Source organism: Rana temporaria, chromosome 11 (genome assembly GCF_905171775.1).
Source record: "Rana temporaria chromosome 11, aRanTem1.1, whole genome shotgun sequence".
Lineage (NCBI taxonomy): Eukaryota > Metazoa > Chordata > Amphibia > Anura > Ranidae > Rana > Rana temporaria.
In genome coordinates this window covers 69,900,667-69,972,755 of record NC_053499.1, presented here as the reverse complement: position 1 = coordinate 69,972,755, position 72,089 = coordinate 69,900,667, and positions in this window count along the sequence as shown.

Here is a 72,089-nt window from a genome sequence, read left to right as displayed (position 1 = left end):
CGACGGCCATACTTTAACATGGGCTGTGTAAAATTAGGGCAGGTAAAACGACGACTAACTTTGCGACGGGAAACTAGACTAGCAACGAAGTAACGAACGCGAAAAACCGTCGTGGATCGCCGTAAAACCTCATTTGCATACCCGACGCTGGAATATGACGCGAACTCCACCCAGCGGCGGCCGAGGTACTGCATCCTAAGATCCGACGGTGTAAAGCCTCGTACACACGGCCGAGGAACTCGACGTGCCAAACACATCGAGTTCCTCGGCCAGTTCAGCACTGAAGCCGCCGAGGAGCTCGGCGGGACGAGAGCTCCCATAGAACAACGAGGAAATAGAGAACATGTTCTCTATTTCCTTGTCGAGCTCCTCGTCGGCTTCCTCGGCTGAAAGTGTACACACGACCAGTTTCCTCGGCAGAATTCAGCCAGAAACTCGGTCGGAAGCTGAATTCTGCCGAGGAAACTGGTCGTGTGTACGGGGCCTCAGACAATTACACCTGTCGGATCTCAGGGCTATCTATGCGTAACTGATTCTATGAATCAGTCGCATAGATACTCTGAGAGATACGACGGCGTTTCAGAGAAACGCCGTCGTATCTCTTCTGTGAATCTGGCCCTTAGTCCCTTTCCCACTCACCCTATACAGTGCAGCATTACCCCCTTTTTTGACTATTTTTGGTTTGATACACTTTCAGTGCTGCAGCCGAATCCCCCCTCCCCATTCCTTGGTAGCGCGGGCATACTCCATTTATGCATATACATATATATTCTTGTTGTTGTACTATATATTCTAATTAAAGTATGTTTTTTTTAAATAAAAATATATTCAAGCTCCTGAAGAAGCGACGGTTCAGGTTGTGAATCTTGTAGAGCAGAACTGTTTTATATCTAGGAGGACATGTGGAATCTACTCTGAGAGGAGCATACTGTACATGTATGGGCATATTTTAAGTATTATCACACAGGAAGTATATCTCATCATATCATCCAGAGGAACTACATTGAGTCTTACTTACTTTTTATTATAATATTTTGTCTGTAATATGTTGTGTTCTTTTAATGTAGACTATTAAAATATATTACTTTTATATGTGCCTTTAAAGTCCATTATTCCTATTCCTTCATTAGCTCAGATTATTTAGGATGTGGCACACTATTATTTTAGGTGTTTGATTGCCACCTAAGGGCATTGAAAACTAATAGACATGTGCAATTCGTTTAGTTTTTTTGCATTTCCAAATTTTTCAATTTTTCAATTTCCGAATTTTTGATTTCCGAAATTTAAAATTAAAAATTTCCGAAATTTCGAATTTCCGAAATTTTCGTATTTCCGAATTTTTCAATTTCCGAATTTTCAGATTTCCGAGAGTTCAAATTTCCGAATTTCGGAATTGTCGTATTTCCGAATTTTTCAATTTTCGAATTTTCGTATTTCGGAATTTCGTATTTTTCGAATTTTAGATTTTCTAATTATAGATTTTCTAATTTTGCAATTTAAATTTTTTCGAATCTCGAATTTTCAAAATTTCTAATTTTTTAATTTTCAAATTTTTTAATTTTCGAGTTTTCGAATTTTCAAATTTTCGAAATTCCAAATTTCCAAAATTCCAAATTTCCAAAATTCCAAATTTCCAAAATTCCAAATTTCCAAAATTCCAAATTTCCAAAATTCGGAAATTCGGGATTCTTAAATTGCAAAATGTGAAAATCTAAAATCTAAATCTAAAATTTTTTCGTTTTATTAATTTCTTGCTTTTTTCGAAATTCGGAATTCTGAATTTTCGAATTTCCGGAATTTCGAATTTTCGAATTTAAAAAAACAGAATAAAACGAAAAAAAAAATCCAGAATTCCCGAAAAAAGCAAAAAAACGAATGAAACAAAAACGAAAAAAATTATTTGAATTTCCGAAAAAAGCAAAAAAAATTAATGAAACGAAAAAGATTTTTTTTTTTTTGGCAGTGCACATGTCTACAAACTAATATAGTATTCATCAGGAGATAATGATTGGATGGCACAGCACTCCGGTTTAAATATCATACTGTCTGCGACATTTTCTTGTAGCCTGTACTCTGTTTCTAAGGTGCCATTTTCCTGAGGTCTATATCTCTCCCTCATACCTAACCCCCTTGATTATGAATGGAAGCCTTCGATTGTTCTTCTATTACAAAATGGTGTGTGCAACCCAGACAACTGATAAACCAAATACCTAAACCTGCATTGGTGGTGTACACCTATATTTATAATACAAAACAGATTATAGTGCACACATGCAAAAATGACATTTATCCTGCAAGGCTAGTTAAAAACATATTCAAAAATATGGGGGTTTGGTCACACTATATGGTCATATAGTGCTAAGCCCACTTACTGCGGCACCATCTTAGATGTATAGCATTTTTTGGGTGTGCCCCCTAAGTATGTCCTTGCACCTATATTTATAGGGACATACAGCAGGTAAAATAAGTATAAGTAAGTAATGTCACAATTTGTTTAGACTGGATGAAACACGCCTATGTCTCCTGTTATTGGAGCCCAGGAGTTTAGCCCGATTTTGACAGAAAAATGGTTTAAGGCACTTCCCTCATTCAACCAGCAAATAATTCATACTCATTACTGACCGCTACCCTAAATGTCTGACTGCTTCCCTAAATGTTTTGAAACCAAAACAGAGGTATGGCATTATTGGAAGAGAGAGGAGGTGTTGCTCCCACCGAGCCCTGTGGTGCAGTCATGTGTTTGCTCATGCATGTGGTATCCTGGGACACACAGCATGCGAGTGTGGGGACTACCTTTCCCCTTAGCCAGTAGCTATGGTAGTCCCGCAGAAGAAGAGGAGAAGCCAAGATCGTTGCCAGGGACCCCAGAAGAGGAGGATTGGGGCCTCTCTGAGCAATACTACTGCACAAAGCAGGTAAGTATAACATGTTTGTTATTTTAACTTTAAAAACATTGAGTTTAGTCACACTTTAAGTTTGACAGTTTTCAGATAATGGGTTTGATGATTGTCTTGTGAACCAAACCCAGAGAAGATCCACTGCCCACTGTGAAAATGGGGATTCGGTGCATTTGTAACAGGGTATATGTTATACCCTGAATATGGGTGTAACATGTAACATATTACAAAAGATGAACACTTCCTTTCAGGACAGCAAGTAAAGCCTTGTACACACGACTGGTTTTCCCGGCAGGAAAACAGCCAGGAGAGCGTTTGGCTGGGAATACCGGCCGTGTGTATGCTCCCTAGCAGTTTCCCATCAGGAAAACAGATGGGAATTCCAACGGGAAAATAGAGAACCCTGCTATCTATTTTCTCATCGGGTTTCCCGGCAGAGTGTTTCGTCTGTATGGGTGAAAAACACCGGCAGACACCGGCTCATCGTAGTCGATGACGTCACCGCGTTCTTGACATTCAAAAGCACGGCGGGAGTTTGTGTGGCCGTGTGTATACACGGCTTTTCAAGTCAAGTCTGCCAGGAATCCCGTCGGGAATACCAACGTTTTTTTCCCCAACGGGATTCCCGGTCGCGTGTACAGGGCTTAAAAGTAAATCTCTTGAATGGAGCCCCAGATAGCACAAAAAACCTGGTAGGACTTCCTAACTCTATTTAAAACTTGTGGGGCAGATCCACAGAGCGAGTACGCCTGCGTATCTACCGATACGCCAGCGTACTTTCAAATTACCCGCGTCGTATCTTTAGTTTGAATCTTCAAACCAAGATACAACAGCTTCTGGGTTAGATTTGACAGGTGTACGTCCTCGTACGCCTTCGGATCTAAGATGCAATACTTTGGCGTCCTCTGGGTGGCGTTCACGTCGTTTTCCGCGTCGGGTATGCAAATTAGCTATTTCCAACGATCCACGAACGTACGAGTGCCCGGCGCATTTTTTTACGGCGTCTCTAGTCGGCTTTTTCCGGCGTATAGTTAAAGCTGGTATTTCGTTGCGTATAGTTAGACCTGCCATGTTAAGTATTGCCGTCGTTCCCGCGTTTATTTTTTATTTTTTTTGCGTAAGTCGTCCGTGAATCGGGATGGATGTAATTCACGTCTAAGTTAAAAAAAAATTACGTTGTTGCGACGTCATTTAGCGCACGGCGGGAAATTTAGAAACGGAGCATGCACAGTTCATTCGGCGCGGGGACGCGCTTCATTTAAATGAAACACGCCCCCTAATCGCCGATTTGAATTCCGCCGCCAGAGATAGACTACGCCACCGTAACTTACGGCGCAAATTCTTCCAGGATTCGAAGATAACCCAAGTAAGTTACGGCGGCGTAGCGTATCTCTGATACGCTGCGCCGGGGCAGATCTTTGTGGATCTGCCCCTTTGGCTTGACATTCATTTTAATTGAGCTGTGCAAAGAGCATTGATTATATGCAATGCTAATTGGACCATAGTAATCAGATTTTTGTTTATAGAAGTCATATCAATGAAAGCTGTTTGGTGCTTGGCTGCAATTGTATAATGCATTTTGTGCATTGCCCTTGTTGAATAAGCCCAACTGTATTATATAGTGCACATTGTGGGAATAAATATTATTATGCCTCGACCACAATTCCCTTCCCCGTTAAAAGATTTCTATTCTACTAATGCCAATGGATTAAACATTATTATTCAAAAAGGCACATAGTTACATCACCTAATTGCCAGGTAGTGTGTTTGGCAACTTGTTTGAACTCTCTTTATGTTATTTTCACTTAACTTCATTTCTGCACAGTAGTTTCCAAGCTGTTCATTTGCATGTATGCCAACAAGTTTCAATGCACTCCAACCTTGGACAAGTTTCAAAGCAAGGCATAATTCCTCTGAAATAGGTCTTCTGAATGTTTTATTATAGCCTTTCTCTTTTTGTTAATCCTGGAGCCCCTTAGCCATGTCAAAGCAATCATTTTTAATATCACATCTTCCAGGCATTAGAATGAAAGAGCTTAAAAAGATGATTTGAGGGAAAATACATTTTGAATGAGGCATTTAATATAGAACTATTTACTCCTCATTTACATTTTAACAACATTTTTGATGTGCTCTGTTTTTGAAAAGCAGGCTAATTTAAAAATCAGTGCTCTTAGAACAATATACAGTACAAGACTATTTACACTGAACAGACTCCTTATTGCGGAAAAAGATTTAATTGAACATGAACATATTGGTATGAAGCAGAAACTAACAAATTACATTTGTTATTATTACACTGAACTGATATTATCTTTAGAAATTGTCATATGTTTTTATGTAAACAATTTTATTAAAGTGGCCTTGCACTAAGGCCGCATTCACACCTGAGCGTAGCTTTTTCGGTCCTATTTTCTGGCGTTTTGTCGCACGTTTTGTTGCGTGTATTCACACGTATTCGCACGTTTGCATACAGCGTTGTCCGATGTTTTTGAACTTCGTCGTTTTTTATTTTAGCCAATAGGAAAAATTATTATCTTATTCACTTGTTGCTATGTTTGGAGATTTTTTTGTGTTTAAATTATTTTTATTGTTTTCACATAAAATAGAGAAACTTTACATACTTTAAAAAAATTCACCAATCATTATAAAATTCACAAGTTCTTCATACATATAACAATAACATATACAGACTACATATTACCACATTACAAAAAAAAACACATTTATGTGGGTACAGGGCTAGGTCCAACCTTACGATACAGCCTCTATAGTGATGTCCTTTAAACTAGGGGCATATTGCCCTCTCCTCCCCCCCCCCCAGTGAGCCCCTCAAACCCCCCAAAAAAAAGAGGGGAAAAAAAAAGAGAGAAAAAAAATTTCCTTTCTCTCTTTCCTTTTCTTTTTCCTTAAGAGGGAAGGATCAGGGACAGAGGTTTTTTTTCATGTACTTCCCTATAGTCTGTACCTGCTCCCCCCCTGCACCTGACTCATTCCTTTATATATATATATATATATATATATATATATATATATATACACACCAGGTGTCTCTTGTCGTGTCCATAAATGTGTCATGGGGCCAAATCCTCAAAGCAGATGCGCCGACTTAACCAGAGTTTTCTAAATTTACACGGCGCGTATCTTTGCGCCCGATCCTCATAACGAGTTACGCCTTAAAATCCGGGTTTTCCGTCCTACCTAAAATAATTACACCTGCGCATCCCCGGACGCAAATTACGCTAGTCACGCTGCTGTTTTTGATAGGCAAAGATGCAAATGAGGGAGATAGGGCGATCCACAAAATTAAATGTGTGCGCCGTAGATTACGCCCTGTGCGCACCTGTTAGTTTCCCTGCGCAAATTTACACTTTATAAAAGCAGACCTAATTTTACACATGCCGTGTAAGGGTCTGCTCAAGCAACTGAATAGAGGTAGAGCTGACAACACATCTCTGCAGGACAACAATCTGACTGCCAAAATGCCCGGGCCATCAATGATTGTAACGGCACTCGCCACTTTAAAGGCACAAAGAAGGAGGAGGGCACAGAGGAGGAGGAGGGCACAGGAGAGGGTTTACCGCCCACGGCGAGATCTGTTTGCCATGCCTGCTTCAGAGGTGTATGGCAACTACAGATTTAACAGGGAAGCCATCCTGGAGCTCACAGAAATCCTGAAGGATGATCTCACCACCCCAACCCAACGATCCCATGCCCTGCCACCTCTCCAAAAAGTAATGGCAACATTACATTTTCTGGCCACTGGGTCTTTCCAGCGCGCATCTGGAGGTCTGTCTGGGATGGTCCAGTCCTCTATGAGCAGGTGTGTCCATCAAGTGGTCCCTGCAATACTGCGGCGCATGGCCAATCAGTTCTAAAAGCCCACCCAGGAGGACCAGCGTCTGCAAACCATGACGGACTTTTATGAAATTGATGGGTTCCCACGGACCATCGGGGCGATAGACTGTACACATGTGGCACTACAGCCCCCCCATGACACTGAGCACCTGTTCCGGAATCGAAAAGGCTGGCATTCTATAAATGTGCAGGTGATTGTAGATGCCCATGGCCTCATCTGGCACATTTGTGCTATATTTCCTGGTTCGTGCCATGACAGTTTTATTTTCCGGCAGACCAACATCTCCCGAGATTTGGAGATGAACGTGTATGGAGACAGCTGGCTGATTGGTGAGTGACATTGGTGTCAGGTATGTCCCCCCCATGATGCAGACATCACAAGGGGCACATGCATGGCTAACATCCTCCTGTCTTTTCCCTTACAGGTGACTCTGGATATGCCCTGGGACCCCACCTGATGACCCCCTTCAGGAACCCCCAAACCCCAGGAGAGCAACGCTACAACCAGGCGCACATTCGCACCCGGGCAGTTGTGGAACGCACATTTGGGCTTCTGAAGTCCCGCTTCAGATGCCTGGACAAGACTGGGGGTACATTGTTGTATTCCCCAGACTTTGTGTGCCAAATAATTGGGGCATGTTGTATACTCCACAACTTTGCCATGAGAAGAGGAATGCATATTGACTTATGTGCTGACCTGACCCCCCACCCAGGCAATCCCCCCATAACCCACTCTACCCGGTCTGCTGAGGGCACAGCAGCCAGGAGACGCCTTGCAGAAGGCATCTTTTCACAGTAAATGCACATAAATCATGTCACAATGAAATTTTTTTGATTCACCAAAAATGCACAGAAATCATTTCACAATGAAAATGTATGTTTGCACAGTAAATGCACATGAATAATGTCACAAAGAGAATGTATCTTTGATCAGTAAATGCACATTAATTATATCACAATGAGAATGTCTTTTTTCACAGAAAACGCAAATTAATTATCTCACAATGAGAATGCATGAATGCACACCACTGTGGTCCCTAGCACAGACACATCACATGCACATCGAATTGGATTAGATCCAAGTACCCCCCCCCCCCCTTTGGTACTTGGGAGCAGTAACGCCACACCACGGCTCCAATTATGTCATTGTGCATTCATACACCATTCAGGAACCTGGGATGACTTCTCCCTGGTCCTGGGGATCGCTACTCCACCAAAACTGAGGGTGACACCCTTATTTCATCAGGAATGCCACCCCCCCACATTCACACATCATTCACACACATAAACCAAATCATAAGTACAGTATAATAAACAAAATCATAAAAAAACAAAAAAAACAAAACAAAAGTACCCCTGCAACTTAATGACGTTGCCGAGTGCTCCTTCTGGGCTGCCCACGGGCACGGGCACGGCCACGGGCACGGCCAACTGGAGGATCTTCACGGGGGGGTGTTAGCAGGGGAAGGAGTATCTTCATGGGGGAGGTGTAAGCAGGGGAAGGAGGATCTTCATGGGGGAGGTGTGAGCAGGGAAAGGAGGATCTTCATGGGGGGGTGGGTGAGCAGGGGAAGAAGGAGCCTCCCCTGGTGTCTGCCCTCCTGCTGGCCTGCCCTCCAAGGCCACAGCTATCCTTGTCAGACAGCCAGTGATGGCAGCCGTATTAGCCTGGCCAGCCCGGGTATTGTCCTCCACAGCCCGGGTATTGTCCTGCACAGCCTGGGTGAGGGCAGTCACCTCCTGGCCCACGCCTGTTGTGGCGTTCTTCAGGTCCCACAAACATGTGATGACCCCCACTGAGTTGGTGGCCACATCACCCAGTGACTCCCTCATTACATCCAGGCTGTGCTCCATCTTGTTCAAAGTTTTTTCATCTCACCCAGACTGCGGGTCTGCCGGGCATTGTCCCTCTGCAGACTGACCGGCAGACGCTCAAACCCCCCCTGGTCTCCTGGGTCGGCCTCCTGCTTGCCCCTGAGGCTTGTGGCCTGGGAGGAGGGGAGAGAGTGACCCATGGGGTTTGCTGCATGTTGGGGGAGGAGTGGGAGGGGCCACCCCTGATGGTGGCCTGACTAGTGCCAGCCTCTGGGGTAGCCTCAGGGGAAGACCAAAGGTCCTATCTTGGCCCAACATGATTTCCCGGCCAATCATAAAATGGTCATCCTCCTCCCCCTCATCCTCCTCCCACTGAACCTCCTCATGAGGGGAGGTGTGGACACTCCCCTCCCATGGGGAATCCTGCCCTTCTTGGGACTCCACATCAGCCTGTCTTGGGGGTGGTGCAGCAGCCTGCCCTGATGGGCCAGCAACCTCCTGCCCTGATGGGGCTGCCACCTCCTGCCCTGATGGGGCTGCCACCTCCTGCCCTGATGACCCAGCAACCTCCTGGGCTGATGACCCAGCAACCTCCTGGGCTGATGGGGCTGCAATCTCCTGGCCATCTGTGGAGGACACAAAACAATCACAGGTTGGTGGATCCACACACTTGGCACATCGTCCCTTCCCCCACCCACACATGCTAATCAACAGATAGAAAAACCAAAAACTTACCTGTCCTCACAGGAGCATCAGAGTCAAAGCCAGGCAGGCCCACCACCTGCTGTGGGAGGAAACACTGGGCCACTGCCCATTCCTCCTCAGTCAGCCTGACTGGGCAGGGTCCCCCTCCTCCAGTGCCCCTCCTATGAGCATGCAGCGTTGCCAGCTTGTTCCGGGCCACGCTCTTCAAATCATTAATTTTTTTTGTATGCCAGCAATGGTCCTGGTCTCCCCCCCCCCGCCGCATTGATCCGATCGGTGATCTTTTTAAGGATCTCCTTCCTCCTGGCCGGGGTGGTGTTCTGGCTCTCAGGGCCATGGAGAAAACGCCCATATTTGATGATGCCCTGAGCAAGAATTTGCTTCTCTCCCAGGGTAAAATTCAGCTTCCTGCGCTTGGGGGCCATCACAGACACCACCCAGCAACAAGAAACTCACCCCAAAAAAAAAGCAACAATACACACACAACAAACAAACAAACAAACAAACAAACAAACTCACTGCAAAAAAATTATAAAAACACAAGCAGACAGCTACTATAAATTAAAAAACAAACAGGCAAAAAAGGGAAACAAAAAAAAAAACAAAGACAAAAAACAAAAACACTTATCAAAAACAAACACCAAATATACTCTACCCTTCATTTGCATGGGGTCACGGCTCATTACAATGAAGCACGCCCACTTCCTTCCCACTTGCAAAAACCCCGCCTTACGCCTCGAAAATTAAATGTTACGTAAGCGTAATTTTGTGCGCAAATGCGCTGTGGATACGGCACTTACGACACCAACTTAGGGCGCCGTAACTTAAATGACATAAGTTAGGTAAAACTAAATTTGCACAGCTTTTTGAGGATTTGGCCCATTATTTTTAAGGAAGTGAAATGGTAGATCATCTATCACTTCATATTATGTGAAAGGGGAAAGAAGAAAAAAAAAAAAAAAAAAAAGGAAAAGGAGTGAAAAAGTGAAAAATTAAAAAAAAAAAAAAAAAAAAGGGGGGGGGGTGAAGAAAGAAAAAAGATCCCTTTCTAGGTACCATCCTGCAAACTTTCTTCTCTCCCAATGATCTTCATATAAATCTGGGACTGCTTAAAGTCTGTCCATTTCCCCCAGATTTCTTGGAATCTTATTTCTGCCTCTTCTTGATAGCTTATTAACTCCTCCATTACTCTCATTTTGTCTACCTCTCTAAACCAGTCTTTTAACTTTGGTAGGTCCTTAATTCTCCATTTTCTCGAGATTAATGCTTTTGCTGCATTTAAGAGATATGGGGTGAGGGATGCTCTATATTCTTTCCTCTGACCTTCCATAGCATGAAATAAAAATTTCCAGGGATCCAGTCCTATCTCCTTCCCCTCTATCTGTTTTATATGGCCTAGTACCTCCACCCAATATGTTTGAATAAATCTACATTGCCACCAGATATGAGCATGATTTCCTTCTTCCCCACATTCCCTCCAGCACAGGGACGATGTATCACAATTTATTTTATGCATTTTAGTGGGCACATAGTACCACTTGGTCAATAATTTATAGTTCATTTCTTTCACCTTTGTATCCTTTGAGGTGGAGTGTACATAGTCCATAACCCTCATCTTCAATCTTTCTGGGACTTTTTGTTTTAATTTTGTCTCCCATTTTTCCACAGGATGTGTTGGCCCCTCCTCATTGGAGGATATCAACAACCTATATATTTTAGAGATCATCCCTTTTTCATTCACCCCTCCTTGATCTATCAGTCTCTCCCATGGATTTAATCTCTCAATACCTTGCAGCGGCTTTGGAAGGGATTCAGTGAAATGTTGGAGCTGCATATATCTCCAGCTATCCCATTGAGAAGTTCCATATTTCTCTCGTAGTTCTTCTAAATGGCATAGCCTATTCCACTTTAAGATATCCCCTAGCCTCAGTCTATCCGAGTGAGTCCACTTTAGGTAGAGTTTATTATTTTTCCCCGGTGGGAAATAATCATTTCCCATTAAGGGCATCAATGGGCTATTGTATTGTCCTTTCATCTCCTTAATTACTTTATCCCATATCTTTAATGTTTCTATTGTAATTGGAGCAGATGCCTTAGGAAGATCTCTATATTTTTTCGGGATCCAAATAATCTGACCTAGTTCCATTTTACTCATGTTCTCTTCTAGGGATACCCATTTCTTATGTGATGTACTATGAACCCAGTCTATAACTCTTTTTATTGCTGCTGCTTCATAATATTTTTGGGGGTCTGGAAGTAGTACCCCCCCATTTTCTCTTGGTCTGCTCATTGCTTTATATGAGATACGACTTCCTTTCCCCTTCCAGACAAATTTTTGTATTAAATTTCTCAAGGTTCTAAAATATGCCCCGGGGATACAGATTGGCAGGCTCTGGAAGATATACAAAAATTTCGGAAGTGTCATCATTTTAATTACATTTATCCTCCCTAGGATTTTTGATCTTCTTCCTGGGTGAATGTTCTATTTCGCAGATTAAAGCGACAAAACGCCCGTAGAAACGCTTGATGTCCTGCTAGACGCTTGAATCGAGCGTTTCCATTAGTTTCTATGGGAATAATCGTTCAAAAACGCCCAAATCTGCCCGATTCGCGTGACAAAAAAGGGTCCAGAACTTGTTTGAGCTTCAGGCGGTTTGGAGTGGAGATGTGAACCATATCCATAGAGAATTATGTATTTTTTCCGCTCTAGCGTTTTATAGCTTCAGGCTTCAGGCTACAAAACACTCAGGTGTAAATGCAGTCTAAGGCCCCGTACACACGGGAGGATTTATCCGCGGATACGGTCCAGCGGACCGTTTCCACGGATAAATCCTCTCGAGGATTTGCGCGGATTTTGATGCGATGGAGTGTACTCACCATCGAATCGAAATCCGCGCCGAAATCCTCTGGCGATGACGTGTCGCGCCGTCGCCGCGATGATGACGCGGCGACGTGCGCGACGCAGTCATATAAGGAATTCCACGCATGCGTCAAATCATTACGACGCATGCGGGGGATCCCTTTGGACGAATTGATCCGGTGAGTCTGTACAGACCAGCGGATCAATCCGTTGGGATGGATTCCAGCGGATAGATTTGAAGACATGTCTTCAAATATTTATCTGCTGGAAATCCATCGCATGGGAGAAAAATCTGCGGAAACAGATCCGCTGGATTGTACACACCATAGAATCTATCCGCTGAAACCCATTCGCTGGGATTTTTCAGCGGATGGATTCTATCGTGTGTATGGGGCCTAAGACTTTTTCTTACAGTTCAACAAATGACAATCACAGCAATTGCTAGTAATGACTGATAAGAATGGAAGATTTTCATTGGATTGTATGGAAAGTATCCATACCCCCTTGAAATTTTCCAAATTTTGTCATGTTACAACCAGAACATAAATGTATTTTATTGGGATTTTACTTGATAAGCCAACACAAAGTGGTACTTAATTATGAAATGAAAGGAAAATGATAAATGGTTTTCAATTATTTTTTTCAAATATCTGAAAAGTGTGGCTGCACGCTGTATTCACTGCTAATTTAAATACAGTGGAACCAATTGCCTTCAGAAATCACCTAATTAGTAAATAGAGTCCACCTGTGTGTAATTTGATCTCAGTATAAATACAGCTGATCTTTGAAGCCCTCAGAGGTTTGTTAGAGAACCTTAGTGAACAAACAGCATCACAAAGGTCAAGGAACACAGCAGACAGGTCAGGGATAAAGTTGTGGTGAAGTTTAAAGCAGGGTTAGGTACCAACGGACCGCTTCCGCGGATAAATCCTCTCGAGGATTTCCGCGGATTTGGATCCGATGGAGTGTACTCACCATAGGATCGAAATCCGCGCCGAAATCCCATCGCGATGACGTGTCGCGCCATCGCCGCGATGATGACGCGGCGACGTGTGCGACGCGGTCATATAAGGAATTCCACGCATGCGTCGAATCATTGCGACGCATGCGGGGGATCCATTCGGACGGATTGATCCGGTGAGTCTGTACAGACCAGCGGATCAATCCGTTGGGATGGATTCAAGCGGATAGATTTGAAAGCATGTCTTCAAATTTTTATCCGCTTGAAATCCATCCCATGGGATAAAAATCCGCGGAAAAGATCCGCTGGGTTGTACACACCAGCGGATCTATCCGCTGGAACTGATCCGCAGATCAATTCCAGCGGATAGATCCTCTCGTGTGTACGGGGCCTGAAATCCAAAATGGAAAGGAATTGATGATTGTTCCAACCACTACTGCTGTATCCTCTTCCGGGATGAAGGGGATGAGTCTACGCAGCAGGCGGAGAAGATGGTGAGAACCGCTGACTACTGTTCCTATTTGTGCGTCCATCGTCATGTCTGAGTCAAAGATGACTCTGAGGCCCCGTACACATGGCCGAGGAACTCGACGTGCTTGGCACGTCGAGTTCCTCGTCGAGTTCTGGGATGAAGCCGCCGAGGAGCTCGGCGGGACGCCTTCTCCCATAGAACAACGAGAAAATAGAGAACATGTTCTCTATTTTCTCGTCGAGCTCCTCGGCGGCTCCATCGAGCCAAAACTGTACAGACGACAGAGTTTCTCGGCAGAATCCGGGTTTTGACCGAGTTTCTCGGTGAATTCTGCCGAGAAACTCTGTCGTGTGTACGGGGCCTCAGGCTTTTGACTTTGTTGCTTGGGGTGATGGTTTGTCCAAGGATGGTGGGTGGTGTCCATGTGGTCCTAGAGTTATATTTTCAGTTTGCGTGAAGGATAAGAAGTTCTGTTTTGGATCCATTGAGTTTGAGGGAGCTTTCCGTCATCCAATGATATCAGTCTTTTTTGTTGGTGATTCGAAAGTAAAGTTGTGTGTCATCAGCATAAGAGTGGTAGCGCAGGTCCTGTTCGCTGATGATCTTGAGGAGTGGGCGGAGGTAGATGTTGAAGAGTACAGGTGAAAGGGGTGATCCTTGAGGGACTCCACATGTAATGGTCCGTGTTTCTGACGTGAAGCCTCCTAGTTTCACTGTCTGCGATCGATTTTCTAGGAAGGATGCGAACCAGGGTAGGGCTGAGTCCAAGACTCCAGCTACTTCTTTGAGTGGAGTGAGCAGGGTGTTGTGGTCTACCATGTAAAAAGCTGCACGGAGGTCCAGCAGCACTAGGAGACAGGATTCTCTGTCATCTGCTGCTTCGAGGGCGTCATCCCATATCTTGAGGAGTGCCGTTTCTGTCCCGTGGCCTGGGCAGAAACCTGATTGTAGCGGGTCTCGGAGTTTGTGGGCGTCCAAATGGGGTCCATGGCCATATTTGGTCAATGAATCACTCGAGAGACCCCACCCTTTGTTTAATATTAGCAGCAGAGTTTGGGAGATGTAATTTGACAATTCAGAGATGGGATCAGATGTGATGGCTCTGTAAGGATCTATGTGGATCTCACTCACATAGGGGAGGCAGTATCTGGGCCCCCCAATTGTTAAAGAGGGCTTCCAGATTCCAATAAGCATCTGGCCAGGCTGGGTTGTGAGAAAGAAGCCCTTGTTCTCATCAAAATGGGAACAAGGAGTATTGCCAGTAGTTTCCCCCTGGCAAAGTATCCTCCCTATGTTGCGGACATGTGACCTGGTATGGTCCAGGAGGAGGGGAACATACTTCTACCCTTCGTTTCCTGACCTGCCAGGCTGCATCAGACAGGTCTGGTATAGAATTTTTGGGGAATCCACACTCATTTCTTGTTCTTTTGTGTGGGGATTCTCCTTAAAATTCACAACATACTGTCATCAGGGATAAGGGTCTGGTATGTTATTTTAGGGAGAAACCCACACACATATAAATGAAAGGGATCCACATCCACTTTGTTTACAAACAGAATTAAATAGCTGGAAGTTGCCATTTGCTGGCAATTAAAAGTGCATTTTTTTTTGTAAATGTTAGTAAATGTCAGTTTTGCAGTAATAGGTTGTGTACAGTTGTCGTACAGGTGTGCCACTTCACAGGCAGTTTAAGAGCGGATCCAGGGGGGCAAAGGGTCAATTTCTCCCCCCCCCCGAGAAACTAGTGAGCAGTTTGTGCTGATACTGACCCCCCATCAGGACATGGAAGCGACGCAGAAACTGACAGGCTCTGTGAAGAGACACAGGCAGAGCCGCAGCTGTGGGGGGAATTTCACCCCTTCTCCTCTTTGAGCTGAGCATTTACCTGAAAATGCCTGCTCCTACCGTGTTTCCCTGAAAATAAGCCCGGGTCTTATATTAATTATGCCAACAAACGACACAGTAGGGCCTATTTTTGGGGTAGGTCTTACCATGTAATGTGCTGTCTTCTCTCCCCTCTCCCTCCCTGCCTGTCAGGAATCCCCAGTGTGAACTGAGTTAAAATGCTTGTACAATCCTATAATCCACTCTATTACTGTAGTATATAATGTACAATGTGTGCGTTTCTGTAATATAATTGTGCCAAATACATTTGTTATAGCGCCGCTCTGCACTTCTGTTACCAGCCGGAGCTCTCTTCCCCGCAATTATATTACAGAAACACACACATTGTACATTATACACTACTGTAATATAGTGGATTATAGGATTTTACAAGCATTTTTAACTAGGGCTTATTTTCGGGGTAGGGCTTATATTGCAGCCCTCCTGGAAAATAACGCTAGGTCTTATTTTCAGGGTAGGTCTTATTTTTGGGGAAACAGGGTATTGGCTACGTTCAGAGCCAATGGCTGAGAAACTAGAAACTAGAGCATTATGGGACATGTAGTCAGGGATACCAGCAGGCCCCATGATGATTCCCTGAGATGACTGCAACCCCCAACATCCCGAGCGGTAGGGGGAATAGGAAGAGAATAAATACCCTGAGGTTGTCAAGTGGAGGGAGCCAGAGATTATTTTATTACCCTTCAAGGTAAGAACTTTCCTCCCCTCCACCTGGCTGCTCCCACCCTGTCCTTCCCACCACCTGGCTGCTCCCACCCTTTCCTCCCCTCCACGTGGCTGCTCCCACCCTTTCCTCCACACCACCTGGCTGCTTCCACCTTGTCCTCCCCTCTACCTGGCTGCTCCCACCTTGTCCTCCCCTCCACCTGGCTGCTCCCTCCCTGTCCTCCTATCCACCTGGCTGCTCCCACATTGTCCTCCCCTCCACCTGGCTGCTCCCACCTTGTCCTGCCCTCCACCTGGCTGCTCCCACTCTGTCCTCCCCTCCACCTCGCTGCTACCACCCTGTCCTACCCTCCACCTGGCTGCATCTACCCTACAAATTGCCTGCTATAATTTTGGCAGTGCCCCTCCCGAAATTAGATACTGGATCTGCCCCCTGTCCCCCGGGCATGAGTTTTGTATCTTTAATGCTCCCCTAAATTACTATTACAGAACTGTATTCTAAATGGGACCTGTGCAAAGTGAGCAACCTCCTGTGTTCACTGAGCAGCAGAACAGCACCTCTGCACAGGGCCTGGAAACTAGCTAGTGGCAATCATTATAGTAGCAGTGTCTACTACAAGGTTTTTTATCTTCCAGGAGGATTGGCCAGGTATGACACATACATACTTACATTGGTCCAAGCTGAACAAGTGTAACTATGCAAAAATATCCTTTTTTAACCACTTCCCACCCGCCGTATGCAGAATGATGACCGCAGAGTGGCTCTATTACCTGACTGGGTTTCATACGACATCCAGCAGGATAACATGAGGGCGTGCATCACAGATCCCAGTAAAGAGCTTATAATGTAGTGCTGTTTATCGGCTTTTCCTATTCGTGCTGACAAGGCGCAAGTAGAGGAGAGCCGATCAGCAGCTCTCCTAACGGGGGGGGGGGGGGCAGTGCATTGATTATCAGTGAAGACCCATCAAGGATGCCCACTAGAGCACACTAGAACTTACCAGGGATGCCAACTGGTGCCCACCAGGGATGCCAATCAGTGCCCATCAAGGATGCCAATTAGTGCCCATTAGAGGTGCCAATTAGTGCCCATCAGTAAGGCTTATCAGTGCCTCCTCATCAGTGTTGCCTATCAGTGACATCTATCAGTGCCGCCTATCAGTTCCCATCAGCGAAGCCTCATCTGTGCTCATCAGTGAAGGAGAACACTTACTTATTTACAAACTTTAATAACAGAAACAAAGACACGTTTTTTTTTTCAAACAATTTCTTTTTTTTTTTATTGTTTAGTAAAAATTTAAAAACCCTGTGGTGATCAAATACCACCAAAAGAAAGCTTTATTTGTGGGTAAAAAAATATAAAAATTTTGTTTGGGTACAGTGTTGCATGACTGTGCAATTTTCATTGAAGTATTGAAGTAAATTGAAGTAAAAGTATGTACTAAAGATTAAAGATCTGTTAATCGGTTTAACAATTGCGACCAACAGGTCGTATATTTTTAAACGTTATTTGTATTTTTTTTAAATGGCATACCTAGGTTAAAATTAGAAATTGTATACTGAAAAAGCAAAAAGAGAATTTACAATAAAAACTTTGCAAAAGGTTGTCACAACACAACTGTATGCATTCTATGCGATAGCTCTGTAACCGCTTCAATTTTAATGGTGGCTTCACCACTGGAAAGACCTTTTCTAAATATGCACCCCTGGTGATTTAATAGCAAAATGTGTTCTAAAAGCAAATTAATGTATTCTTAACTGACATTTCCAAGGAGGGTTTGATTCATAAACATGGACAACAGTGAAGAAGAAAAAAAAATCAGACATCAAAGCAGTTTCATCTCCTTAGAAATCTGCTCTGGAATAAAATAAAAAGATTTGCCTTCTAATAAACCATACTGTTCCGTATGCTTTGAAAGTTTGGTTTCCTTTTCTATACAGTTAGAGCTACAAACATAATGAAGACCACAGGTATAGAAAAAGACAATACCTATAGGCCAATATTTCTGATTTTCCCCTAACTTTGAAGTGCGTTACAATCTGACCACATGCTGCGTTCAAAAGGTTCTCTTTGTTGGTTGATTGAAAGATGCCATAACATACGGCAGAAAAGCAAGCGGCGGGAATCTGCCCAATAAGAAAAGATAAAATAACACGTCTAGCATTTTACTCTGTGTGTTGCATCGTCTTTCATCCGTCGTCTATTTTGGAGCTCCAGTCAGATGGGTTTGGTAGGAGAAAAAAAAAGGAATATGGTATGTTAAACCTTGTAAAAGTAATATATGCCTTTTCCAGAAACAGACAGAAATAATATGGAATATTCTACAGAGATAGAGGCCTGTTTAGTAGTAAGGCAAACTTTAAAGTGCAGTGACTCACAGCACTAATCACAATTCTTCTTTCATGGATCTAATTTAGGTTAACTGAAATCTGATTGGCTGCTACTGCCCACTGAGCTTTTCAGGTCGACCTTGCTATTATTTACTGATAAAGCCAATATTTAGAAACAGCTCAGCTACCTGTACATTAAAACTTTTCATGTGTTCCTCCTAGTTTCTTATTTTTATTGGTTATGAGACATCAATCCAGTTCCTTATGTTTTCTTAGGTCATGTTTTACACTGGTGCAACACAGAAGTCGCACAACTTTCGAACCGACTTTGCCCTGCGACTTTGGTTCGACTTCCATGCGACTTTAATGTACAAGATCTGATTTTGATCCGACTTTGAGATAAGTGCGACTTGTCCTTTGACCAATCACAACAATTCCTTTGGTTCTGGTAAGGATGAAACCTCACATCAAATTTATTTAAATTTGGGTCCAACCCCTCAAATCCATACCAGGCCCGTTGGGTCTGGTATGGATCTTGAGGGGGAACCCCACACCAATTAAAATAAATAAATAAATAGAGAGCCACCCCCCCCCCCAAAATCCATACCAGAGGCTTATCTGAGATTACAGCCTGGCAATCGTTTCTCCCCCCGACTAATGCTCCCGCCATTCTGTCAGCACTGGTGTCTGACAGTTCTTTTTTAACTAGAGACCCCGCCCCTTGTGATGTCATGTCCCATCATGCCCAGGTCTGTGACCTCACAAGGGGACAGGGTCTCTGGGTTATGTCACCACATGGCCCCATAGCTATATAAGAACTTTCAGACACAGGAGCTGCCAGAATGGAGGGGGCATTAGTCAGGTAGAAGCGTTTTTTTTTAATCAGGATGGTGGCAGTGGTGGAAGAAGAAATCCTGGTTGATGTTGGATCTATTTACTGAGAGGCTGAGCCAGCTGCTGGTCCAGGCTTCTTGGTGGATCCAGACCATATGATTGGGATCATTTCAGAGCCTTAGTAAAAAAAAGGAGAAAAAAAACTCAATGGCGCAAACAGAGGGTGGGAAGAATACCCATAAAAAATGTAATTTCAGAGCCTTGACTGGCTTTTTGACACCAGCCGAAAGCGGGCTTCAGCCCGCTGTTGGCTGAAAACGGGTCATAAAAGTGCAAAAATACAGTAACTACAATCCTGTGACCAACAGGGGAAATATACCTCCCCTTTAAGTTAAAATACCTTCTGCCAGGGCTGGGCTCTTTGCAGCTCTCTTGTCAGCTGTCAGATTGTCAGCACTCCACACAAATCCACAGGGTGATGGCTTCCTCGTGCATGCTGATGTCACTAGGCCCCACCATTGACGTGTTTCGTCACACGTCACATGACTTTCTCAAAAGGGAAGACATATATGTTAGTGCTGGGCCTAGTGACGTAAGCGCACACATCAAGGAAGATATCACCCTGTGGATTTGTTGCTATCACAACAGCCAAGCGATCCTTAAGGGGGCTGCACACACTGAATGTGCTATATTTGTGATCTGAGCGCACCAGATTCAGTGCACCAAAATATTTGAGTTTTATATATTTTAAGAGTTTTATTAAAGCTTCCTATAAAGATTTAAAACTGTGCTAGTCCTTTCCACTTCCCTTTGAGCACCATTGCTCAGGATTATCATAGGATACGTTGCAAGTACCTGTCAGGATACCTTACTGTCAGGGATCACCAAAAACACCAGCAGAGGATTCAGCCATCCATCAGAGGATCCATATAACCATTAAAGGGGAAGGCACATGGTAACCTGTATTATGTTCAGCATAGAGGTGAGCACATATGAGTGTAGGTGGAGGGACACTTGAGGTGTTTTTCCATGCAGCACAGTACCCATGAACTCCCACCGATTCTGTGGACTGTTTTCTTGTTATGCCATATGTCTTTACCTGATTGATACCTGATACCGGCTTATACGCATAAGACTCTCTGTTCACGAACACTGGCATCACAGTGGTGGTTTATTGCATTTGATCATCACCCATATGTTTATTTGTGCTGTACCATCACTAGTATTACATTTCATCTTTTAGGAACACTTTGGATATTCAGCAGTATACCCTCACACACAAAGTTTACTCATTTTATAAATAGTTATTGGTTATTATAACAGTTTTCAGCACATATAGTAGCGCAGGAAATCAGGCATTTTTATATACTTCAGTATTTCTTTGTTTTCTGATAGAGTCTTTGCTTGGAGAAACCCTATGAAAGACACGAAAATCCATTGTCCAGAATTACTCTGAGTTTGTGACCAACTTTAAAAGGGTATTTGACGTTCCAGCTCGCTCCACTTTTGCTGACAAAAGCCTCATGTCCATCAAGCAGAGTACGAGAACTGTTGCCAACTACGCCATTGAATTCTGTACTCTGGAGGCAGAGGTTGGAACATGGACATGTCTGATCGTGTGTACGAGGCTTCAGCCTCACACAGACTCTCCTACTGTCCTGTCCTCTCCCCTACGTGTGACGATACAGGTGGTGTCGTATCTTCTTCAGGGGAATTTTTTTTATTATACCTTTTCATGTGACAACACTGAAGACATTAAGTACAATGTAAAGCAGTGAGTGTACAGCTTGTATAACAGTGTAAATTTGCTGTTCCCTCAAAATAACTCAACACACAACCATTAATGTCTAAACCGCTGGCAACAAAAGTGAGTTCACCCCTAAGTGAAATGTCCAAATTGGGCCCAAAGTGTCAATATTTTGTGTGGCCACCATTATTTTCCAGCACTGCTTTAACCCTCTTGGGCATTAAGTTCACCAGAGCTTCACAGGTTGCCACTGGAGTCCTCTTCCACTCCTCCATGACGACATCACAGAGCTGGTGGATGTTAGAGACCTTACATTCCTCCATCTTCCATTTGAGGATGCCCCACAGATGCTCAATCGGGTTTAGGTTTGGAGACATGCTTGGTCAGTCCACCACCTTTACCCTCTTTAGCTTCTTTAGCAAGGCAGTGGTCATCTTGGAGGTTGTTTGGGGCTGTCATCATGTTGGAATACTGCTCTGCGGCCCAGTCTCCGAAGGTAGGGGATCATTCTCTGCTTCAGTATGTCACAGGACATGTTGGCATTCATGTTTCCCCAAAACTGTAGCTCCCCAGTGGCAGCAGCACTCATACAGCCCCAGACCATGACCTTCCCACCACCATGCTTGATGGTAGGCAAGACACATTTGTCTTTGTACTCCTCACCTGGTTGCTGCCACACACACTTGACACCATAAGAACCAAATAAGTTTATCTTGGTCTCATCAGACCACAGAACATGGTTCCAGTAATCCATGTCCTTAGTCTGCTTGTATTCAGCAAACTGTTTGTGGGCTTTCTTGTGCATCATCTTTAGAAAATAATTCTTCTGGGACGACAGCCATGCAGACCAATTTGATGCAGTGTGCAGCGTATGGTCTGAGCACTGGCAGGCTGACTCCCCCCCCCACCCCTTCAACCTCTGCAGCAATGCTGACAGCACTCATATGTCTATTTCCCAAAGACAACCTCTGGATATGATGCTGAGCACGTGCACTCAACTTCTTTGGTCGACCATGACAAGACCTGTTCTATTTTTTAATACATTTTTATTTTTCTCTTTCATATACATTTACAAGGTTCAGTTATATCACATTTCTTCATTTTTCTTTTCTTATATCATAAATGCATTTTCATAATCCAAGTAAGAAATACTCGTACATTATATTTCACCTTGAAAAAAAAGATACAGAAAGAGCAAAAAACCTTCAAAAAGAAAAATATGTGCAATTTTGGTGGGTGATTGAAGGGCTGCAAGGCTCACTCCCCACTCCCCTCACTCTCTCTCCCCCACTCACAATGCCCCTACCCCATTACCCTAGTTGCAGCTCCACCTCACCCCCCTTTAATTGACTTCTAATACTCAGAATTCCCTTCTATCTATGCCCCTCTTCTACTTATTCACCACCAGTCGTTAATGCTGAGTTCAACCACTCATCCCAAATTCTGTAATATTTCTGAAGTGCTCCTCTATGCTCATACAGTAATTTCTCATATTGGAGTATTTGATTTACCCATTTAAGCCATTGTTCCTTTGAGGGAGGCATTTGTTGCATCCATCCAAGTACAATTTGCTTGTGTGCCATAAATAAAGTTTCTTGTAGACAGATCTTAGCGTATCTATTCCACCTCTGATTCTCGACTAGTCCCAAAAGGCATAGTTCCAAGGTAAGGGGAACACTTCCTCCCATCACCTCGGACAGTATATCCAGAACCTGCCTCCAATATCTATTAACGCTCAGACAAGACCACATTACATGCTCAAATCAGCCCGTGGGAGGTGACATCTTGCAAACTCTGCATTTGGTACTCGCCCCATCATACTTAAATTATACAGTGTAAGGTAGACCTGGTGTATTATATAAAACTGTATCAATCTGTTATTACTTGCAGGTGAGACTGTCAAATGTGATTTACACGCTTCCCTCCAGATCTCATCTGTCATAGATGTACATATTGTTTGCCACTTCCTCTTGATCTGGAGCCGATTCTCCCTTATCTTAGCCTGCATCAAGTATGTGTACAGCTTGGACACTAATCCCTTTGGTCCCTGTGTTCTCAATATCCCTATAAGAAGGAACTTAGATATATCCCTACTTTTACTACATAATTGGGTGCTTAACGCATGTCTTAACTGTAAAAATCGAAAAAAGAAATTGTCAACTATATTATATTGTACCTTTAAATAGTCAAATGAACATATGCACCCAGTTTGATATACCTGTTCCAGAGTTGCAATTTCTTTTTGCTTCCATAATATACTATCCTCAAATGCATACAACTCTTCGAACAGGGGGGTTATCCAACATGGATAATTCCGCCGGGATATCCCTGAAGTCCGTACATTTTTTAACCTCCCCTCAAACTAATTGTGTCAGTAAAAATATAGGGATTTTGACCCTTCATATATGTGTACGCTTCACCTCTAGTGCTACCAAGAAGTTCTCAACCTGTAATATATTTAACAGATACTTCTCTACTCCCAGGGTTTGTGCCTGTACAATCCAATTTTGCAGATGTCTCATTTGTCCTGCCAAGTAGTACAAATAAACATCTGGCAGCGCCAAACTGCCTCTTCCTTTGGGCGCTGTAATGTTGTAAGTTTTACTTTACATCTATCTTGAGCCCATATAAATGTTATAAATTGTGAATTACATTTTTTTTTAAAGAGCTTTTTAGGCACTGCCACTGGGGAGTGTGAGAAGATATACATGCATTTTGGTAGTAGAATCATTTTAATTAAGTTTATTCTTCCCACCACTGACAAAGGTAATTTACTCCAGATCCTCAATTTACATTAATATACTCCATCAGTGGGTATACATTGGCCGCCAATGCAGCCTGAGGTTGTCTTGTTATGTAGATCCCTAAATACTTAAAAGAATCCACTATTTTGAGTGGGGTGTCTGTCATCCCATCCTCTTTCAACTCCTAATGCAGTGGCATAAGAATGGATTTTTGCCAATTATTCTTGAGTCCGGAATACTGGCCAAATGTATCTATTATACTCATAGCCTTCCTCAGAGTACCATGTGTATCTCGCATGTATAATATAAAATCATTTGCATACAGTCCAATTTCGTCGGCGTAAGAGGGCATAATTCAAAGTAGGAAGGAAGTGGGCGTGATCCATTTAAATTAACCGTGACCCCATGCAAATGAAGGTCCGAACGAACGGCGCATGCGCAGTCACGTGATCGCATGTCCTGCACCCATCTGCGCATGCTCACAACTACGCCTGGCATTATTCCTGAGTTACGCCGGCCCACTGTTTACGCCCAGGGCATAAATACGCCCAGACATGCGAGTGCAAAAGTACACCTGTTTGGTTTTTGGTTAGTATACTTTTGTGAGATTATTGACATGTCTGCCCAGCATTCTGGGACCAGAAAAAAAAAATTCTCTCCAGAGGAGAAAGGCATAATCTTGCTGCCATGGAGAGGTACTATGATCGCCTCCATGGGGCCCGTAGCAAGAACACCAGCAGGGCCACAAGGGACGAGATCCTTCAGAGGATCACGGACCAGGTCAATGCCGTGGGCAATGAGGCGAGGAGGCCCAATCATATTGCAAAGAAGATCAACAATCTTTGCCGGAGGGTCAAGGAGAAGATGGCGAGTCATGCCAGGGGCACTGGTGGTGGACCACCCTCTAGGGTCCATCTGACACCTGAGGAGGAGGTTGTTGCCTGCTGCCTTACCAGGGAGCAAGTGGAGGGAATGCCGGGCTACGACTCAGTTGAGCCGCCAGGTAAGTGTGTTTTTTCTACTATCTGGTGTGTAGCATGTGAGGGGGGGAAGGGAATATGTGACAAGTGTGTGGGTCCACCAACATGTGAATATTTTGTGTCATCCACAGATGTCCAGGAGGGAGCTGGGCCATCTGGTGCCCCTGCCCATCCCACACCATCCCCTGATGATTCTGCCCCTGACCCCCTGGGAAGCCAAGAGGCATTGGTGGAGGGGAGTGGTGGCCAGACCTCAAGTGATGAGGTCATTCAGGAGGATGCTGAGCATTTGGGTGAGGAGGTGTCCCTATACCTGGAGAAGTCGTCCATCTCAGCTGGTCCTTCCCGGCCGTCAAGCCTCCAATCCTTGAGTCCCTCTGGCTCTATCACCAACACACCCACTCCCTCAAGTCCCTTTGGGTCCATCCCCAACCCACCCACTCCCTCAAGTCCCTCCCCCTATGCCAGGCCTGAAGCCTCTCGTGGGCCCAGGAAGGCAACCAGGAAGACCAGGGGGGTTCCGGAATTCCTGCCAGTGACCCTGACCACTGCCCAGGACACGCAGACCCGCCATATGGGTGAGATGGCCCAGGACATGCGGAGAATGGCCAACAGCCTGGGCGACAGGGGACACATCACTGATGGTCTGCAGGATGTGGCAGGCAATACAACAGCTATCATAACCTGCTTGGGGGATCTCCAGACAACCACGGATACCCTTGTGGCAGAGGTGCGGACCCTGAATGAGACCATCCAGGGCCACACAGCTGCCATTGTGCAGGTGCAGACAGAGACAAACAGCCTTCTGAGGCGTATTGCCATGGCATTAGAGGGCAGGCCTCCAGCCATGGTGGATGCTCCTCCACCTGATGTCCCCCCCCACCATCAACCAGGCAGTTGCGGAGCCGTGGCCATGGGCGTGGCAGCAGTCAGGGCAACTAGTTTTGTTTATTTATTATTTTCTTGCTCTGGTGAAGAGTGTTTTATTTTATTTTCTTGCTCTGGTGAAGAGTGTTTTATTTTATTTTGTTAATAATGCACACAGTGAGGCGTGCAGATTAGTGTGACTGGTGTGTGAATGTGGGGGGGGGGGTGACACTCCTGCCGGCAAAGGGGTGTCACCCTCGGCCGTGTGAATGTGGTATGAATGTTCAGCAACATAATTGGAGCCTTGGCGTGGCGTTGCTGCTCCCAAGTCCCGTGCGGTGTACTTGGGTTAATCCAAAGTGATGAGGATATGGGGTGTGTGTGCTAGGGACTACAGTGGTGTGCATGAGTGCATTCTCCTTGTGCCATGATGAATGTGTGTGTTTAACGTGTAAAGATACGTTCCACGAGACATCTCCTGACTGCTGCTCCCTCAGCAGACGGGGTATCCTCGTTTAGGGGGGGGTTGTCTGGGGGTCAGGTCATCACATAGGTCAATCTCCAGGCCCTTTCTCTCGGCAAAGTTGTGCAGAATGCAACATGCCCCGATGATCTGGCACACGAAGTTTGGGGAATACAACAGGGTCCCCCCAGACTTATCCAGGCATTGGAAACGGGACTTCAGGATGCCAAATTGCGTTCCACCACTCCACGCGTACGTATGTGTGCAGCATTGTAGTTTTCCTCTCCTGGGGTTTGGGGATTCCGGAATGGAGTCATGATATGGGGTCCAAGTGCATATGCAGAGTCACCTGGAAGGCATGTGCCCCTCGTGATGTCTGCATCATGGGGGCAGACAGTCATGCCTGACTCCCATGTCACTCACCAACCAGCCAGCTGTTCCCATACACGTTCTGTTCAAATTCTGTTGGGATGGTGCTTTGACGGTATATGTAGCTGTCATGGCTGGACCCTGGGTGTTTGGCACGGATGTGCCATATGAGGCCTTGGGCATCAACTATCACCTGTACGTTGATGGAATGCCAATGCTTCCGATTGCGGTATATATGCTCTGTGTCACGGGGGGGCTGTAGTGCCACATGTGTGCAATCAATGGCCCCCACGGTGCGTGGGAATCCTGCAATTCTGACAAAATCCGCCCTTGCCTTATTCCGCAGATGCTCCTGGGTGGGTCTGATGATGTGGTGGGACATGCGTCTGAGGATTGCAGGGACAACCTGGTGCACACATCTGCTCATGCTGGTTTGTGACATCCCAGCCACAACTCCACTTGTATGCTGAAAAGATCCACTGGCAAGGAAATGCAGTGTTGCCAGGACCTTGACCAGTGGCTGCACTGCATGTCTGGCTGGTGATGTCATCATGCAGGGTTGTGGCTATTTCCTGGATGGCATCAGTGTTGAATCTGAATATGCGATACACCTCCGAATCCCCCATGCCAAAGATGTTTATGCGCGTTCGGTATATCCTCTCCCATGCCCTCCTCCTCCTCCTTCTACGTGCCTGGGCGCACACTAGTAGTGCTATGACCATGCCTGTCCCTGGCATGTTGGCATACAGAAGTCTTGTCCTGCAAGTGTGGTTGCTCAGCTCGTCCGTAACGGTGCTGCTGAAGCTGCTCTCTAGCTGACCTGCACACGTCTGGTGCAAAGTTGCCCCTGCTTTATGAGGGGCAAGTTTAGGGCGGACGTACAGCTTACGCACACCGCGCGTAGCCTGCATCGGGCGGTCGTACGTTCGGGAAACGGCGCATCTCCCTCATTTGCATATTTGAATAGGAAATCAATGGGAGCGCAAGATGCTCCCGGCATAAATATGCACCTAGGCTACGCCGGCGTAGAAAAGTTACGCCGATCGGAAGAAGCCTATTTTCAGGCGTATCTGGTTCTGTGGGTACGGAGCATAGATACGACGGTGAATATTTACACTTACGCCGCGCATCTCGAGATACGCCGGCGTAACTTCTTTGAGAATCTGGGTCAATATTTTTACCCACTGCTTGAATCTATTTCCAAACCCAAACTTTCTTAGTGTTGCCTGCAGAAATCTCCACTCTACAGAGTCAAAGGCCTTGTTATTGAGAGTTCAGTAGTGGCCACTAGGGATGAGCTTTGAGTTCGTGTCGAACTCATGTTCGACACGAACATTGCCTGTTCGCCAAACAGCGAACAATTTGGGGTGTTCGCGGCAAATTCGAAAAGCTGCAGAACACCCTGGAAAAGTTTATGGGAGAAATTTAAAGTGCTAATTTTAAAGGCTTATATGCAAGTTATTGTCATAAAAAGTGTTTGGGGACCGGGTCATGCCCCAGGGGACATGTATCAATGCAAATTTTTTTCTTTTAAAACGTCAGTTTTTTCCGGGAGCAGTGATTTTAATAATGCTTAAAGTGAAACAATAAAAGTGAAATATTCCTTTAAATTTCGTACCTAGGGGGGTGTAAAGTATGCCTGTAAAGCAGTGCTTGTTTCCCGTGCTTAGAACTTTCCCTGCACAAAGTGTAATTTCTGAAGGATAAAAAGTCATTTAAAATCACTGCTCCCGAAAAAACTGCAGTTTTTAAAACTTTTTTTTGCATACATGTCCCTAGGGGCAGGACCCGGGTCCCTAAACACTTTTTAGGACAATAGCTTGCATATAAGCCTTTAAAGTTAGCACTTTAGATTTCAAACGTTCGAGTCCCGTAGACTTTAATGGGGTTCTAAAGTTCACACAAACTTTTGGTCTGTTCACAGGTTCTGGTGCGAACCGAACGGAGGGGGGGGGGTGTTCGGCTCATCCCTAGTGGCCACTATTCAAGGTATCCCTTTATTAATTCACAACCATTCATTGATTGATTCTGCTGTGGTAAAAAACAACAACTTCCCATTATGCTCCACTCTTAACCGGCTGGATATGACATTGAATATACAATCCCGTTTTCTCGTAGCTTCCGCTTTATCTCATTAAAGCCCGCCCGTTGTTTTTGTAACTCCAAAGAAAAGTCTGGGAATGTTAAGATTTTCAAATTGTTATAGTCTATCAGACCCTTTTGATGAGCTTTTCGCAGGATTAAATCACAATCTTTGCAATTCAATAAACGTGCTAAGAAAGGCCCTGAGGGGGCACCAGGTTGTGGCGGTTTTGCAGGTATCCTGCAAAACCGCTTAAAACCGTTCAATGAACCGCTCAATGATCGCTCAATAATAAACGCACAAGAAAATTCAGCATCAGAGAAGGTAGCTTTCAGCCATTTTTCCACAAACTCTCCTGGACTCTGACCTTCTACTCTTTCTGGTAAACTTATGATTCAAATGTTATTTCGGTGCATGCGATTCTCAAATTGATCTTTCTGCTGCAATATTGCTACCTGCTTCTCGGTCATCTGCACCTTATTTATCATAGGTAATACAATATCTTCCAGGGCTGACACTCTGTTCTGAGCGGAACCTGTACTGTTATACCGCTGTATGGTCTTGGCCACCGTGCTGCAGCTCAGTTTCAGGGTCTTGGCAATCTTCTTATAGCCCAGTCCATCCTTATGTAGAGCAACATTTCTTTTTTTTAGATCCTCGGAGAGTTCTTTGCCATGAGGTGCCATGTTGAAATGCCAGTGACCAGTATGAGAGAGTGACAGCGATAAAACCAAATTTAACACACCTGAGACCTTGTAACACTAACAAGTCACATGACACCGGTGAGGGAAAATGGCTACTTGGGCCCAATTTGAACATTTTCACCTAGTGATGTACTCACTTTTGTTGCCAGCGGTTTAGACAATGGCTGTTTGTTGAGTTATTTTGAGGGGACAGCAAATTCAGACTGTTATACAAGCTTTACACTCACTACTTTACATAGTAGCCAAGTGTCATGTTGTAGTGTTGTCACATGAAAAGATATAATAAAATATTTCCAAAAATGTCAGGGGTGTACTCAATGTGAGATACTGTATGGTATCCAAAATGCATCACTTCATATATCTGTGTTATGAAAATAATCACCAAAATAAACATAGCAACACATACCACCTCTTGATATTTACAGGATAATATAGGAAAAAATGGAAACTCAGCATTCTCAGCAACTGGATTACGTAAATCCCCAGGGCATTAAATATTTGATCTGTAACAAGAGGCCCTGTAGAATAAAAAGATGATATTTGCACATTTTTATGCCACATGACATTTGTGCAACTGTTTATTAAATGCTATTTTTCAAGAAAAAATATAATGAAATTCATTTTAGTACTGGCACACACACACAATATAATACACATTTTTTTTTGTAATATATAAAAGATGAGGTTGTGTTGAGTAAATAGATACCAAGCATGTTAAATCTTAAAATAGTTTGAGTTAGTGAAAAAACTGTGATAGGCAAAATGTGATGTGGCAAAATAACTGCGATAGGTGAGGCTTTAAAAGCCTTTACAGCTCATCAGTTAAGAGTTATAGGGGTTGAAAAGGCAATTTTTTTTTTTTAAATAACAAACATGTTATACTTACCTCCACTGTGCAGCTCGTTTTGCACAGAGTGGCCCCGAATCTCGTCTTCTGGGGTCCCTTGGCGGCTGTCTCGGCTCCACCCCGCAAGAACTAAACATCTTCACGTGAGCTCTCTCGCATGGTGGTTAGTTCTTGCAGGCGCGCTCCCGTTATACAGCTGGTGGCTATAGCCACTCACTGTATCACTCAGGCCCACCCTCTGGCGCACCGCGTCATTGGATGTGATTGACAGCAGCACAAGCCAATGGCTGTACTGCTTTCAATCCATCCACTCTAGCCAATCAAAGGGCAGGCTGACCGGCGAAGACGACATCGGGGGCGAGCACAGCAGGTGAACAGGCTCAGGTAGGTAAAACGGGGGGGGGGGGGGCGGGGGGGGCCGGTATTGTCGGATGTTTTTTCACCTTAATGCATAGGATGCATTAAGGTAAAAAAATGTGAACCTTTAGTGTCCCTTTAACCAGGAGCTCTTGTGTTAGAACTTCTGTCCTCACAATTCTGCAATATGCCACACTTGTGGTGTGACCACAGTTTACATAAATGTGAGCTGGGTTGGCACATGTGTGCAAGTAACGGGGGTTACAGCAATTTTTTTTCAAAAGAATGTAATACATTTTATTATAATTTTATTTTTTAAAACTTTTTTCTTTTATTTACCGTATATACTCGAGTATAAGCCGACCCGAGTATAAGCCAAGGCCCTAATTTTACCACAAAAAAAATGGAAAAACGTATTGACTCGAGTATAAGCCTAGGGTGAGAATGCAGTAGCTACTGTAAGCAGAAAGAGGGTCAACAATGCCCATTTGCAGCTTCACTGTGCCCATTTGCATGCCTCACTGTGCCCATTTGCAACCTCACTGTGCCCATTTGCAACCTCACTGTGCCCATTGCAGCCTTACTGTGCCCATTGCAGCCTCACAGGGAACAGTAGATCCCTGAAATCTCACTAGGCAGAACATGGAAATGCCTTGTTAACAAAGGCATCCCCCTGTTCTGCCTTTGCCGACCGCAATCGTGGGCCGCCCGGGAACATCAAAGGGACGAACAGGTACGCCCATTTGCCTGCCCATGCCATTCTGCCGACATATATCGGCGCGCGGCAGTCGGCAAGTGGTTAAGTTGTTCCACAACTAGAACCCATCAGGATTGTAATTTTGGAGAGTTGATCATTTGATGCCTTCGTGGAGAGGTTCTTATATCGTTAGAGAATTGTCCAAACGTGAAACGCAATGGATTTTTTTGGTTAATACCCTCACACCGAAGGGGTTAAACGTTGACCTAGATATCAACTGTTTTATTAGCTATTATTGATTCTGTAGAAAGATCTAGGTATATAATCTAACTGATTCTATTTTTTTATAGTATTTTAATTTATTCTAATTTATGTGAATTTAAATTTATTCAAACAATTTACTTTCATTATTAATTTCATATCATTTCATTTCATTCCTATTGTTCTAACATGTATGCATCTGGTGGAATGAATTATCAAGGGAGATATAAACTGTATATATATATATATATATATATATATATATATATATACCGTATATACTGTATATACTGTATAACAGTTACAGCCCCACTAATTGGAGGTTATGAATATATGCAATTGGTACTGATCTATTTCCACCAATGGCATTCCACATTTTACATGCATTTTGAGCGGCCACATCACCTTGAAAGTGCTCAATCTCATCTCATCTCGGAGGCTAAGCAGGGTCAGGCCTGGTCAGTACCTGGTAGGGAGACTGCCTGGGAATACCAGGTGCTGTAGGCTTTGAAATGTTTTTTAACGAAATGATTTAAAAAAATAAGTAATCGTTTTAACTAAAATGAATGGGTTTACTGAGCAAATATCTGATTATTCATTGTTAGATTATGGATTTGCTATTTCATTGGGCATTGAGTGTGGCGTTTGGTTTGAAGTTGCCCCTATATCAGACTATTGTAATGGGTAGTGTGATGTAGGGGATTTCTTTAGATTACGGAACTAAAGCTACACTTATATCCAATGATTCTAATGGGCAGTGTCAGGCAAATTAGGAGTACTCTCGAGCCTTTAATGCTATCCCTGTGCTGCTATTTTCGCTTGTGTGCACCTAATTAATCAGAAAGAGTGGCAGGTGAATAGCTAATTGGCTGAGAGATACGATAATAAAAGGTTGAACATTTGGCCGTGTGATCACACCCTCAGTTGCAGTCGGAAGTGACGAAACGTCAGGGCGGGATCTCCACGGCAACCGGAAGTGACATGTGCGTTTCACTGTCAGCTGGCTAGTTTCGGGAAGCACACAGTATCACTGTGTATTCAACACATATGTCTCCCTGGACAGCAGACTGGTGACTACACTCACTTTGTGACTTTTATGCTTTATTGATGTTTAAAATTTGTAAGGATTCTGTATGAGGGACCCGTTTTCCATTTATAAATTCATGAAACAGGATTACACTATGTCCACAATTTCCTTTATATGTTTTATGAACACACTCGATTGTTGTGAATTATAGTTACCAAAACCGCCTCCAATGATGATGACTGCTTTTTCCAAGCAACATAAGGATTTCATTTTAAAGGCTTGTGTTTATCTAGGGTCTGGTGAGCTTAACCCCTTGGGGGAGCGTTCCTCACAAGGTGAAGATTCTTGTGTTTGGTGGATGGTGCACACACTGACCAATCTCTAGGATCACCCACAGTGTTTAAAGAGCAATTTATACTGTCATCATATACGATGTGTTAACCTTTTATAAAGCAGATTATACGTTCCTTCTGTGCCAAAACACATAGCTCACTGCTCACTTTTTTCTATCTGCCCATTTCTGACTGCAAAACCATTGTAGAGTGTCTACTGCTGCTGATTTTCAGTGGAAAAACATAAACCAGCATCTCTCTCTGTGCTGTCCTGGGAACATTGGCCTGCTGTTGGCCAGTCACCACAGCATGATGCTCTCTAGCAATGTGCCCCAATCTATGACAGCAAAAACAATTTGACTGAATTTATTGTTCCCAGCCACTTGCTCCCACCTCTTAACCACTTAAGGACCGGAACAATATGCTGCTAAATGACCCAAGGGGTTTTTACAATTTGGCACTGCATCGCTTTAACAGACAATTGCGCGGTCGTGCGACATGGCTCCCAAACAAAATTCATGTCCTTTTCTTCCCACAAATAGAGCTTTCTTTTGGTGGTATTTGATCGCATCTGCGATTTTTATTTTTTGCGCTATATACAAAAATAGAGCGAAATTTTTGAAAAAAAAAACAATATTTTTTACTTTTTGTTATAAGAAAAATCAAATAAACTACATTTTAGTCAAACATTTAGGCCAAAATGTATTCAGCCACATGTCTTTAGTAAAAAAAAATCACAATAAAAAGAAAAATAGCTACCTAGCGGGAACAGCGACACTAATACAGCGATCAGAAAAATGATCGCTTAGTGACACTGGCAATAGAGAGTGAAAGGGTTAACTAGGGCGGTGATCAAGGGGTTAAAACTTTATTAGGGGGGGTACGGGGGCTACCCTGGACCTAATACTAACTGCCTGTCACACTGACACTAAATGAAGTGATCAGTACATATATGATCACTCATTCAGTGACACTGTGACAGGGGGGTGGGGGGGGTTTGATTGCAAGGGGTTAAATGTGCCTGCGTGTACTGGTGTCAGTGTAGTGTTGTGCAGACTCACTGTGTGATGCGATCTCTCCTCAGCGGCGGTTGAAAATACCGCCGAGAGGAGAGATCACATCACTTCCCTCTTCCTGTATTTACACAGGAGGAGGAAGTGACATGCAGGGGGAGCGCGCGGATTGGCTCAGAGCGATCCGGAGGGGGTGGACAAAAACGAACAGCCTCCCCCTCATCCCGGATCGCTTGGACAGCCACGGGAACCGCCGCATGTACCGGGGGGGTTCCTATCGGACCCCCGACCCACGTCTAGGCAGGGACGTACTGGTACGCCAATGTGCCTGTCCGTGCCATTCTGCCGACGTAAATGTACATGCAGCGGTTCACAGGTGGTTAAAGCGAGGGTTCACCTGCAATTTTTTTTAAAAGCCAGCAGCTACAAATACAGCAGCTGATGACTTTCAAAAATTAACACTTACCCGTCCGCCGAAGCCAAGCAGTAGCTCGGCTCTCGGCTTCCCCCACCACCATCCTCTGTAAGGGCATCGGGAAGTGAAGCGCTGCAGCTTCACTGCCCGGTTCCCTACTGCGCGTGCGCGATTTGCGCTGTGAAGTTCCACTGGCTCCCGTTGTGTTCTGGGAGCCGAGTGTTTCCCAGAACACAACAGGGGGGGTGACGCAGAGGGGCCAGACTCCCACAGGAGTCAATACCCGGAAGTGGTGCAAATACCTGTTTTATACAGGTATTTGCATCCCCTCCCCCCTGAAAGGTGTAAAATGTGACACCGGAGGGGGGAGGGTTCCGAAAAGCGGAGGTTTTGGGTGAACCTCCACTTTAAGCAAAGCTGGTGTAGGAATATCATCTATTTCCTCTATAGGGACCCCCACCTTAAGTAAGTCGGTCCACATTTGTCTCCTAGAGATCAAAGGTCTAGCCTTCCTATTATCTGGTCCAACTTAATCTTTTTATATCTATTTGAGTTGATCAGATCCACAACTTCCCGCTTATGGAAAGTAACAGCAGCACATGTCCTACTTATGAATAATGGGGGGAACTAATGCGCAAAACCACACTAACTAGAACAATATGACCTAAATTTAATTAATATAATAACTAAAAACTAAGCAGCAGCCACAACAAAATAGTGCTCACACACTGGTAAGATATTGATAAAGGGGAGGGTAATGGTGCTTGCTTATAAAAACTATTAAAATGTATATTAAAAAATGAACCGTAAGTATAGATAAAAATCCAAACTAAATCTGACAATCCCTATGGGCCAGTAAAGATGTATCACTCCTAATCAAAAAATTGCCCACCAACCATCAACGGAAGGATGAGGGAGGTGGGGGTGAGCTGAGTGGTTGTTAATGAAAACGTGAATGATAGTAGTAAAATGATACCACCAATCAAATACAAAAATGAAATAAATATGTCACTTGAGAGTATTAATTATAGTGATAAACAATACACTTAATAAGAATATGATGTGAAAACGCAAATGCCAACCATAATCCACTGACAAAATAAATAATAGAAAGTGAATAAATAAATGCAAGTGTCAAAACCATGCATATTAATTAGATGAAGAAAAATAAATAAATAAAATGTGAGTCTCTGTACACACTTATCACTCCACAGCTAAGTGTAAAAGATTTTAGATCAAGTGTTCAAAATAAATCTCGTTAAAGTGTTTCAATCAGCACTAAATTCCAAGGTGCAGAGGTGCTCCAAACAGAACAAAACAAAGAATCCCTAAATCCACACAGGATACCACAGTGCAGACGTGCAGACTAGGGATGAGTCGAACACCCCCGCGTTCGGTTCGCACCAGAACCTTCGAACGAACCGAACGTTCGCGCGAACATTTAAAACCCCATTGACGTCTATGGAACTCGAACGTTCGAATTCAAAAGTGCTCATTTTAAAGCCTAATATGCAAGTTATTGTCGGAAAACGTCTTTGAGAACCCGGGTCTTGTACCAGGGAACATGTATCAATGGAAAAAAAGTTTTAAAAACTGTAGTTTTTTCTGGAGCAGCGATTTTATTGATGCTTAAAGTGAAAAAAAAAATTCCTTTAAACATCGTACCTGCTGGGTGTCTATAGTATGCCTGTGAGGAGGCACGTGTTTAGAACTGCCCTTGCACAAAATGAGATTACTATAAGAAAAAAGTAATTTAAGACTGCTTGCGGCTTTAATATAATGTTTGGTCCCTGGAATATGGATGAAAATCACTGAGAAAAATAGCATGGGTTTCCCCGCCCCCCTCCCCCCAGGTCATTACGAGCCCCTTTGGCCATATATACTTTGAACAGCAGTATACAGGCGGTGCAAACAAGACAGGGACTGTAGGTTTGTTGTTAAGTAGAATCTGTTTGGTAATTTTCGACTGGAACTTCTTTAAAGTGTAGCTTCAGCCATAAAATCTTTTTTTAAGCTTTTCTGAAAACACAGAGAAGGGTTATCACCCCTGTAACATTTGTTTTGCTGTCTGTGTGCATCTGTTCAGAAGATTGCACCTCACTTTCTGTCCCAATGACAAATTAATTTTTGAAAAAATGTTTTTTTTTGTGAAACAAGGATATGTGATAAAGAATCAGTGGACAGGAGACACCTTTTACAGAAGAGAATTTCCCTTCCTAGGGGTATATTTCCTCTCACTTCCTGTTGTCTCCTTCCGTTTGCAAGTAGGGGTCGTTTGTAAGTTGGATGTTTGAAAGTAGGGGCCTGCCATATATACTCTGCATAAATTTGGGCTCTAGGTGTTGGTGTTGCCACAACACTGTAAGCCCTCACAGTTAGTCTTGGTGGGCGCTGGAACGCCCTGCTGTGAAATATTAGATCAAGAATTGTAATTACATGCCCCTGTTGAACAGGGGCAGAAAAATTGGGACTTGGGCACTGGTGCTGGTGCCACAACACTGCAACCCCTCACAGATACTCTAGTTGGAGTGCAGGAATGAGCCCGCTGCATAGCATTGCATCAAAAATTGTAATTACACTCCCCTGTTAAACAGGGGCAGAAAAATTGGGCCTTAGGCAGTGCTGGCGGTACCACAACACTGCAACCCCTCACAAATACTCTAGTTGGAGTGCAGGAATGAGCCCGCTGCAAAGCATTGCATCAAAACTTGTAATTGCACGCCCCTGTTAAACAGGGGCAGAAAAATTGGGCCTTAGGCACTGCTGGCGGTGCCACAACACTGCAACCCTTCACAGATACTGTATTTGGAGTGCAGCAAAGCTCCTCATGCAAAGAATTGCATCTAAAATTGTTATTATACGCCCCTGATAAACAGGGGCAGAAAAATTGGGCCTTAGGCACTGCTGACAGTGCAACAACACTGCAACCCCTCACAGATACTGTAATTGGAGCGCAGCAAAGAGCCACATGCAAAGAATTGCATCAAAAATTGTTATTATACGCCCCTGTTAAACAAGGGCAAAAAAATTGGGCCTTAGGCACTGCTGGCGGTGCCCAGAACCAACAATGTTCTTACTAGCTATCACCAAGATCATTGAGGAGGAAAAGGATATTCAGTCAGCATAACAGGACAGTCACTCAGCATCAGCATAGGCAGTCTCCAAGGGATCTGACATTTCAAAAAAGTTATTCAGTTACATCAGCATAAGGTGCTTGGTAGCTGGTATTGATCCAAGCCTAATTAATTTTTATGAAGGTCAGTTGATCGACGAAGTCGGTGGAGAGGTGCACCCTGTGATCGCCACCTTCTCCACCGCTTCTTCTGTGACTCACCGAAGCCTCAGCAACACGTTGTCCAGGACCAGGATTTGGCAAACCCCCAGGTTCTGGGAACGCGTTGCACAGACTTTTCTGCAAGGCCTCCCGAAAATGTTTCATCTTCTGCTCCCTCTGCGATGGCAAGATAAGATTCGCAACCTTACTCTTGTAACGTGGATCAAGGAGAGTTGCCAGCCAGTAATGATCTCTCTCCTTGATACCACGAATACGAGGATCCTTACGCAGGCTTTGCAGGATCAGGGAGGCCATGCAGCGTAGGTTTGCTGACGCATTTGGGGCACAGTCCTCTGGGTCACTGAGGACGACAGAATCCGCAGCCACCTCATCCCAGCCACGTAAAAGTCCATGGGTTCCTTGGGACTGCAATTGATCCCTTGAAGACTGCTGCTGCTGATGCTAAGTGCTAGGCTCCACCTCCATGCTGCTGATACAATCCTCCTCCTCCTCGTCCTCTTCCTGTGTGCTAGGCGGGCAAGCAGGACCACTGTCTGGATAAAGGGGGCCTTGAGAGGTAAGGAAGTCCTCCTCTTCCTCCCTCTGTTCTGCCTCAAGGGCCCTGTCCATTATTCCACGTAGCGTGTGCACCAACATGTGAATAAGAGGGACAGTCTCACTGATGCATGCACTGTCACGGCTCACCATCCTCGTGGCCTCCTCAAATGGTGACAGGACAGTGCATGCATCCCTGATCAAGGCTCACTGGGGTGGGGAAAAAACCCAAGCTCCCCTGACCCAGTTCTGCTGCCATATTGGCACAGGTACTCATTGATGGCCCTCTGCTGCGTGTGCAGCCGCTGCAGCATGGCCAATGTAAAGTTCCATCTGGTGGGCATGTCACAGATTAGGCGGTTCTTGGGCAGGTTGTATTCCCTTTGGAGGTCTGTCAGCCGAGCAGTGGCATTATATGACCTTCGGAAATGCACACAGCCTTTCCTGGCCTGCTTCAGGACATCCTGTAAGCCTGGGTACCTGCCCAAGAACCGCTGCACCACCAAATTCAGAACATGAGCAAAACAGGGCACATGGGTCAGTTGTCCCTGTCGCAGGGCAGAGAGGAGGTTGGTGCCATTGTCGCTAACCACCATTCCTGGCTTAAGCTGGTGTGGGGTCAACCACCTCTGAGCCTGCCCCTGCAGAGCTGACAGAACCTCTGCCCCAGTGTGGCTCCTGTCTCCCAAGCACACCAGCTCTAGCACCGCATGGCATCTCTTTGCCTGCATTCCTGCATAGCCCCTCGTACGCCTACGGAGCACGTCTGGTTCCGAGGACACATCAGCACAGGAAGAGGCCACAGAGGAAGAAGAAGAGGAGGGGGTGGAGGAGAGAGGTGTGTCACAACCAGTAGTAGTGTTTTGGAGGCGTGGTGGCGGAACAACCTCCATCACTACTGTACCTTGCCCTGCGTCCTTCCCAGCTGCCAGCAGAGTCACCCAATGCACCGTGAAATAGAGGTAACGTCCCTGTCAATGCCTGCTGGACCATGAGTCAGCAGTAATATGCACCTTACCACTGACTGCCCTGTCCAGCGAGGCATGGACATTGCCTTCCACATGCCGGTAAAGAGCTGGAATCGCCTTCCGTGAGAAAAAGTGGCGTTTGGGAACTTGCCACTGAGGTACCGCACATTCCACAAACTCATGGAAGGGGGCAGAATCTACCAACTGAAAAGGCAGCAGTTGAAGTGCTAGCAATTTTGCTAAGCTCGCATTCAACCGCTGGGCATGTGGATGGCTGGGAGAGTACTTCTTTCTGCGCTGCAGCAGCTGCGGCAGGGAAATTTGCCAGGTACAATCTGCCATCGGTGTACCGCTAGTAGATTGCCTGCATGTACTACTAGGTTGTGACACACCTAATTCTACACCTTCAGTCCTATCAGTGCAGGCTTCAGAGAGGACTGAGGGTATAGTGGGGTTGGAGATCCCAGCTGATGAGGGGCAAGGGGAGGTCTGCTTTGTTCTTTGGTGTGGGTCGTTCTGGTATGCTTGCCAACGAACTGCATGGCAGGTCGACATATGTCTGATCAAGCATGTGGTGCCCAAGCGGGTGATGTTTTGGCCACGCGAGATACGCTTGAGACATATGTTGCAAATAGCAACGGTGCGATCTGATGCACATGTCTCAAAAAAGGCCCACACCAAAGAACTTTTGCCGTAACGCTGAGACACAGCAGCGCCCTGCACAGGCGTAGCTCTGCGAAGTAATGCAGTTGGTGTGCTGCCCTTAAGCTGTCCCCTGGAGGGCATCCTGCCTCTTTGGAGATGTGCCTGTGCCTCCTCTCTCCTATCAGGCACCCACGTAGAGTCAGTGACCTCATCCTCCCCTCCCTCCTCATCACTGTCGAAAACCTGGCAGTATGCTGCAGCTGGGGGAAAATGACTGCCAGATTGCTGTCCCTCTCGGGCACCCCCTCTCTCTGGGCTCACATTACTGCCTTCCTCTATCTGTGTTCCATCATCGGAGCCTTCAAAACGCTGCGCATCTTCATGCAGCATGTACCCAACACTGTGTTGAAACAGTTCGGGGGACTCCTCAGGAGGACATGGTGGGACTAGGGAAGGAGTAAGTGATGCCATTATGCAGAGGGAAGAGGACGCCTTGTCAGCTGCTTTGCCAGACAAAGTAATCTCAGCCTGGGTGAGAGAGGATGAGGAGAATGAGGATGGCTTGGTCATCCACTCTACTAATTTGTCTGTATGTTGAGGCTCAACACGGCCAGCTCCCGAAAAGAAGGACGAGCGTGTCCAACGGCCACGTGCTGAAGAGGATGCACCGTGTCCACCACCAGCACTGTTGCCTCTAGATGCAGAGCCTGCTTGTCCTCGTGACTCTCTGCCTCTCTTTTTTGTCCTTCCAGACATTATAATGGCCTGAAGAAGAGGACAAAATCAGTACACACACCTCGTAGCTTTAGGTGCAAACTTCAGAGGACACATGCAGTACACACCAAGTAGCTTTATGTGCAAACTGATAAGCACACTTGCAGTACACACCAAGTAGGTTTAGGTGCAAACTACAGAGCACACTTGCAGTATACACTAAGTAGGTTTAAGTGCAAAAAAAAAAGCACAAGTGCAGTAAACACCAAGTACGTTTAGGTGCAAACTAAACAGCACAAGTGCAGTAACACCAAGTACGTTTAGTTGCAAACTAAACAGCACAAGTGCAGTAACACCAAGTACGTTTAGGTGCAAACTAAACAGCACAAGTGCAGTAACACCAATTACGTTTAGGTGCAAACTAAACAGCACAAGTGCAGTAACACCAAGTACGTTTAGGTGCAAACTAAACAGCACAAGTGCAGTAACACCAAGTACGTTTAGGTGCAAACTAAACAGCACAAGTGCAGTAACACCAAGTACGTTTAGGTGCAAATTAAACAGCACAAGTGCAATAACACCAAGTACGTTTAGGTGCAAACTAAACAGCACAAGTGCAGTAACACCAATGACGTTTAGGTGCAAACTAAACAGCACACGGGCACTACAACACGTTAGAACACTGCAGCTAGCACAATCTACTGCCTGACAAATAGAAATAGCTGATCTAGCTAAACTATAAAGTGTATAAATATATGTACAACTCCTGGGATGTATATATATCCTCTACACACTGTAAATTTATGACAACGGTGTGGACATAGTTTTATAAACTATATTTTTTGAATAACTATGCGGAGTGGCGGCGGATTGTAAAATAGTAAGTGACCGGATTTATATTATAAAAACGCATGATGAAAGGACATACATTTAAAAAATGCTAATTGTGGTTGGAACCCCACTTTAAGACCTGGGCCAATCTTCCCTTGATGCTGTTGGGTAGAATAAATATTTAGAAAATTATCTTTTTACCACGCTTTCTATATATTAGTAACACCCCAATATACACCCCCAAAAACAAATTTAAGAAAATTGACAAGATTCTTATTAAATTTATTTGGGGGGGGGTAGCTAGAATAGCAAAAGACAAATTGCAGCTACCTAGTTTGGAGGGGGGATTGGGGCTCCCTTGCCTTCAAACTTATTATGTGGTCTCACAGCTGGCCCATGCACATTGGTGGTTCTACCCAGAGGAGAACAATGCAGCAACAGCATTGGAGACAGCCATCCTCATTTCCTATGAATCTCTCCAAAATGGAATACATCATCTCTCCACTAGGGGAAGGGAGGGTACGAATATTCTCTCTATGACCCTATGGATATTGAAAATTTCAAAGCTACTGCTGTCCAGTACGCATATTACGTATTCCCCTAATGCCCCCTTATAGGGTAACCCAGGTCTTCCAGAATTCTTCTGCAGAACAGGCGGTGGGTTCTGGTTCAAGCAGGGGGTTAGATTCATTTCTCATCTATTTATAGTGAACGTTTTTTGATCCTTAGCCAAATTTTGCAGGAAGTATGGCCTTCCTCCGACGGCCTATTTCCGATATCTGCAGATACGCCATACCACCATGACACAGTTTGGCCTTCGAATCATAGATATCCAACCCTCCCCACTCGAACGCTTATTGACTGACCTGTCTGAGGCCGCGTACACACATTGTTTTCTCAGCAGAATCCAGCAAGAAACTCGATTGGAGACGTATTCTGCCGAGAAAACCGGTCGTGTGTACACTTTTCGCCGAGAAACCCGTCGGGAAACTCGTCGAGCCAAAAAGAGAGCATGTTATTTTTTGACAGCCGAACAAGGAACTCTATGGGGAAAACGATGTGATTCGCCCGTCGAGTTTCTCGGACGTGTGTACGCGGCCTCACACTAAACTTGTATCCACATACGATACGGAGGATATTTGGCAGGAAGTGCTTCCTCTCCAGGTATCATCTGTTATCTCTTCCCGGGATTATTATACAGGTCCTACTTTACCCCCTATTTACTCCATAGACTAAAGAGTCTACCCTCCCCAACATGTTCCCGATGTGGCAAGGCTGATGGTACATTTTTCCACTTAATGTGGGAATGCCTGCAGATTAGGAAATTCTGGTCAAGGGTCATGGCCCTTATCAGCTCCCTCTCTCAGCTGTCTAACATTTGTAATTCCCTGATATGCCTGCTAGGATATATAGACGATGACGATATATCTAAGAATGTATAAACCTTTCTAAGAATTATACTGTTTTATGCAAAGAAAACAATAACTATTCATTGGAAATCCCAATTTTCACCTACTATAGCCTTCTGGCTCACTATAGTCAATCAAGCTATATCCTTATACAAACTGACGTACGAGGCCAGAGGATGCCCAAAAAAGTTTAAAAAGATTTGGAATCCATGGGTTAGTTCAGATTGCACTATACCACCTGCTCCTTGAGTTCTGTGAAAATGTTAGTTGACTTCTAGTTATTATACTGGATTTTAGAAGGTAACAATGAAACTCCTCAAACAATCTGTACTCACTGACTGGATATCATGTAACTGTACCTCATTGCTGAATGAGCACTGTTTGCCCTTTTAATGCTACAAATGCATTTCTGTTTTTATTTGTTTGTATGTAAACAATAAAACCATACCTTTAAAAAAAAAAAACATTTCTTGTTTCTGTATACCTATGCATATGTTAAACTTCTCCCCCGTGCGGTTAATGAATATTATAGCTCTTCCAGGTTTAACAAAAGGGGTAGACTCAATGGACTACTTTTCTGTTGTCACTTTTCTATGTTTCTATATAAACTCTGAAACACCAGCTTCTGTTGCATTTGCCATATTTTCCAGATTGCCAGGGTGATTATTGCATTTTCAGATTACATTTGCATTTCAGAAATCATGCTGTCAGCTACAGTGTATGTGCCCCACAGAAACAGTGTTCCTATAAATAATTTTAAAATGCTGCTAACGTAGAGGTCTGAAGTTTGTGCATTGTGCTCATAATGATGATTTTAAATTACTTCCTATAAAATGCTTTACCCATTATTTTAACCTATTAAGCACATTACTAGTTTTAGTTCTTTTTACAGAGGGCTGTTCTTCAAATGGCAAACCTGCTGAGCAGTTCAGTAAGATGATAAGCTATTCTTCTTTTCTCTGCTCTTTATCCAAGTACCCCTTGCTGTTTCTTCCAACATACAGTGCAGCTCTCATCGTCACATCCAGGAGTAATTAATTGTCTTAGTGTCACAACGTTCCCTTTGCTCTCTCTGATCTTGCTTTGCTTTGTTCTGCCTTTATAGACAGCATGCTGGAACCTTTCTCTATCCCTTTTACATCTGTCCAGTGTGCAGGATACTGTCTCTTCACTGTTCCTTGAGTTAAAAGAAGTGTAACAGTCAGATGTCTGCCCCTCAGAGAAGCAGAGGGCTTTCTGCTCACTGGAGAGTAAAGAGAGATCATAGAATGATTAAGATATATATATATATATATATATATATATATATATATATATATATATATATATATATATATATATATATACAGTATATTGCTTATACTTCAAACGTCAAAAATATTGGGTAAATACATGTTTCTCAAATTAATTGAATACACTACAGTATATTGCACTCAAACTCCATTCCTGCCATAAACCTCACTGCACTATAAGCTAACAAACTCTAAAACTGAAAGGTTTAATATTGCTCACTCCAGGTTGCAAGCAGACAGTTTGATACACACATACACACAGTAACATAGTTAAAGTATATCTAAACCCAAGCGGGATAGTGTTTAGTTTGCTAAAGCTCTATATATCATAAACAGGTGCCATGTTTTGCCACCTTTTTCATCATTATTTTTGTATCTAAGGGCTGCTGATTTTCTCTAGCCCTTTTTAGCCAATTGCTGTCTACATTCACTGGTCCCAGCGTTTTCTGCACCTTATTGTGGACTGGCTTCATGATAGTTACAATGGTGGGTCATTACTACACAGTGGGGCTGATTTACTAAAAACAATGCGCTGCGCCGGTTCATGGCTTAATTGGCACGCCGGATGAATCCTTAATTAGGCGCATGAACCAGCGCAGCACAGGGCGCAATGCAATTAATATGTAGAGCCGCCGCCGAACTCCCTTTAGAAGTCTATGGGAGAAATCAAAAGTGTTAATTTTAAAGGTTAATATGCAAGTGTTTGTCCTAAAAAGTGTTTGGGGACCTGAGTCCTGCCCCAGGGGACATGTATCAATGTTTTTTTTATTTTTTTTTAAAAAGCCATTTTTTCGGGAGCAGTGAATTTAATAATGCTTAAAGTGCAACAATAAAATTGAAATATTCCTTTAAATTTCGTACCTGGGGGATGTAAAGTAAGTATGTGAAATAGCACATGTTTCCCATACTTAGAACTGTCCCTGCTCAAAATGACATTCTGAAGGATAAGAAGTCATTTAAAAAATCACTCGCAGCTATAATGAATTGTCGGCTCCCGGCAATTCATAGCAAATTCATTCATAAATAAAAAAAAAAAAAAAGCGTGGGGTCCACCCAAATTCCATTACCAGGCCCTTCAGGTCTGGTATGGATATTAAGGGGAACCCTGCAGTAAAAAAAAAAAAAAAAAATTACGTGGGGGTTCCCCCCAAATATCAATACCAGGCCCTTCAGGTCTGGTATGGATTTTAAGGGGAACTCCACCCCAAATAAAAAAAAACAAATGGCGTGGAGTTCCCCCAAAAATCCACACCAGACCCCTTATGCGAGCACGTAACCTAGCTGGCCGCAGAAAAGAGGGGGGGACGAGAGAGCGCCCCCCTCTCCTGAACCGTACCAGACCACATGCCCTCAACATGGGGAGGGTGCTTTGGGGTCCCCCCCAAAGCACCTTGTCCCCATGTTGATGGAGACAAGGGCCTCATCCCCACAACCCTGGCCGGTGGTTGTGGGGGTCTGCGGGCGGGGGGCTTATCGGAATCTGGAAGACCCCTTAAACAAAGGGGACCCCCAGATCCCGCCCCCCCTGTGTGAAATGGTAATGGGGTACATTGTACCTCTACCATTTCACAAAAAAAAAACGTGTCAAAAATGTAAAAAAAGACAATTGCCTGTTTTTGACAATTCCTTTATTAATGTCTTCTTTCCACGCTTCTTCTTCTTCCATCTTCTTCTTTTCTGCTTTCATTCTGGTTTCTTCCTCCATCTTCTTCTTCTTCCTCTGCTTCTTTCTTGGGTCTACTCATCCTCATCTTGCACCGGCTTCTTCCTCCATCTTCTTCTTTCCCTTTCTTTCGGTCTTCTCGTCCGCATCTTGCACGGCTTCTTCTTCCCCGGACGATCCACTTCCAATTGAAGTTCCCGCTGTGTGACGCTCCTGTGACCTCGCCCCCCCTCTGACGCCACGGGGAAAGTCATAAGAAAGTCCCCGGGTGGTACATGTGCGTCAGAGGGGGGCGGGGTCACAGGAGCGTCACACAGCGGGAACTTAAATTGCAACCGCTTCCAATTGAAGTTCCCACCGTGTGATGCTCCTGTGACCCCACCCCCTCTGACACACATGTACCACACAGGGACTTTCTTATGGCTTTCCCCGTGGCATCAGAGAGGGGGGGGTCACCGGATGACACCGCGTCCTCAGTGATAAAAGTACTGTCTGAAGAACGGGAGAGTCACGCGGCGGGAACTTCAATTGGAAGCGGATTGTCCGGGGAAGAAGAAGCCGTGCAAGATGCGGACAAGAAGACCGAAGGAAGGAGAAGAAGATGGAGAAAGAAGCCGGTGGAAGATATGGACGAGAAGACCCAAGAAAGAAGCAGAGGAAGAAGAAGATTTAAGAAGAAGAAGCGGGGAAAGAAGACACTAATAAAGGAATTGTCAAAAACCGGCTATTGTCTTTTTTTACATTTTTGACATTTTTTTGTGAAATGGTAGAGGTACAATGTACCTCATTACCATTTCACACAGGGGGGGGGCGGGATCTGGGGGTCCCCTTTGTTAAAGGGGTCTTCCAGATTCTGATAAGCCCCCTGCCTGCAGACCCCCACAACCACCAGCCAGGGTTGTGGGGATGAGGCCCTTGTCCGCATCAACATGGGGACAAGGTGCTTTGGGGGGACCCCAATTCACCTTCCCCATGTAGAGGGCATGTGGCCTGGTATGGTTCAGGAGAGGGGGGGTGCTCTTTTATGCGGCCGGCCAGGTTGCATGCTCGGGTAAGGGGTCTGGTGTGGATTTTTGGGGGAACTCCGCGTCATTTTTTAAAAATTTGGGGGGAGTTCCCCTTAAAATCCATACCAGACCTGAAGGGCCTGGTATTGATATTTGGGGGGAACCCCATGTCATTTTTTTTATTTGACGGCGGGGTTCCCCTTAATATCCATGCCAGACCTGAAGGGCCTGGTAATTGAATTTGGGGGGACCCCACGCTTTTTTTTTTATGTGCAATGACTGTATTCTTTATAGCCATGAGTACTTTTAAATTACTTTTTTTTCCCCTTCAGAAATGACATCTTGTACAGGGACAGTTCTAAGCACGGGAAACATGCACTACTTCACAGGCATACTATACCCCCCCTGTATGAAATTTAAAGGAATATTTCACTTTTATTGTTTCACTTTAACCACTTCCATACCGCGGCTATTCTGGCACTTCTCTCCTTCATGTAAAAATTATATTTTGTTCCTGGAAAATTACTCAGGACCCCCAAACATTATATATATTTTTTTAACAGACACCCTTAGGGAATAAAAAGAGAAAAACAAGAGGACAGACAAGCATAGGAGTGTTACCCGAGAGCACGATCAGCACAACAACCAGCCCGGCAAGACGTCCCATCACCTCCCCCTCAACATCTATCGAGCTAATTTCCTACTGGATTTTAAGATTTTAAAATGTAAGTCTACACTGTTGTCTGTATACTATTAAAAGCTTCTTAAACGTTTAACCTGGAGGCGCCCTCTGTTTTTCTCTTTCTGTATACATGTTTGGAGTCCCTGCTCTGGTCTCCCCTGCTTTGGAAGGCTTGCCCTTGGACAGCGTTTTTGGGACAATCAGCTCATTACAGAACAGTGTCTCTCCCTTCATGACCCATCTCATCACCCACCATTCCCAGGTTTTATCTATTTAATTTCTTTTTATTATTATTTATTTTCCAATCTTTTTGATCTTTTTTGTAACAAGGACTCATCATCTATTCAGCGGACTCTTTTTTTCCACCCATGTATTACTAATTTGTAGCGCCACAACTGCCATTTGTTGTACCCTTAGGGAATAAATTGGCGGTTATTACATTTTTTTATTTCCAATGGTATTTGCGCAATAATTTTTCAAATGCCTTTTTTTTGCAAAAAAAAAAAACGGTTTCATGAATTAAAAAATAACAAAGAAGTAAAGTTAGCCCAATTTTTAGGGATAATGTGAAAGACGATGTTACACAGAGTAAATAGATACCTAACTTGTCACGCTTTAATATTGCACACACTCATGGAATGGCGCCAAACTTCGGGACTTAAAAATCTCTATAGGCGATGCTTGAATTTGTTTTACAGGTTACCAGTTTAGAGATACAGAGGAGTTCTAGAATTATTGCTCTCGCTCTAATGCACGCGTCAATACCTCACATGTGTGGTTTGAATGGCGTTTACATATGTGGGCGGGACTTACATGCGCATTCGCTTCTGAGTGTGAGCTACTAGGGACAGGGGCGTTTTTTTTTTTACCAATTTTTTTTTTAGTTTTGCACTTTTTTTCCCTTTTTTATCACTTTTTTCCTATTACAATGAACGTAAACATCCCTTGTAATAGGAATAGTGTGTGACAGGTCCTCTTTATGGAGAGAGGCGGGGTCAATAAGACCCCACATCTGTCCTTCAGGCTGGAAAGCATGAGATCGGAAAAAACCCACTAATCTCATGCTTTCAGCCGCAATCATGTTCGTTCAGCACAGTGGTGTAGTGGATAGCACTTTCACCTAGCAGCAAAAAGGGTCGCTGGTTCGAATCCCGCCCGTGACACCATCTGCCTGAAGTTTTCATGTTCTCCCTGTGCCTGCATGGGTTTCCTCCCACAATCTAAAAATGCTGTAAATCGGATCCTGTCTAAACAAGCCCTAATATGCAGCAGTATATTTAGGTTTTGTGCTGCCCTAGGCCAGACTAATCTTCTGCACCTCCTGATAGAAAAATTACCCACCCCTTCCTGTCAAGGCCACACCCTGTTTTTTTATGACCCGCCCAGAAATTTTCAGGGGGGGGGGGGACACACAAGTTCTGGGGGGGGAGCGGGGGGGGTACTGGATTCCCTTAATTTGCATCGTTTTTCTCTCACTTCCTGTTTGGCTATGGGGCAGGAAGTGAAGGCAAAACTCTGCAATAGGACAGGGATGGTACAAAATAAACTGACAGGGGCTATAACCCTCCCTCCCTCACTCTATCCAAAATGGAAAAAAAAAGTGTTAATTATAGTTCTACTTTAACAGCTTAACGACCGCCGCATGTACATATACGTCTGCAAAATGGCACGGACAGGCAGAGCAACGTGCCCGCATGTCGCTGCCTTTCCGCGGGTCGGGGGTCCGATCGGGACCCCCCCCCGGTACATGCGGTGGTCGGTAAGCCTCAGGGAGCGATCCGGGATGAGGGCGCGGCTATTCGTTTCTAGCCGCCCCCTCACGATCGCTCCCCGGAGCTGAAGAACGGGGAGAGCCGTATGTAAAACACGGCTTTCCCGTGCTTCACTGTGGCGGCTGCATCGATCGTGTGATCCCTTTTATAGGGAGACACGATCGATGACATCAGACCTACAGCCACACCCTGCTACAGTTGTAAACACACACTAGGTGAAGCATAACTCCTTCAGCGCCCCCTGTGGTTAACTCCCAAGCTGCAACTGTCATTTTCACAATAAACAATGCAATTTAAAAGCATTTTTTGCTGTGAAAATGACAATGGTCCCAAAAATGTGTCAAAAGTGTCAAAAGTGGACAAGCAAGGAAGAAAAGAACAAAAAAAAAACTTTGCTTCTACATGATTGGATGTTAAAATCATCAGTGCTTTCCCTCAGATTTTCAGTGACTATGCGTGTACTGCAGAGTGGCTTTGCCTTTACTAAACCCAAAACTAACTAATCATTTGGGGTGTACACAGCAGTGCTGGAGTGCAATTTGCTTAATGGGGACACTAGTTAGATTGACCTGTGTGTCCCCAAGAAAGGACATTGGTAGGGTTTTAACCTCACTTGCTGTTCAGCTGTGTGACAGGAAGTGAAGCCAATTTAAAAAAAAGAGACACAAAGCCCAACCCAATAAACACAAGCAGGGGTTCTAAAACTCACTTGGCTTCCCTCAAGCACCAACAATTAGAATAGGATTGCCTTGCGCTAGATTTAAGCACAGTGCTGTAAATCAGCACTTCAAGCCTGTCCGCTAATAACCCCCCCCCCCCCCCCAACAGGCCATGTTTGCAGGTTCTGCTTCATCTTGCACATGTGCTTTAAAAGACAATCTGGACAGCAATTCTTGATAAGACAAATCCACAAAACATGTCCTGTCGGGGGTACTTGAGAACCACTGCAGTAAAAAGGAAAAAAATAATACTTACCGCTCTGTATTTTTCCTTTCCTGGTGATTATACATGGCATCACACAATCCATGCATGAAGGCACCAGGAAAGGAGTTTCAAGATAAAAATCACACCTGTTGTGTTAGGCCATTCAGCCTATTTCAGCTGCAGCTGTCAAAATCTGTAGCATGAAAAAGTAACAAAAAATCAAACTTCAAAATTTGAAAGTAATTTTATTGGTCAACAAAACAAGGAAAGCAAAAATAAACAAAAAAAATCAAACAAAAATAAATAAATATAAAAAATAAAAACATAGGTTCATTTGAGACAGTAAACAAAATATGGTTTATGCTTTGGAAATATAACAGGATAAATAGACCAAGACATCTATTAACCTCCCTGGCGGTATGATTCTGTCTGGAATTACGTACCAAAAGCGGTACAATTATTTTGCAAGGAAATTGGCGTTTTATACTGTAGGCCTGTAATTTTTAGAAATAACTCACTTAAATCTGACCAAGCAAGAGTCTTGTAGGCATCCCGGGTATGATTTTTTTTTTTAAAACAAAATTATAAATTATAATATAATAAATAATTATAAATAATTATAACAAATAATAATATAATTATAATAAAAATTATTCAATAATGTAATCAACTCAAAATCACTGAAATTTGCAGTTGCAGAATTGTCGCTGTCATTATTTTATTTTTTTTATGACGAATTTCCCCGCAAATCGCTATCGCACATTTCTGCAAGTGATTATAATTTATTATCGCTGTTTTCTAGCTGATCTAAAACCATTTTTGACATAAAGGGACACTTTTGGACAATCTACAGTTTTTAGGCAGAAATGACATTTTTTATTATATAAAAGTACATGCAGGGCACTGGGCAGACCACTAGGGACAAGGGGGGTGTGTATTTTTTACATACAGTATTGTAATCTATAAGACGTGGCTCCCAAACAAAGTTGGCGTCTTTTTTTCCCACAAATAGAGCTTTCTTTTGGTGGTATTTGATCACCTCTGCGTTTTTTAGTTTTTGCGCTATAAAAAAAAAATAGAGCGACATTAATATTTTTTACTTTTTGCTATAATAAATATCCCCCAAAAATATATAAAAAAAATTTTTTTCCTCAGTTTAGGCCGATACGTATTCTTCTACATATTTTTCGTAAAATGTCGCAATAAATGTTTATTGATTGGTTTGCGCAAAAGTTATAGGGCCAGATTCACAAAAGAGATACGACGGCATATCTCCTGATACGCCGTCGTATCTCTGAGATACGATTGTCGTATCTATGCGCCTGATTCATAGAATCAGGTTACGCATAGATAGCCCCAAGATCCGACAGGTGTAAGTGACTTACACCGTCGGATCTTAGGCTGCAATTCTAGGCCGGCCGCTAGGTGGCGATTCCATTGCGGTCGGCGTAGAATATGCAAATGACTAGTTACGCCGATTCACGAACGTCCGCTTTGCCCGTCGCTGTAAATTTACGTTGTTTCCGTAGAGATACGCCGCGTAAAACTAAAGCTGCCCTCTAGGTGGTCTAGCCAATTTTAAGTATGGCCATCGCTCCCGCGTCGAAATTTGAAATTTCACGTCGTTTGCGTAAGTCATCCGTAAATGGCGCTGGACGCCATTTACTATAACATCGAAACCAATGACGTCCTTGTGACGTCATTTAGCACAATGCACGTTGGGAAATTTTAGGGACGGAGCATGCGCAGTACGTTCGGCAGTGGGAACGCGCCTAATTTAAATGGTCCCCGCCCCATTTGAATTAGGCGGGCTTGTGCCGGGCGGATTTACACTACGCAAGTTTACAGGTAAGTGCTTTGTGAATCAAGCACTTTTGCTGAAAACTTGCGGCAGGGTAACGTAAATGTAATACGTTATGCCGCCGCAGCGTAGGGCGATTCTATGTGAATCTGGCCCATAGCGTTTACAAAATAGGGGGTCGTTTTATGGCATTTTTATTAATATTTTTTTTACTAATAATGGCGGTGATCAGCGATTTTTTTTTCGGTACTGCAACATTATGGTGGACACTTCGGACACTTTTGCACATTTTTGGGACCATTGGCATTTTTATAAGGATCAGTGATATAAAAATGTATTGGATTACTATAAAAATGCCACTGGCAGGGAAGGGATTAACACTAGGGGGCGGGGAAGGGGTTAAGTATGTTCCCTGTGTGTGTTCTAACTGTAGGGGGGTGGACTGACATGGGGAAATGACTGATCGCTGTTCATACATTGTCAGGCATTTCTCCCCCTGACAGGACCGTAAACACACAGCTCCCGGTCCTCGCTCTGTAACGAGCGATCGCGGGTTCCCAGCGGTGATCGCACCCACCGGGCACGTGCGACGGGATCAGGGACGAGCGGGGGGCGAGGTGACGTAGAGCTACGTGCTCTCGAGTAGGGGAGCCGACCTGGTCGGCAAGTAGTTATTTAGTCACAACATCTTGAGAAATATTTAGCAAAATAATGCAGCAATACATCAAAGTGAACACCCTAAAAACATACATTGACAACCTCACAAATATTTCAGGCGAAGATAGCCCCCACCCAAAATAAATAAATAAACCAGTCAAAAAACCCTTGATCAAAAACATATGTGTTTTGCAAAGACATTCGATAAGGACACACAAATATAATCTTGCCAGCTGGCCCCACACACAATCTGGCCTCTTTTCAGGGCAGGTAACAACTGCTCTATGCAAGCTTAAGACCCCATTCACATCTAGGCGTTTTTACGCCTGTAGCGCTACGCCTCTGCCGCCAGAGGGCTGGAAATACATGTCCCTCTATGGAGATGGTTCACATCTCCACGCCGAACGCCGGACGCCTGTCGCCTGCGGCGTGAAAAAAGGTCCCGGACCTTTTTTTCAGGCGTCTTCGAGCGTTCGGCTAGGAGATGGCAATCATCTCCATAGAGGGGGTCATCTTGGGACACATCTAGGCGGACAATACCCGCGTTTTGTCGCCGCAAATCGCGGTACAAAACGCCGCTATTTTTACCGCGATTTGCGGCGACAAAACGCCGCGATTTCGTCCGTCTAGATGTGAATGCAGCCTTATATAGCATATGCTTGTGTGCTAATGAGGCAATTGAAAACACATGCACAGCCCATGAAACACACAAAACACAAGTTCACCCAATGTAGAGACTGAACTTTAAAGTGGGTACACCTGTTAAGGATGTCCTTAAATTACTAACCCAAAAAACACGCTCTATGAGCATGCTTCACACACAAAAAGCAACATCAAAAAATCCCCTGGGCATGCTCAGATCACCAGAAATGCAGAGGCAAAGCCCTGTTCAAAATGAATCACATCATCCAGCATGCTACAAAATTAGAGATGGGACAAACACCCCCTGGTCCGGATGGGCAAACAAAAAGCCTAACATGGGCAAAAGTTATACCATAAATACCATTGCAGTCTATGGGAAATGACTTGTTCATTTTGCTAGACCCCACTTGGCTGGCTTATCTTCTAGTAATTGGCCTTAAAATGGGTATGGGGGCCCAGGTCCCACCTAAGGGACATACAGTACCTGCCTCCGTTATTGTACTTTCAGCGTCATCTCATCACTCTGGTTCTCGGCGACAGGGTACTGTAATTCTTGCACTGGCTGCCGCAATAGGAAAAACACAGGAGAGAGAGCAGCCTCCATGATGGAGGGGGGGGGGGGCATGCGACGTATGGGCACAGGCAGCACTGGGCAGAAAGGCAGAGGCTCAGAGGCAGAGCTGGCTGGCTGTAGCTGGGGCGGAGCGGTACATCAGAGGCAGACTGGTGGTGGATGGTAACAATGTGACCGCAGGTACACAGCCAGGTCACACTCAATGCCAGTGGCACTGTGATGATCAGGGGCGCGCAGGGGATGTTTTCTTTCCTTCCTTCATTCCTCCACCGCTGCTGTGCCAGCGCCTCTAACAATGTACGGAGGGACTCTATAGTGGAGCTGCTGCCTGTTGAGTTAGTTGCTGAGAGGGAGTAGGATCACAGGTGGCCGGGCACCCTGGGTGGTAGTGCCACCACCTCTCTCCAGTGCGCCCTAGGCAGCTGCCTAGTGGTAGCATCGGCCCTGACTCCAAGGCAAATTTTAACCACTTCCATACCGTAGGATGTCATTTGGCGTCCTGGACTTCAGTGGGGGATATCTGAATGATGGGTGCAGCTACAGGCATCGTTTAGATATCCTTTTTACAGGCGGCAATTGTTCGCACCATAAGACCGATCATAGCTGCAGTTCCGCCACTTGATCTTTCTTACAGGCGGCGGGAGGGGACATCCCCCCTCCCACCGCCATACGGCGCTTCTCCAGGCTCTCCCGTGCCATCGGAGGCCCGGAGAACGAATCGTCCGCCGCCGAATGAGGAGCATAGAGATTTAAAAACATAAACAAAGCTGCAATCTTGGCTGAAAGCATGAGATCAGTGGGTTTTTTTGTTCACGATCTCATGCTTTCCAGCCTGGGGGACAGATGTGGGGTGTTATTGACCCTGCCTCTCTCCATAAAGAGGACCTGTCACACACTATTCCTATTACAAGGGATGTTTGGGTTCCTTGTAATAGGAATAAAAGTGATTAAAAAAAAGAAAAAAAAAGTGCAAAAAGAAATAATATTACGTAAAAAAAAAAGAAAAAAAAATTAAAACGCCCCTGTCCCTAGTAGCTCGCAATCAGAAGCGAACACGCATGTAAGTCCCGCCAACATATGTAAAAAAACAGTTCAAACCACACATGTGAGGTATTGACGCGTGGGTTAGAGCGAGAGCAATAATTTTCGCACTAGACCTCCTCTGTAACTCTAAACTGGTAACCTGTAAAAAAAAAAAAAGCGTTGCCTTTGGAGATTTTTAAGTCCCAAAGTTTGGCGCCATTCCATGAGTGTGTGCAATATTAAAGCGTGACAAGTTAGGTATTTATTTACTCGGTGTAACATCATCTTTCACATTATCACCAAAAAATTGGTCTAACTTTCCTGTTTTGTTATTTTTTAACCACTTCACCCCGGACCATATTGCTGGTCAATGACCGGGCCACTTTTTGCGATTCGGCACTGCGTCGCTTTAACTGACAATTGCGTGGTCGTGCGACGTGGCTCCCAAACAAAATTGGCATCCTTTTTTCCCACAAATAGGGCTTTCTTTTGGTGGTATTTGATCACCTCTGCGGTTTTTATTTTTTGCACTATAAACAAAAATAGAGCGACAATTTAGAAAAAAAAAATATATTTTTTACTTTTTGTGATAATAAATATCCCCAAAAATATATATAAAAAAAAATTGTCCTCAGTTTAGGCCGATACGTATTCTTCTATATATTTTTGGTACTGCGCCCCCCACTCCAAAGCACCTTGTCCCAATGTTGATGAGGACAAGGGCCTCTTCCCGACAACCCTGGCCGTTGGTTGTAGGGGTCTGCGGGCAGGGGGCTTATCGGAATCTGGGAGCCCCCTTTAATAAGGTGGCCCCCAGATACCGGCCCCCCACCCAATGTGAATGAGTATGGGGTACATCGTACCCCTACCCATTCACCTGGGGGGAAAATGTTAAGTTAAAAAAACACACTACACAGCTGGGGGGTAGCGGTGGGGCCCCCTCTCCCTTTAAGCTCTTTTACATGGGGGGTGCGCCCGGTCTTCTCCGTAGTTTTCTGGCGGGGGGAGCCGGTTTTCTCCACCGCCTTTTGCCAGGGCACCCTCCCCCTTTAAGCTCTTTTACATTGGGGGGGGGGTGCGGCCGGTCTTCTCCGTCGTTTTCTGCCGGGGTGGAGCCTGTTTTCTCCGCCGCCTTCTGCCGGGGCACCCTCCCCCTTTAAGCTCTTTTACATTGGGGGGGGTGCGCCCGGTCTTCTCCGTCGGTTTCTGCCGGGGGGAGCCGGTCTTCTCCGCTGTCTTCTGTTTCCTCTTCTGCCGGGCTCCAGCGTGGGGCCCGGTCTACTCTTCTAGCGATGTTAACACGATGAACTCTCCCGCTGTAATGCCGTGTGAGCGTTGCGCAACGACTTATATAGGCATGGGGCGTGGTCACCGGGTAATACCACCCGGCGACCCCACCCCTTGTTACATTAGATTCCCGGGGCATGATGGGAATGTGATGTAACAAAGGGTGGGGTCGCCGGGTGGCATCACCCGGTGACCATGCCCCATGCCTATATAAGTATTTGCACAACGCTCACACGGCATTACAGCGGGAGAGCTCGTTGTGTCAACATCGCTAGAAGAGAAGACCGGCCCCCACGGTGGAGCCTGGCAGAAGAGGGAACAGAGAAAACAGCGGAGGAGAAGACCGGGCCCCGTGGTGGAGCCCGGCAGAAGAGGGAACAGAGAGGACAGCGAAGGAGAAGACTGGGCCCCGCGCTGGAGCCCGGCAGAAGAGGGAAGAGAGAAGACCGGCTCCCCCCCGGCAGAAAACGGCAGAGAAGACCGGGCCCACCCCCCCTTGTAAAAGAGCTTAAAGAAGAAAGGGTGGGTCTGGCAGAAGACCCCCCAGCTGACTAATAAATTACTTCAAAAACCTGTGTAGTGTGTTTTATTTAACTTAACATTTTCCCCCCAGGTGAATGGGTAGGGGTACGATGTACCCCATACTCATTCACATAGGGTGGGGGCTGGCATCTGGGGGCCACCTTATTAAAGGGGGCTCCTAGATATCGATAAGTCCCTGTCCGCAGACCCCGACAACCAATGGCCAGGGTTGTCTGTCGGGAAGAGGCCCTTGTCCCTATCGACATGGGGACAAGAGTGCTTTGGGGTGGGGGCGCAATGCCCCCCTGCCCCAAATCACACACTCCCCCATGTTGAGGGCATGCGGCCTGGTACAGCTCAGGAGGGGTGGGGCGATCGCTCATCCCCACCCCCATTCCTGTCCGGCCAGGCGGCGTGCTCGGATAAGGGTTTGGTATGAATCTTGGGGGAACCCACATGCCGTATATTCGGCGTCGGTTTTCCCCCTTACGATTCAGACCAAACCTAAGGGCCTGATGTGCTCCTGGAGGGGAACCCACGCCATTTTTTTTTATTTGTCGCGGAGTTCCCCTTCATGGTCAGCCTAAGCTGAAAACAATTCGGGCATTCACGTGTGCCGCTTCAAGCCACGCAAAGGCAGCTACGCCGCTTGATATTTACCAATATTTTGCCGGCGTAGTGAAGCGGCGTGCATACGTGGCAGAATTTGCCGCTCATGCATGTGCAGTACACAAATAAACCTCCCGGAGGTTTAAACGTACTTGCCGACGTAGCCGCTCGTTTTCACAAAAATTACTTTCACTTTCAATTCGGCCCGTAAAACTTAAACAAACACATGTCACTACATTTCCCCACATCACCCCACACCCCCCCCTAATAAACTCTCTCACAAACACCTTCATTTTACATTTCTAAATGCCGTGCGCCAGGTCCATAGAGGCGCACCATGCGCCCCCTCCTGGGCGCACTAGACATTATAGTAAATAAGGAATTGTGCTGCGCATTCCTTTAGTAATACTCAAAACCTGAACCTCATGGCAGTGTTGCCAATCCCCCCAAGCAAAATTTACTGTCAGGATGCCAAAATTTACAAACGACACTTAACGAAATTTTACTTACTGACAGTACCACATTTTTTACTGCCACTGCAAAAAAAGTACCTAAAATTTAATTTTTAGTGCCAAACAGTGCAAATATCAGTATTTACGCTATTAACATATAGCTAGTGCTATTAGAAATGTGTTTAAGTTAAACAAAAGTAAAAAAAAAAACATTTCTTCATTGACATGAAGGTTAGGTTACTATAACACAGCCAGCACAGAGTTCCCCCTTACATCAGAGTCTGCAGGACGGCTTACAGTGAAAGGGAACTCTTATGTAAAGGGGAACGCTGTAGGTCATGATCTAAGGGGGATTTTTGTGGTAGAGGGGGATTTCGTAACCAGAGCAGCACAATGGTGTAGTGCGTAGAACTTTCACCTAGCAGTAAGAAGGGTAGTTGGTTCCAATTCCAACCATGGCACTACCTGCCTGGAGTTTGCATGTTCTCCCTGTGCCTGTGTGGGATTCCTCTGGGAAATCCGGTTTCTTCCCACACTCCAAAGACATGCTGGTAGGTTAATTGGCTTCTATATAAAATTGGCCCTAGTATATAAATATGAGTTAAGGACCTTAGATTGTAAACTCCTTGGGCCAGATTCAGATAGAGATACAACGGCGTATCTCCTGATACGCCGTCGTATCTCTGAGTTCTGTCCGTCGTATCTATGCGAATATGCAAATGAGGAGTTACGCCGATTCAGAAACGAACGACCGCCCGGCGCTTTTTTTTTTACGTCGTTTGCGTTCGGCTTTTTCCGGCGTATAGTTACCCCTGCTATATGCAGCGTATCCTATGTTAAGTATGGCCGTCGTTCCCGGGTCGAATTTTGAATTTTTTACGTCGTTTGTGTAAGTTGGTCGCGAATACGGATGGCTGTAATTTACGTTCACGTTGAAACCAATGACGTCCTAGCGACGTCATTTGGAGCAATGCACGCTGGGAAATTTAGCGGACGGCGCATGTGCATTACGATATGCCGCCGCAGCTTTCTGAATACAGCACTTGCCTCAAAAACTTGCGCCGGCGGATCGGCGGATCGTAAATCAGATAGGTTACGCGGATCTAAAGATCCGCTAACCTGTCTGAATCTAGCCCCTTGAGGGTAGGGACTGATGTGAATGTACATTGTATATGCAAAGTGCTGTGTAAATTGACAGTGCTATATAAGTACCTGTAATAATAATAATTTCAGAGTCCACTGCTTTCTCTTTACATCAGAGTTCCCGCTTACATCAGGTTTAGCAGACTGGGTTCCCCCTTGCACTGTAAGGGGGAATCCTGCAGACTCTGATGTAAAGGCAAACGCCAGGAACTCTGATGTTGGGGGCACTCTGGTGACCAGAGACCACCTTCAGTAGAGTAAATACACTAAGGTAAGGGGGGTGTCACTAATATAGGAGGGGAACCTTTATATCAGTGCCCCCTTACATTATTGTATTCACTCCCCCCTTACATCAGCAGCCCCCCCCCCCCCAGACAGGCCTGGTGGTGCTGTCACTGACCTCCTCTCAGGTGCACTGTGCAGGGCTCAGTCAGATGGCTTCAGCTTGGCTGCTCTGGTTTTATCCTATAGTCTCCTCATGTCTGACTTCTCCCGTGACCCCCATCCCGGCCACGCTCCCACTCTTGACTCCACTCCAGACTCCCCTTCAGAGACTGTAGACACGACACAGGAAATGGTTAGAGGCTGTAGATATGATACAGGAGATGGTTAGAGGCTGCAGACAGGATACAGGAAATCTTCAGAGGCTGGTGGACATCATACAGGACTCGGAGATGGTCAGAGAATGCATACATACTACAGGAGATGGTCAGAGGTTGGCGGACATGATACAGGAGATGATCAGAGACTGCGGACATGGTAGTTTCCTCCTCTGTTCCTCTTCATATTCAATTTACCACCATACTTCTCTACATCAGTGTCCTTCCTTATGTGCCCCTTTCAATGTGCTGTTGCAGTGCACCATACATGCAGTTCACCTCCACTGTAAGCATGCCCTGGAAAGGGATTGTTGGCAGCGGCCTGCCTGACTGTCTCTGAAAGTGAATCACTCTCATATACTCCTTTGGGCCCTGGCCTCTTCTCTCTGACACTGACTGAGTCACTCTGTTTTCCCCCCAGCCTCTGCTCGAGTGAGCACAGCACACTGAGCAGCAGAGCACCACTCTCCCCCAGACCTCTTTGTGCAATCTACACAGTTAGCCACACAAATACGACACCAACTCTGTGTCTGTAGTGGCTGCTGGCTAGGCAGGTTACAGGCTCACGAAAGCCGATACTACAGGCAGGGGTCCGACTATGCCACACTCTGCTTCAAGCCTGTGCTGCTGTCTGCTCTGTTCACTCCACAATTCATTCTTCTCCGTTCATACGCCTTCAGCTCCTTATCTTTTTTTAAAGTCTGGCAGCGCCGGCTATGTGGCTGACATCATTATTGGTGGATAGAGGCAGCACTTGTGGAGGATCGGATTTTTCTCTGTTCTGACCCACCATTTTCTCTGTTCTGACCCACCATTTTTTACTGCCACGTATCACCTGCTACAGACATTAACAGTGAAAAGTGACCTGTTTTTACGGGCTGCCCATAAATCTACGGGTGGTTGACAACAATAGCAGGATCATCAGGAATTATTTTCATAAAAACTTACAGATTGAAATCAACTTTTACTGTTATGGATTATATGATATTTTAGTAATTGGCTTTAAATCTAATTTTATTAAGGTCAAACAAAGACAAATGGTCATCAAGTTCATCTTCTTGCAGGATGTTAGGCACCAAATGCAAATCCCACTTTTTCAAATATGCCCAATATGCAAAATTTTGCCTCATTGACAGAAAATACTTCCTGACAGCACAGGATTAAAAAAAGGATTTGATTAAAAAAAAATGTAGATATTATGTTGTACTTCAATACTTTTGCACCTACCACCTGCATTAGCAGGGTTGGAAAGGGACACTGGGGCCCATCTTAGGAAATGTGAGCTGGGGCCCACTCTATAGCAGTCCACATAGTGCTCCACTGTAGATAGTGGGTGTGGAAAACTGTGAGTAATTATTGCTCTTTTCAGGGCATTGTTTGATGGTGACAGGCCTACACATTCTTCAATAGTCATATAGTACATTATATTATGATCCCATGACACATAATATCTTAATAATTAAATATAATTTTATACACATACAGTGCTTTGGCAAAATAGAAGCAATAGTCTAATAGTGGCCCCATGGCCAAATATGGGGCTAACAGTGCTATGCTTTGACACCTCAAAGGGTTGTAGTAGTCATTAGGGATTTGTTCGAACATGCGAACACTGTGAACCGCGAACACATGAAAAATCAAAAGTGCTAATTTTAAAGGTTAATATGCAAGTTATTGTCATTAAAAGTGTTTAATAATGCTTAAAATTAAACAATAAAAGTGAAATATTCCTTTAAATTTCGTACCTGGGGGGTGTCTATAGCATGCCTGTAAAGTAGCACATTGTCCCCATGTTTAGAAAAGTCCCTGCACAAAATGACATTTCTAAAGGGAAAAAGTCATTTAAAACTGCTCGTGGCTATAATGTATTGTCGGGTCCCGGCAATACAGATAAATGTAATTCAAAAAACGGCATTGGGTTCCCCCCCAGTCCATTACCAGGCCCTTTGGGTCTGGTATGAATATTAAGAGGAACCCCAAACCAAAATTAAAAAAATAAATGCGTGGGGGTCCCCCCAAATTCCATACCAGGCCCTTTCAGTCTAATATGGATTATATGGGGAACCGTGCACCAATTTTTTTTTAAATGGCATAGGGGTCCCCCTCAAAATTCATACCAGACCCTTCAGGTCTGGTATGAATTTTAAGGAGAACCCTGCACCAAAATTAAAGAAAATGGCCCAGGGTTTCCCCCAAAATCCATACCAGACCCTTATCTGAGCACGTGTAGCGCTACCCCCTCAGGAGCCGCTGGTTGTTGTTGGGATCGGCATATTAAGTTACCTCTCAGTGTTGTCTAGGGGTGTAGTTGATGAGCAGAGTAGTAAGTGAAGTAGTGAGCGAATGTCCAGTCAATGAATAAAGGTTTTTAAATGCTTTATTTCCAGGCCCAACATGGCCAACATCAACATGAGGTATAGCAAAAAGGTTGATGAAGTGATAGAGAACTTTGCAGTATCAGGCCTGGATAAGAACCGAGCAATCCTGCTCTCAACAGCACAGTAGTAGTAGTTACAGTTCGTCGCCACTCTAGCCAGAGTGGGTGAAGTGCCCCCGGACAGACTCCTGCCACAAGCCTGGCAGCCGAAGTGTCACTTTAGGTTGCTGGGAGGAACAGGCCTCTGCCTCAGGCCTGGCTCTAGGGCCTCTGCCACAGGCCTTGTACTTTAAGTGAACCGAACGGATTGAGCGAATCCTCCCAGTAAATTTAGTCAGGGTAACCGGGTGACAGTTGACGTGTACCTGTCAATGTCCCGGTCACCAGATCCCAGATGGTTCGTTCAAGCCCTGTTGGACAACCTGGCTCCGGGTTCTCCTCAAGCCGAACCCCCATCGAGCGGCATTCAGCCTGGGATCTCCTCAGTAGAGCTGAGAACCCAGTAAGTCACTGGGGCCCCTTTCAGGAACATGGAGCTCCGCGTAGCGTGTGACCCTGGCCTAGTAGGCCATCGCTGGGGTCCGTTGGATGCGCACACCCTGAAGGTGGAAGCCACAAAGTAAAACACAAAATGGCGTCTGCCACAGATATATTCTCCCCCAGCATGCCCCACGAGGGAAACCCCCTCTCATTGGCTGCTGGGGAAAAGTGGCTCTGCCAGAATCAGCACCCCTGGAGCGCAGACTGACCTACAGGACAGTTCAGCAATTACAGCAGCCCAGAATTTAGCAAATCATGAATGGGAGCAAAATAACTCTTCCATTCCCCACTAACTTTAGCGTAGTGACCATACTGAAAGTAAGGGGGCACTACACACGCAACCTGGCAGGCTGCAGGAAAAGAGGGGGAACGAGAGAGCGCCCCCCTCCTGAACTGTACCAGGACACATGCCCTCAACATGGGGAAGATATCCCCATGTTGATTGGGACAAGGGCCTCATCCCCACAACCCTTGCCCAGTGGTTGTGGGGGTCTGCGGACGGGGGGCTTATCATAATTTGGAAGCCCCCTTTAACAAAGATGACCCCCAGATCCTGGCACCCCTCTATGTGAATTGGTAATGGGGTACATTGTACCCCTACTATTTCACAAAAAAGTGTCAAAATGTTAAAAACCACAGTACACAGCTTGGGACAAGTCCTTTATTTAAAAGAAAAAAAAATTCCAGAGATGTAATCCATTCTCGATCTCCAGCGATGTAAATCCATTCTCGATTTCCAGCGAGGATATGATGTCTACACGATCCTGACAGCTCTTATATAGCTGAAGGCGGGGCCACCCGTCAGTGCGCAGGTGACCCCGCCCCCCTCTGACACGATGGGGAAACGCCAGGGTTACCCAGTGACATTTACCGGTGACCCTGCAACCTCTGACACAATGGGAAAAATGTCATTTTGTGCAGGGGCTTTTCTAAGCATGGGAAACATGCGCTAATTTACAGGCATACTATAGACACCACCCAGGTACAAAAGTTAAAGGAATATTTCACTTTTATTGTTTCACTTTAAGCATTATTAAAATCACTGCTCATGAAAAAACTGACGTTTAGAAAACTTTTTTTGCATTGATACATGTCCCCTGGGGCATGACCCGGGTCCCCAAACACTTTTTATGACAATAACTTGCATATTAACCTTTAAAATTAGCACTTTTGATTTCTCCCGTAGACTTTTAAAGGGTGTTCCACGGCTTTCGAATTTGCCTGGACCCCTGCACATAGGAAGCTACCTTACTGGGGCATGCATGCAGAGGGGGAGACAAATCAGCACAGAACAGAGGACTGAAAACTGCTGTTAACTTTTCATATTAACAATGCTAATGATTGGTTGCTAGGACCGCCTAGCAACCAATCACCTGCTGATTAACTTGGAACTTTAAGTCCAGCAGTTGCCGTCCTCTCTGCGCACACTATCTCTTTCCCCTGCTGTGAGGTGTAGACATGTGCACACTGAAATATTTTGATTCGGAATTTCGTTTTCGTCCGAAAAATAAATTTATTTAGTTACTCCTGAAATTCGTTTTTATTTATTTAGCTTTTCGTTAAAATTTGTCCGAAAATCTAAATTAATTAAGGTTGAATCTGTCATTGAAGGCTTATGGTGTCTGTCGAATGTTCTAAGAAGATTCAACAGAATCTTTAAAAAAAAAAAAAAAACCTAGGGGGGGTGTAAAGTATGCGTGTGAAATAGTGCATGTTTCCTGTACACCACCATCCAATTTTAGCAGGTAAATTTACCTACCCCATTTGCTAAACTGTAGAAAGACATTTGGTACCAGCCATCCACATGCTGAGCGTCTGAATGCTAGCTTGGCCAAATTGCTAGCACTGCAACTGCTGCCTTTTCAGCTGATAGACGCTGCCCCCTTTCGTGAATTTGTGGAATGTGCGGTACCTCAGTGGCAGGTTCCCAAACGCCATTTGTTTTCACAGAAGGGCATTCCAGCTCTCTACTGGCATGTGGAAGGCAATCTCTTGGCCTCGTTGGACAGGGTGGTCTGCAGTAAGGTGCATATTACCGCTGACTCATGGTCCAGCAGGCATTGACAGGGATGTTACCTTTCTTTCACGGCGCATTGGGAAACTGCTGGCAGCTTGGAAGGATGCAGGATAGGCTTCAGTTTTGTTGGAGCTTATTCTGCCACCACGCCTCCAAAATGCTATTGGTAATTCTTCCACAGCTCTCTCCTCCACCCCCTCCTCTTCTTCCCCTATGGCCTCTTCCTCTGAAGATTTGTGCTCCATAGGTGTTCAAGAGGCTACGCAAGCAAAAAGGTTTCCAATGCGGTGCTTGAGTTGGTCTGCTTGGGGGCCACACTGGGGCAGAGATTTTGGCAACTCTACAGGGGCAGGCTCAGAGGTGGTTGACGCCACGCCAGCTTCAGCCAGGAATGGTTGTATGCGACAATGGCACCAACCTCCTCTCCGCCCTCCGACAGGGACACTTGACCCATGTTCCCTGTTTGGCTCACGTCTTGAATTTGATAGTGCAGCAGTTCTTGAGCAGGTACCCAGACTTACAGAATCTCCTGAGACAGGCCAGGAAAGTCTGTGGTCATTTCCACCAGTCATATAATGTCAGTGCTTGGCTGGCTGACATTCAAAGGGAATGCAACCTGCCCAACAACCGCCTCATTTGTGACATGCCCATCAGGTGGAACTCAACGTTGGCAATGCACACGCAGCAGAGGGCCATCAATAAGTACCTGTGTGGAGCATGGCACAAGGACAGGATCGGGGGAGCTTGACTTTTTTTGCCACGCCAGTGGCTACTGATCAAGGATGCATGCACTGTCCTGTCACCATTTTAGGAGGCCACAAGGATAGTGAGCAGTGACAATGCATGCATCAGTGATACTGTCCCTCTTGTCTTTCTGTTGGAGCACACGTTTCGTGGAATAATGGACAGGGCACTTGAGGCAGAACAGCAGGAGGAGGACTTCCTTACCTCTCAAGGCCCCCTTTATCCAGATAGTATTCCTGCAGGCCCGCCAAACACACAGGAAGAAAAGGAGGAGGATTGTGTCAGTATGAACATGGAGGATAACACTCAGCAGCAGTCTTCAAGGGATCGTGTTCAGTCCCCAGAAACCCATGGAGTTGTACGTGGCTGGGAGGAGGTAGTTGCGGATCATGTGATCCTTAGTGACCCAGAGGACTTAGGATCGAGTGCCTCTGCAAACTTACGCTGCATGGCCTCCCTGATTCTGCAAAGCCTGCAAAAAGACCCTAGGATTCGCGGTATCAAGGAGAGGGATCATTACTGGCTGGCAACCACTCTTGATCCACTTTACAAGGGTAAGGTTACAGAACTCATCCTGCATTCGCAGAGGATGTTTAACAGGGGCATGTAATTAAAATTTGTTATCTAATATTTCACAGCAGGTCCTGTTCCTGTGCTAAACAAGAGTATCTGTGAGGGGTTATAGTGTTATGGCACCACCAAAGGCCCAATTTTTCTGCCCCTGTTTAACAGGGGCATGTAATTAAAAATGTTGATCTAATATTTCACAGCAGGGCCCGTTCGTGTGCTCAACAAGAGTATCTGTAAGGGGTTACAGTGTTGTGGCACCACCACTACCAAAGGCCCAATTTTTCTGCCCTTATTTAACAGGGGCATGTAATTACAATTTTTGATCTAATATTTCACAGCAGGGCCCGTTCCTGTGCTCAACAAGAGTAACTTTTTGTTGCATTAATACATGTCTCCTGGGGCAGGACCCAGGTCCCCAAACACTTTTTATGGCAATAACTTGCATATTAGCCTTTAAAATTTGCACTTTTGATTTTTCACGTTTGTGTCCTATAGACTTTAATGGTGTTTGCGTGTTCGAACAAACTTTTTGCCTGTTCACATGTTCTGCTGCGAACCGAACCGGAGGGTATTTGGTTCATCCCTAGTAGCCAGATTGTGCCTAATAGTGGGAGTAATTTCAAGGGGAATGTTTAAATAAGTCTGAGCCTACTTGCTGCGTACATGTCCTAAAGCGGCAATAAACTCTTTTTTTTTTAAAAACGCTGACAGACAAGGTTTTTATGACAGAAGAGACCTTATTAGTCTCTTCTGTCATAGATTCTTATCCAGGGCCTGTTAGTGGTAATGTGCACTGACCTGAACATGGGCAGCTCAAAGCACATTTTAGGCACCTGGTGTGATGAAGTGCTTTTAATGCGCATGCTCACGAGTGATGTCATCCTAGCCAGGTGGCCATTCAAGCAGCTGAACTTATGAACCCAGAAGGAAGACTCAAGGAAAATCAAAATACCCAAGTGCTGACAGCGCAGAACTAATATGCTGTACATACTAACATATTATGGCATAAACCTCCTGGAGACCCATTAAATAAAAACTTTAGCAGAGTTTAATACCACTTTAATACTTCTGCACACATGATACTTCTGTGTCAACATACAGAATATACTGCACAGTTTTAAAGTTCATGCATTGTAGTGTGAATGATTCCTTGTAAGTAGGGATGGGGTATCTGTTCGACTGAGGCAATGTTTGAGTCAAACATAAGTTCGACTCAAACATTGCCTGTTCGCCTGTTCGCCCGTTCGCCGAACAGTAAACAATTTGGGGCGTTCGCAGCAAATTCGAAAAAAGCAGCGGAACACCCTTTAAAAGTCTATGGGAGAAATCAAAAGTGCTAATTTTAAAGCTTAATATGCAATTTATTGTCATAAAAAGTATTTGGGGATCTGGGTCCCGCCCCAGGGGACATGTATCAATGCAATAAAAGTTTTAAAAATGGCCGTTTTTCGGAAACAGTGATTTTAAAAATCCTTAAAGTGAAATAATAACAGTGCAATATTACTTTAAATTTCGTACCTGTGGGGTGTTTATTGCACGCCTGTAAAGTAGCGCATGTTTCCTGTGCTTAGAAAAGTCCCAGCACAAAATTACATTTCTAAAGGAAAAAAGTCATTTAAAACTCGTGGCTATAATGAATTGTGGGGTCCTTCAGGTCTGGTATGGATATTAAGGGGAACATTGTGCCATTTTCTTTTTTGGCATGGGGTTTCCCCCAAAAATCCATACCAGACCCTTATCTGAGCACGCAACCTTGCAGGCTGCAGGAAAAGAGGGGGGACGAGAAAGCGCCCCCCCCTCCTGAGCCGTACCAGGCTACATGCCCTCAACATGGGGAGGTTTTCCCCATGTTGATGGGGACAAGAGCCTCATCCCCACAACCCTTGCACAGTGGTTGTGGGGGTCTGCGGGCGGGGGGCTTATTGGAATCTGGAAGCCCCCTTTAACAAAGGGGAGCTGCAGATCCCACTCCCCTTATTTGAATTGGTAAGGGGTACATTGTACCACTACCATTTCACAAAGAAAAAGTGTGAAAATTTTAAAAATGACAGTAGACGGCTAGTCAGTCCAGCGTTGTAATCCATTCTCGATGTCCAGCGATGCTCTCCACTCCAGCGAGGAACGATGCACGATCCTCCCTGCACCAGAGGCACCCGGGCCTAATGACGTGCAAGCTGTTTGACAGTTCTTTTATAACCGAGGGCGGGGCCACCCATGATGTGTGACCCCGCCCCCTCTGACACATTACGGGAAACCCCTGTGATGCGTTAGAGGGGGCGGGATCACCCGTCCATGGCACGGGTGGCTCAGCCCTTGGTTATAAAACAACTGGCAATGTATACACACACCTCTCCCCATTCTTCAGCTCCTGTGACCGTTCGCGGGACACCGGCGGCGATCGGGTCCGCGTGTCCCGCGGGCGTGGTCACGGAGCTTCGGACCGGGTCGCGAGCGTGCCGCCGGCTGCGCTCGTGGCCCCATGGCTAGGCTCCTAAAGAGGACGTACAGGTACGTGCTTGTGCCATTCTGCCGACGTATATCGGCGTGAAGGGGTCCTTAAGTGGTTAAAATTAGCACTGTTCAAACAAATTTTTTGCCTGTTCACATGTTCTGCTGCGAACCGAACTGGGGGGTGTTCGGCTCATCCCTACTTGTAAGTAGCATACACTTTCCTGCAGTCACTTCTGAGTAGTGATGAGCCGAACACCCCCCCCCGTTTGGTTCGCACCAGAACCTGCAAACAGACCAAAAGTTTGTGTGAACTTTAGAACCCCATTAAAGTCTATGGAACTCGAACGTTTGAAATCTAAAGTGCTAATTTTAAAGGCTAAGTTATTGTCCTAAAAAGTGTTTGGGGACCCGGGTCCTGCCCTTGGGGACATGTATTGATGCAAAAAAAGTTTTAAAAACTGCAGTTTTTTCGGGAGCAGTGATTTTAAATGACTTTTTATCCTTCAGAAATGACACAGGGACAGTTCTAAGCATGGGAAACAAGCGCTACTTTACAGGCATACTATAGACACCCCCCAGGTATGAAATTTAAAGGAATATTTCACTTTTATTGTTTCACTTTAAGCATTATTAAAATCACTGCTCCCAAAAAAACTTTTTTTGCATTGATAAATGTCCCCTGGGGCAGGACCCAGGTCCCCAAACACTTTTTATGATAATAACTTGCATATAAGCCTTTAAAATGAGCACTTGAGATTTCTCCCATAGACTTTTCCAGGGTGTTCTGCGGCTTTTTGAATTTGCCACGAACACCCCATATTGTTCGCTGTTCGGCAAACTGGTTATGTTCGAGTCGAACATGAGTTTGACTTGAACTCGAAGCTCATCGCCACTTCTGAGGTTACATCCAGCACTATTTTTGTTTCATGTCTCATGTGTGGGACATAAAAATACTCACATGTAGATTCAGAAACTGGCTCACAGAGACTGATCCAGTTCCTGTCTCCAGCCTATAACTCTTTAGTATTTTGCACACACATGGTCCAGAAGAAACAACACTAGAGGCTACTTCTGGACTGGGAATCTAGCTGTAAATTACAAATTGGTCAGTTGGAGCCTGTACAATAGTGTAATTCAAAGTTAAACCATTTCTTCCACAGAGAACTTTTTCCTGAACCGATAGTAAAGTATTTTTTCTCCATATGCATCTAATGTTCTCTTGTCCTTTTGCACAGTATTTGGGACAAAACTCTAATTTGCCAATTGTTTCCGTTGACTTTAGATGCAAGTATACCCATTAAATAGATCATTGTTTATCTATCATTTTCCCCAAGCTAAGCAAACCCAGTTTTCAAAGTTTGCAATATTTTCCATACTTTGTTTTTTTTTTTGTCATTTTCGTGCCCACTTTTGTACCCTGTTCAAACTTACTTAACACCCAGAGTCAGGCCAAGGCTGAGAAGAGTCAATAACCTTGGGGCTGTAGAGCATGTGGAAAAGATAGTCGAGTGGCTGACAAAGCCTTCCTCTTCCTCCTCCTCCGAGACACAGAACATCTAGCTGTTGCAGCTGTTTCAAATGCACCCCCCCCCTTTCCTCCTCTTTTTCTCCAATCTCTCAAAACCCAATAAACTGTCATGGTGGAGTCAGCAGTGATATTTCAACACATGATAGTTCTCTTCCTTCAGGAGGAGGATCTTGATAATGCACAGGAATTCCTAATTTCAGATGTTGAGAGTGAGGTAGAGAGCCACAGGATCATTTAAGAGGGGCACATAAGATAGGGAGCAGTGAGAGGCAGTGATAATTCTGCACGTGCCTCTACACAAGTGGCCTCAAGAGATGTTGTTTTGCTGGGTGTCTATTAAAGGTTCTTGCCGTAAATGCCAAGGGATCTTAGACCTTTGTGGTGTATTAATGCTTTTATTAAACAGAAAAAAAAAACTGCACATACAACTGCAGAAAACACAATTTATAGCATGCAAAGTATAACAAAATATGCCTACAACATGCACAAAAAGTCTAAATTAGTCTAAAATTAAAGGCCATTGACTCAGAGATTAAAACCCTTCGAGAACAACTTCTTCCACATAAAACATCTCCAGAATACATCTCCCTTTCCTCTAATCTCCAGGGTATACTGGAAAAGGAAGAAAGAGACCAACGTTTTAAAAAACAAAAAAAATATATCCGAGACACCAATGACTATCAAGCTGGTCTGGTTTACAAATGGCAAAAAAAAGAGTCACTTACACCATCCAGTGAGGTAATTCCCACACAAATGGATACCACAGCTCCCTTGGCCAATGTCTCGAGAATTTTGGTTCCCGCGACCACCCCCCAAGTTCCTTCAATGAAAACAACAGATCCTTCAAGTAAATTCCCCATCCCCAATAACTACATCAAGGGGCAACCCAGGGGGAGGGGTGGACGAGGTAAAGGAAGGGGTAACCATCAGGTTTCAAATGACCACAGTACTGCCTATTACCATAGTCGGGATAGATCCCCCCGGGATTCACACACCAGGGATAGATCACCCCACTACTCCCATGGCAGAAATAGATCTCCTCATGAATTCTATGACAGTCGAGGAGGTGGTCACTATGATCGACCTCGTGGAGATCATACCCCGGTACATACCCACAATAGGTTCCTTCCATTGAGGGACACTAGGGGTTACTATCCCTATACGGAGGGCGATCAGGATTCTTACAATAGGTCTCCCTATTCTTATAATCGCTCACATCATGAGCCCCCTCATGAAGGGGATTTTCCCAGGGCTCGCACGGGTTCCAAAAGGGGCATAGAACAAAACGGGGCACCCGAGGGGGGAGGAGGGCAAGGAAAAAGAGGCAGACTGTAAAAGGTAGTGGCATTTTCAATCTGAGCAAGGTTGAATTTTCCAAGGCTGAGATCACCACCTTAGACAAGGGTTTAAAATTCGTTCCATCGAAACAATTGAACAAATTCGACACTTTTGTCGATATTCATAAGTTTACCCGAAAATTAAATATTCAGAGATATTTTTTGTCTAACCCCTATCAGTCCAAAACTTCTTATGCCTCCTTAGGAGATGTAATCCACTCAGGGATGTCCAATCCATCATTGTTCAATCCTCCTACTACCACAGCATCATCTATTAAGGTCTTTCGAGACTTGGTACTCAAAGATCTTGAAGCCATACCTAAAAAACGTACCTATGACCATCCCGACATCAAATTAGGTCTTAAATCTTTGTGTGAGAGAAGAGACCTAATAATTCGGCCAGCTGATAAGGGAGGTGGTTTGGTCATCATGGATAAGGCGGATTATCATCTAGAAATGTGCCGCATCCTTGATGACACAAGCACCTATGCCCCATTGACATCTGATCCAACAAAGACGTTAAAAAAGTCTCTTTTGGATTTGATCAATAGGGGCTTTTCTGACGGAATTCTGGATAAAAAAGAAAAGGATTATCTTATACCTACCGTCCCTCGCATTCCAGTTATGTACTTCCTCCCTAAGATCCACAAAAGTATCACCAATCCCCCGGGCAGACCCATCGTTAGCGGGATAGACTCGGTGACCTCCCGCATTGGGAGGTACATCGATTTCTTCCTACAACCCCTGGTGCGGGCTGTTCCGTCTTTTTTAAAAGACACAGGTGACACGATACGCAAATTACAAGCAGTGGATCTTCCTGAGGGATGTCTATTGGTAACTGCCGATGTTACATCTCTGTATACGTGCATACCACACAAATTGGGGTTCAAATCTGTGGAACTGTCCCTTTCCAGGGACGGTACACTTCCCATTGCACAACAGAGATTCATCATGGACTTGCTCAAATTTGCCACACAGGGCAATTATTTTTGGTACGACCAACGCTTTTTTCTTCAAACAAAAGGTGTCGCGATGGGGGCCAAGTTTGCCCCCAGTCTGGCGAACCTTTACATGGCCCAATGGGAGGAGGATGTCGTCTATGCCCTCCATCGTCCAGAGATCTTGCTGTGGGCCAGGTACATAGACGACATCCTCCTCCTGTGGCATGGGGATGAAGAATGTCTCCATGACTTTATGGTCACTTTAAATGACAACGAGATGGGCATTATCCTCACTTATGATCTCAGCCACACCCTTATACATTTTCTCG